Source organism: Cornus florida, unplaced genomic scaffold (genome assembly GCF_030987335.1).
Source record: "Cornus florida cultivar Cherokee Brave unplaced genomic scaffold, ASM3098733v1 CherokeeBrave_3.0.0_Hap2_Chr01, whole genome shotgun sequence".
NCBI lineage: Eukaryota > Viridiplantae > Streptophyta > Magnoliopsida > Cornales > Cornaceae > Cornus > Cornus florida.
The window spans coordinates 78279256-78351344 of NW_026775571.1; the positions used below are offsets into that span (position 1 = coordinate 78279256).

General features: G+C 37.3%; 2 protein-coding genes and 2 pseudogenes across 3 annotated transcripts; all 4 read right to left on the reverse strand.

Moving 5' to 3' along the window:
* Window positions 1-4111: 4111 nt before the first annotated feature.
* Window positions 4112-15897, reverse strand: LOC132302174 (uncharacterized). 2 transcript variants are annotated; one of them, XM_059799059.1, is made up of 10 exons: window positions 15773-15897; window positions 14697-14920; window positions 14422-14530; window positions 9477-9834; window positions 8573-8642; window positions 8347-8414; window positions 7227-7297; window positions 7027-7133; window positions 5582-5721; window positions 4112-4652 (listed from the first exon to the last, which is right to left on the reverse strand). In XM_059799059.1, exons 1-10 carry the CDS (start codon window positions 15851-15853, stop codon window positions 4411-4413), a joined length of 1470 nt encoding a protein of 489 aa, XP_059655042.1. In that variant the 5' UTR covers window positions 15854-15897; the 3' UTR covers window positions 4112-4410. The 2 variants fall into 2 exon arrangements, with proteins under 2 accessions (XP_059655042.1, XP_059655035.1); XM_059799052.1 differs by having other exon boundaries at window positions 7227-7342.
* A 1908-nt stretch (window positions 15898-17805) lies between these two features.
* LOC132302187 (signal recognition particle 14 kDa protein) lies at window positions 17806-22953 on the reverse strand. The gene is made up of 4 exons (XM_059799068.1): window positions 22812-22953; window positions 21332-21425; window positions 21087-21196; window positions 17806-18169 (listed from the first exon to the last, which is right to left on the reverse strand). Exons 1-4 carry the CDS (start codon window positions 22812-22814, stop codon window positions 18020-18022), a joined length of 357 nt encoding a protein of 118 aa, XP_059655051.1. The 5' UTR covers window positions 22815-22953; the 3' UTR covers window positions 17806-18019.
* A 25150-nt stretch (window positions 22954-48103) lies between these two features.
* On the reverse strand, window positions 48104-48202 carry LOC132283612 (small nucleolar RNA R71; annotated as a pseudogene).
* Window positions 48203-58935: 10733 nt separating this feature from the next.
* On the reverse strand, window positions 58936-59034 carry LOC132283965 (small nucleolar RNA R71; annotated as a pseudogene).
* Window positions 59035-72089: the final 13055 nt, after the last annotated feature.

Genomic DNA, 72089 nt, shown 5'->3' on the forward strand with positions numbered 1-72089 from the left:
ATTTCACAATTTTATGAAATCAATTCCATTTTTACTCTTTTCTAATAACCTTTTTTAAAAAAATTGTCAATTAAACAACATTTTAAGCCACTTTTTTAGGAGTGTCAAAATTTGACACCAGTTAAGCGGATTTGAATTTATCTTAAACGGGTTTGGGTCGTAAATGGATCGACACGATTAACTCGTTTAGTTAATCATGTCGTGTTTGGGTTAAGAGATTCAGCCCCCGTAACCTGTTTATACTCGTTTAACTATAAATCTCATAAATAAATTTCTATTTAAGTTTCAAAATTATTATTAAAACTTGTGTCTTATAATTTACAGTTGTGTAAACTAGAGGTTATTTAGTAATTTGATTGAATTGAATTTATATTTTTTAAGTATTTATTGAGTATTATTAATAATTTAAATAATATACTATTTTATTTTTGTAAATAGGTTATTAAACGGGTTACATATGTAGCCCATTTAATAAATAGGTCGAGTTAACGTTAAGAGTTTTTGACATAATTATTAAACGGGTCGTGTTCGAGTTAAGCTGTTTTGTAGAGTATACTTAAATCAATACGACACGATTACGACTTGCGAACACAAATTGATATTCGTACACTCCTTAAGAACAAGCAACTATCTTTAAAAAATAAATAAATAAATCAACCTAATTTTAACGGTTTTGTAGTAAACCCAAATGGCATTCTATTTAATACATTCTTGTCAAAATTGAGAAATTATTAAATGGTGCTAGAACATGATTCAATTTAATTAAAAAAATTAAAACAAAATAAAAAAGCCTCTAATAAAATATTATAAAAATATCTAAACATGGATTTAAGTGCAGATCACGCCGGGTCGTGAGTATGATTCGTAGTATCAGTTACAATCATGATATAATAAATTCAAATAAAATTAATATAAGCTAATAGATAAAAATTGCGTATCAGATGATACGACGTACCAGTCTTGAGAGATGTCGGCTCCTTTCAGATTTCTCAATTTTCATTTGACAAGTGACTGGACCATGTGAGTTGCCGAACATTCCGCAATCCAGAATGTCATTCTTTATGAAAGCTCCATTTTGTTTATCTTTTATAAAAAAAAAGTCACCCGCTCTTCCCGCAATGCCTTGACATGTTTACTCTTGGCTGCTCCTTTTCATTTGACCTTTCCAAGCTTTATACCATTCAACATTGAACATTATATATGCACAAATAGTAATCCACAGACAACAATATTTTTCTTAGGATGTTGTAGCAGTATCATACATGGTCAGATGCATAAATATGATTTGAATGCATGTCGAATACACATAGCATTTTAAAACGACTAAAATACATTTTTAACATTTTTAGAATGCAACATGTGTTTTTGTAATATATATATATATATATATATATATATATATATATAAAATAGGATTCAATTCAATTTAAAACATATTTTGGGCTAATTAAGAATATAAAATTTACGAAAATAAAAATAATAAACATCTAGCTGTAAGTTCCAAATTAATAATTTTACTTATAATTATATTGATAAAATGACAAAAACAAAAAAATATTTATATATATAATAATATATATTAAAGGGTAAATTGCATTGACACCTCCTTAAGGTTTCGGTTAACGTCACTCAGCAACTGGTCAATGACTTTGTTTACATTAACACTCCTTGAAGTTTAAAAGTCATAAATGCCCCTGAATTTTTAATTCAATTTTATTAAAAAAAAATATCAAGCATGTTAAATGATAAAAATAACCCCCTATCTCTTTTTGTTTGGCTTCTTTTGCGGACTTGACCCCAATGTGTCTAAACTTTTTCTAAAACTCATCATAAGCCTTCGCGATTAGTTTGATTAGTTTGATTTTCTGGTCAATGGTAGCAATGGTGGCAATGAATTGCAGTTGGTATTTCAACTTGCTCAAAACAATTTTCATTGAGAAAGGACGGTCACGATTCTTCAAGAGAGTGCTTGGCTAAGTTCTACAATCAAATAAATAAATAAATAAATCTCCCTCCAACACCAGAGAAGATGATGAGGAACAAAGAAAGCCGCCACGAGCCATTATTGTCATCGCCAACCACCATGCCAATACATGTATATATATAGATACACAGCCATGGACCCAACATGGGACCAGTGAGGGCAGGCATTTTTTATATTTTTATTTTAAACCTTAATTTTTAAAAAATTTATGGAGATGTCCCCACTAAAATTACAATTCAGCCCCACTTGATTTTTTTTTTTTTTTTTTTTTTTTTTTTTTTTTTTTTTTTTTGCATTTTATATTTTAAATTTTTAAGAATTTATGAAAGTACCCTCACTAAAATTACAATTTGTCACCACTAAATTTTATTTTTATTTTTTTATTTTTAAAATTTTTAAAAATTTATGAAAAAAACTTTATTTAAATTACAAAAATGGACCCACTATATAAGTTTGTCTCCACAAATTAAAAAGTTGTCATCCCTCACAAAAATTTATGGGTCCATCACTGTAGATACATACGTGTGTGTGTGTGTGTATATATATATATATATATATATATATATATATATAGACATATATAATATATAGTTATATATAGGTACTTAGAAAGTGCATTCAGGTAATTTCATGATTTAATAATAATTGTTGACTAGTCAAAGGGTATTTAGGTCTTTTTCCATGCGAAGAGGGGGTGTGGATATATGATTTTGAAACCTCAAGGTATGTCAATATAAACAAAGTCATTGACCAGCCGCTGAGTGGCGTTGACCAAAACCTCAGTATCAATGCAATTTACCCTATATTATATTATTATCTTTTGATACGAATCATGCCATACCTGTGTTCTAATTTTTTTTTTTTTTTTTTTTTTTTAGAGATTTTTTGTATTGTCCATATCACGTTGTGTTTTGTGAAATAGAAAAATTATTAAATTTTAATAAATAATTAAATGAAAAGAGTTTACGAGAGAGCTCTCTTGATAAAATTGTTCTTATATATATATATATATATATATATCTCACAAAATATTTGTTATCCCTAAAGCCATATCCAATCAACTATTTTATCCAAAATGCATCATAAGTAGAAAGGAAAAAAATAAATAAATAAAAGTGAAACTATTCTTTGTTTCCAAATTTATCCCACAATCATGTATAGGGTGCACACGGTTCGGATTGAACAGATTTGAAAATATTTTTTAACCAAATCATTTTTAACTAGTTAATAAAAAATAGAACCGAATCGAATCGAATCGTGAAATCAACGGAACCAAACCAAATCAAACCGTGAGAAAACAGTTTGATTCTTGTAGAATTTCAAACTGTAACCAAACCATTTATAAACAATTTCATATTTTTGGAACCATAACCAAATTAAATCGTGAAAAAAAAAAAAAAAAAAAAAAACCAAACTTTCCGATCCGATTTGATCCAGTTCGATTTATCAGTCCAATCGATTTTTTTGTGCACCCCTAATATAACAAGTTCTCTATCAATCACCTCCTCTTACATTTCTAAAAAATTAGTAGAATTAAAATAAAATTATATAAAATGTAAATTTAGTAAATTTTCTTATTATGATAATATAATAATAATATTTCAAAATCAAACGATTATTCAGCATAACTATTTTATGTAGTTTGATAAAAACGAAAAATGAGAAGATAGATAATGATGTAGATGCATTGGGCCTTACAATATTAAAACAGTGTAGAAATTATTAGATGGCCTACTCCATTTCATTTCGTAAGTGGTGGCAAAGCTCATCGTGGTCTTGCTGCAATACATTTTTGTGAGATCATTTTTTTTAATTCCAGAGTCTGAATTTAACTGATTCATCAAGTGTCAATAGACCAAAATCATCTAATAATTTATCCGAGTGTAAGGCTGCAACACAGCAGGCAAACCTGAGCCCACTCAGAAAAAAATTGAACTTGGGCAATGTTACTTTTAATCTGATTCAGGATTGGGCTAAAAAAGGAACCCAAATTCCTTTCGGTCCAGGCTCGGGTTTGCAGCCCTACCGAGTGAGATAAGGCACCGATGATGTTAATGATGTCCACCAAATACTATTGACAGAATCTTTCTTTAGAGACACAAACCACAAACAAGAAACACGGCCAAAGAAAAATCAAAAAATTATTTAGAGAAAATGAACTGAATTAATTGTAATTTTATTGAATATTATTACAAGGTTATACATTCCTATATTTCCTATAATTTAGCTCATTCAGGATTCATTTCTGAAAATTGAACAATCACAACATCGAATTGTAATAAATGTCATCAACAGTAACAAATGGGAGATATATTTGGGGGCTCGTGCTTGACTGTTACAAGTAGTAGTACCTTATCTGCTGCTATACTTCTTGAACCCTCCTCTTCTTTACTCTTTTCGATTTGCAAGTTGATCAAAAAACATTCCTACTTACTTTTCTCATCCTCATACCCTGATGCCTTTCCAGTTCTGCCGATAAAAAATGGCTCAGGCGAAGACTTGTTACTGTGAATGTCAAGACCGTGATAAGACCGGCCTGCTAAGAACTCTGCCCCCGACTTGGCGTTTCCTTTGGTTAGCAAATGAGGGTACTTGTCCTGAACCTGCAGAGACTTCTCTGTTGCAGTTGCTAAAGCAAGAGCTCCATCTTTATCTTCCTCAACATTCTCTGGTTGTGCAACACATCCAAATCAAATAAAAACAATTACAATATGTACAATGTTGCCAGCAATGTACTAGAAAACCGACTTGGAAGAAGGGAATTTTTTTTAATAAAATAAAAAATAAAAAAAAAGAAACCTGTCCCTACTATGTTATTTCCATGTAAAACATTGGATGACGTTTTTCACGCACTCTTCTTATATAAACAATACTTTTTCTTCTTTTCATATTCTGGTGTTCAGAAGTTCCAATTTAATTTCTGTGTCCTTAAAGTGCATAATAAACACTGATGTAAACACATATGCAGACATGTTGTTTAGGAGTAGGTGACGCACACATGCACACACGCACACAAAAATATAAGAACTAGGTGCGTGTGTACATATATATTTTTCTTTTTGAGAAATGTTTAATATATGTACACATGACATTGTAAATCTTCAAGATACAACACGGATGCGAACACTAGTGCATGTGTAATATATGCACACATGCGTGTGTACATATATTTTTTCCTTTTTGACTTTAACTGCTTGCTTCCACTTGTTCTCAAAAAGCACCAAGCAACTTATAAAACAGAACGTCCAAAAAAGAAAATCACAAATTTGGAAGTTTCATTTTGTTTTTTTTCCAGTCAATTTCATTTTTTTAAAAAAAATTAACTGATGTATAAATCCATTGCCCATTTAGCTAATAAGCTGTGGTGCATCTACGGGCAGCAAAAACTCTTTTTCACATGAGATCTTTCAATTAGCACAAAGAAAGTAATTTTTTAAAAAAAAATTTCATGCTCTGTGATAATATTGAATAAAGTTTGTTTTAATTAACAAAATAATATAAAACAACTAAAACCTAGGTTCACCAAAGTTGAAGTTTTCACTTCTATTTTATTCCTAAAGAAGTCATAACCACTTTGAAGGGGAAAAAGATAATTACCTTGCGGGTCTGAATCTTCTACATATCCACCTTGAAGGAAGGAAAATCTTGCTTCTTCTGAATGGTCTACTACCTCCACTATAGATGAAGACAGCAGATCACGGAATTCCATCACATATGCTCCTGTCCATTGACTTCCTCTGGGAATAAAAAGCAAATAATTTAAGCAATTAAATTTGATGAAACACAACAATTTTATGGATAAAAAGTTCTGTAAACATGACATGAAACACAATAATTTTATGGGTAATCAACTAGTTCTCTAAATATGACTTTTGGACAACATATCTCTGCACATATAATCTATCTTACATTAGGCTTACATTCTATAGCCTAACAAGCTTTATTGGAAAATATTAATTCTCACTGCACTATCATACTGGGTTGTGTGTTTTAAAATCTAATTTGCACATCTATTAACCAGTGTGACTCTCGTTAGTTGAGGGTGTTGTCAGGGATGGACTATGTACAGATCTACTCTTTACCATTATTTGCACAAATTGGTTTACTTCAGACATGCAGACATGGACCTATGTCTCATGTTTGACAATCCGAACTTCTATCACTGTGCCAAGCAATGGTCACTTGAGTCAAATTTGCAAATGTTACTTTAATTTAAGATCTTCTTTCAAACTATTTCTGCAGCCTGATGTGTGAATTGGAAAATTAGAAGTTTGGCCAATGGAGATCAGTTGAGAATTTCAGATACATAACGCTGAAGGAGGAGCTAAAGTTCAGAAGAAATATGGGAGTAAAATAAAGCCAAAGATAATACACATGCCTTCATCATTAACTATGAGATATCATTAGAGAGAAGAAATATTCAAATAAATAGGTTCAGAAAAGAGAAAAGTAAAGGAACTATGGAACCAAAGACCCTAAGAAGAACCATTCTCCAACAATAAGTCAATACTATAAACCAAACCAAAAAAAGAAAAGAAAAAAAATAGGGCCAATACTATATAAATGTCATTTAATAAACTATCACTAGCTGAGACAACCGCCTTATCCTTTGCTAACATCAGACTAGGTGTGATCCCCATGTGGTCAGATACAGCATACAAAATCCTGGAGCTGCGTTGAAATGTGTGTTGGACTTGTCAATAATATCAGGATTGTCTAATTTCAGACACTTGCCTACTGTTAAGAAGCTAAACTAGGGGAGACACCATAAGATCAAAGCATTTAAGGGTGTTACCTAGTGCATGTTCTGCCTGTGTGGGGTGCTAAGCCAGGAAACCAAAGAATTAGAGAGACTAAGTTTTGGTCATATTTTTGCACAAAGGGACGGCTCTCAGACTCAAACCTTTGTTCTCACGCTTGCGTGAGATAAAAGTGACTATATGAAAATATTGCAAAAGTACAGTTGGTTGAAAAAGAGGAATTATAATGAAGTCTAAACTGGGCGTATGAACCATAAACAGGAAGTGTAATCTAAGTGGTACCTGTTGAAAGCTAACATGGCTTCAAAAGGAGTAATAACAGGAGCCAAAAACTCTTTGCTATCCAGAAGAGCAGTTTGCGGACAAGAGACATATATGAAAATGTCACACTGCCAAAAACATAAAACTTTAATTACAACCTCAATACCTTCATAACCACTAGCAAAAGCAGACACTAATCTGCAGGTACATATGAGGTATACCTCAGGAAAGTTGGCAAGTTTTGCAGGGTTTGGTCTTCCCATAACAAGAGTGTAGGCCTTTTTACCAGCTCCTGTAATCAACTCTTTCATTTGATGAATCATATGAAGGTAACCAGCTGCAATAACAGTTCCGGTATAAAATATAGTCTTCTAGCATAACAAAAGGTGCATAACAAGAGTTAAATAATGGCTGGAAATCCAAATTTATATACCATGACAACATTTTTGGAACAGTATAATTATTAAAAATAATAAGTTGAGAAATCAAATTTTCATTTAAAAAAAAATCAAAATAATAAAATAGTGTGGCACTGTGGGCGCATTAGCTGAACGGATAAAAATAAAATGAATGGATCTTATTACTATGCGCATGGTTCGATTTCCCAAAATTAATCATCGGATCAATATTCAAGAAGTTCGTAACATGATAACAACAAAGGGAAAGATAAATAGATAAATAAATAAATAAATAAGGAACTCTATAGTACCAGTACAATCTAGAATCAAAACCAGGAACCATTGTCCAACATGGTTTTTCCACTAATCAATAGAATAAAAATCTACCAACTTTCTTAGAATAAAAATTTATACATAATGGGCGATAGATGAGAAATTATACACTAATCAATATACCAGCACTACAATCAATATTAGAACACCACCTATCTATCTAATTCAGGTGGTATCTCCTGCTCCTTCGTCAAGGAAAGGTGTATGTATGGTCCAAGTCCCATTAAAGTTTCATGCAGTAAGAATGTAAAGGCAAATTAGAGGGGTAACAGTTGTAGCCTGTGCCACTGGACCAAAGAGAGAAGGAAAATTATATATATATATGGTCCAGTGGCACAGTTAAAATAAAAAGAAGAAGAAAAAGAAAAAAGAGGGAAAAAAAAAAAAAGAAAAAAAAAAAGAAAAAGAAAAAAAAAAGGTCCACTTTAAATTTACAGCAACAACAATAATGCAATCCATTCACACCCACTGACTTAGCCTTAGGCCTGGTGTGAAAGAGGAAGATGAAAAGAAATAGAATCCTTTAACGCACTGAAATTAAACAAAAGATGAAAGAATCATGAGATATAGCACAATAAAGTACAATGAAAATTTTCATTCTGCCACATACCTACACCAAGAGTTCCCACCAAAATTCCAATAATATTTGCATCCTTCGCTTTCTCAACGAGGTAATATCTGCATAAACATTGTTTGTGCAGTAAATCAAACAATAAGCCGACAAACGAATGAGTAAATTGTGTGAGGTGGGGGTTGACAAATATCACGTTGTAAATACATAGCATGTAATTTAGATTCAAGGGAAGAATGGGAAATGAATATGTTGCAAACTATACCTACGCTTAAGAATCCTTCTTTGTTGAGATAAGTCGGTTACCAAACTATTTTCAGCTGCATCATACCTGACTGAGACCAATTCCAACAAAATTGAATCAGTATGGAATAATAAATCCAAAACTGGAACAAGAAATCAAATAAGCATTATGTTCAAGTGCTACAGAAATAAGTTTTACAGAAACAGCAAAATTAAAAAAAGTACCACAAATGTCAAAGGGGTTGATCTAAATAGAGAAGCCTATCTTTTATTTTTCTATATACTATAAGTCTATAACTAGCATCAAGACACCCTTTTTCTAGAGTTTCGCTAGCAGGTTAGAGGTTAATAGATGAAGACACTGTTCAAGCTCTATAAATACTACAACTCAAGAGTGAAGAGCGAATTCCACTGGACTTTACGAATGGAACCAACCACAACTCCTACGCCGTACATGGTTGACATGCGTAGAGCCTAGAAAAAGTAACTGATGACCTAGGATCTATTATACTACATTTTATCAAGCACTTATGCCATACGTGGCCAACATGGTCAGACACTTGCTCTACAGAAATCAAATCAGAAAGATTAGTGTAACTATATGAAATGGACTGGCTGGCCATAAAGATCAAACTAAAGCAATCTTTGGTCACTTGCTAATTATACAATCTAATAGCTTTTATACTGAAGGGACAAATAACTGACAGTGCCAACCATGCTACAGCGTACTATGATGTGGAAAAACAGGAACAAATGCCTTTTTCCTCATGTCTGAAAAAATCAACATCACTATCTCCAAGTGTAAAACTTAAGACATAAAGTCAAATTTTAGAAGAGCAGAAGCTCAAATGATATGCGCAGATGCAAAAGTTTATTTATAAGGAAAATATTTGCAGTAAAATTTCCAGGGAATCAATCACTTCAACCTATTTCACATCCATTGAATGTCAGCACGACATTTGCAAAAGCCAAATTATCATAACCAATCCAATAAAGCAAGCAGTCCTCTATTTTATGTCTCTCAGGTAAATTCCATGTCAAGCCTCCAATACTGTATTTTGCACAAGCTGCCTCCCCACAATCTTCATTAGCAGTAAGGTTACCAACCAATCCATCATGCCCATTGGAAGTCTTAAGGTTTTCTGATGGAGACATTACAGAACAGATAACATCAGCGCAATGTAGTTCGAATCTGGATGCAGACGCATTTGAACTTGATGACTTAGCTATCAATGCTTCTTTGATATCCTTTATCGCATGTGCATATTCCAGTCCAAAAAGAACCTGCATTTAAATAAAATAAAAGTAAGTCAAGACCATTAGCCACCACTCTTAACCAAAAAAGACCATTAACCACAGAAAAAATTTGAAAAGCCGTATTGACAGTAAGCCACACGAGAACGGTATAAAAAAAGTCAACACTGAAAAAACGTGAACAAAGTTCATAAAGTTTATCCGCAATTATATTTAGAATATATCCATAATTAAAAAGGAATCTAAAAGGTGACACGACAAATTGGATCTTGTTTAGATCGTCAAATTTGGGGCAAATGGATGCCCCATTGGAAGTAAAATCTATCCACCACGAATACACAGCTTTTGAATGCACAAGTTAACAGTGCAATCTGAAGTGGTGGGATACCACCATATAAAATACAACTATTTGGAAAACAAGATAAACCATATGCTATTAAAAACACAAATGACTAATTTTTCTCTTAAATCCAATGTCGGCTTGGTGCGCTCATGAAAAACAGGATTGCTGGCAATAAAGATAGCAGTCTGATTGTCACAATGCATCTAAATAGGAGTTGGAAGTTAGGAACATCAATACCCATCCTGAAGAAGAGAGCGAACCCACAACATCTCCGAAGTGGTGTGAGCCATAGAACGATACTCAACCTCAGCACTAAAACGAACAACTATAATTTGCTTTTTACCGCGCCAAGTAACAAGATTACCACCAATGAAGGTGCAATTACAAGATGTAGATCACAGCTGCCAACAAGTCAGCATCACTAAAACCTGTCACGAATAAGGAGGAAGAGAGCTTATACAACAGTCCTTCCCCCGAAGCACCTTTCAGATAACACAAAATATGAAATGAGGTTGACGAGGAGCATTCATATACTAACTAACCAACCCAATAACATATGTAATATTAGGACAAGTAACAGTCAGATAAATCAATTTTCTAACACGGCAACAATATCTGCCGACATCAACAAACAACTCCCCCGTTCACCATCGAGTTTGACTATGACCAATCTTAGAAAGAAGATCAAGCACATATTTTCATTGCGAGAGAGAGAGAGAGAGAGAGAGAGATGTCCTGAAGAGAGACTACAATACTAAGCAAATAGCATACGACACCCACGTCTTTTGTATGGAATTGTTGACCCAAATGTCGTTTTAACTCTGCAATACCAGTGGAATCACTCCCAAAGATGACAATATTGTCAACATAGACAATCCAAACAAGCACGAGGTGATGGCATGTCACAACCAAGATCCAAGATATGAACAAAGGCTACACAACCAAAAACACGAGGAGTGAACTTAAAGGGAGAGCTACCAGGATATAAAAGAGAAAAGGGAGTCTGATTATTTACATCAGCAGAAGGCATACAGCCAATAACAAGCAGTAAGAACTGCATCAGCACAAAAATGTTCTGAATCTCTTATAATGAATAACAAGGTACGAGCAACATCCAACAGATATCGATACTTTCGGTCGGCAACACCATTTTGTTGAGAAGTGTCGGCACCACTAGTCAAATGAATAATACCATGATCAGTGCAAAAGGACTTCATAATAAATTGTATATTTCAAGTCATTATCAGATTTAAAAAATTTAATATGCTTACCAAACTGAGTAAGAATTTCATTATAAAATTTAGCAATAATATGAGGTAACTCAGATCATTATGTCATTTAGGAAGTATCATCAACAAGTATAACAAAATAAAGACATCCATTCAAACTGGCGGTTTAATAAGGATCCTAGATGTCCATATAGACTACATCAAAAAATTTAGTCGACAACTATAACTACAACTTGGAAAGGAACTACGGTGAAGCTTTCCTAACCGACAAACTTCACATTTTAGAACAGATACATGATTCAACCTAGGAATAGCTAATCGCAGTTTTGCCAATGATGGGTGACCCAAACGAAAATGCCACTGAAGAGGAGAGACTGTAGCACTCAAAGCTAATGATATGTCAAAAGGAGGTTCACTAGGATCTAGATAATATAGCTCGTCCTTCTCATGCCCCAAACCAATCATCTTCTTTCTGAGGTTCTGAAAAACACACGAAGTAGGGGGAAAAGGTTAAGGAACAATGTAATGCTTTAGACAACCGACTTACAAAAAGCAAATTAAAAGGAAACTTAGGGGCATTAAGACTGAATGATAAGGACAATGAATTGGATAGGATGAAGAACATCTTTTTCAAGGATAGGCCCAGACTAACTATTAGCTAGAACTTAATAGGTGTTAAAGCAGACCGAAGTCCGTGACCCAAATGTGAGGAGATTAAGCCACACACGAAATATTACATGAATTGACTAAGGTAGCAGTGGATAAGATGGAAAAACAGTTTGCAATGTCTGAATCAACTCGCTAAGTTCAGTAGTGAGTGCATCACGAGAACCAAAACTACAAATTACGTGTCCAGAAGTAGTATGGGGCTGCAATGGTTGTGTAGGACTATCGATAGTTTGATGCAAATAATCTGGCTTCTCATTTTCACCCAACAATAAGGTTCAATATGATTTGTACCACCACAGTGATCGCACTTCCTGTCACCACGTCCACTAGAATGGCTACCACCACGAGAACTACCACGACCTCCACTGCTAGAGATTAAGGCAGAAAACACTGAAGGAGTCGAAGTGGAGTTCTGCCACAGAGAGGACCTCAATAATCGAGAATAAACATTTGCAGAAGGTAACATCTCGCTAGCAAGAATCTGATCTTTAAAGCCACAACGACTAAAGTCCAAACCAGACAACAGTGAAGCAATCATAAAGTCCTCCCAATGACGCTTTTGTTGCTCCAAATCAGCAATAAACGGTATGTTGCAGTAATTGATCCCACAAATTTTTAAGCATGTTGTAATACTCAGACTGTGTTTTTCCGGACTGCTTAGTAGTAAAAATCTTCTCATAAACCCGAAAAACATTACTTTGCTGTGAATATGACTCTCCAAGAAAATTCCAAATCTTCTTAGAGGAATCACAATATTCAACTTTAGAGACAATACTAGGTTCCTTACTACGCGACAGGCCCACAACCATCCCATAACAATAGAATCCTCACAAATCCAATCCTCATGCTTCTTCGTGTCATCAGGAGGATTTTCAATTAAATACTTCAATTTCCTCTGCTCACGTAGGAAAACTTGCACAGCATGGACCCAAGCGAAGTAATTAACGCCATTCAATTTTTTCGAGGTAATCGACTTAGGCATATCATCATCCTTGATAGATTGTGGCTTAGCATCAGCTATGTCTTATATTTTAACAAAATGAAACAGAAGTGGAACAAAATTATAGGTCTAGATGCAACCAAAAGCCAAAAAAAAAAAGCTAATGTAAAGCATAATCTCATAGTCAATAGCAAAAATAACAGCACCAATAAATCTTAGCAGCCCAAGCACCCAATCAAGTTTCAGAAGAAGATTCAATCCCCACACAACAAAACAAAACCAACAGCCTGCCAAATACCTTCAGTCAAACCCCCATTTTTGGGGGGAAAAAAAATCAATCCAAATGCAATGAATCAACAAACAATCACCAAGAAATCTCCTTTAAGGTATATACAACACCCTTTAGGATAGATTGCAGCAGGAAAAACAAAACAAAAAAATTAAAAATTAAAAATTAAAAATTAAAAAGCAAAAACACATCTAGAATGCCGATCAAAAAATCTTAGGCTGAAATTCAAAAATTGTTTTGAAAATTGAAAATGACCCTCAAACAGTTTCAAAATGCACAACAAATACCACCATAATTACCAAAATATTCAAACGAGCCAGTTGGTATGGTCCTCAACCTGTGGCATGACATTAGCGTACATAAACACTGACGTCAAATTCTTCTGGTGCTCCGCAACTGAATGTGAATGAGTTCTAGGCTTTGATTTGGCTATGATACCAAGTTGAAGATGGTGAGATTGTGTTTGTAGGGAGTGAGTGAAGAAGAAAATGTGATCGTGAAAAATAGAAAATTGAATTATCAGCTCATACACTACCACTCCATAAATAGCGAGGTTACAAAAATGCCCTTAACCCCTCAGTACAATATGGCCCAAATTCTCTAACAGTTCCAAATTTCATATTAGAGTCGAATAATATTTAATCATCATTTATAATATTATTTAATCAAAGAAATAAAAATAAAATAAAATAAAAAAAAAGATGTATCCTTGCGCCCTACTTTTCTGTGTTCGGGTCATGTTAGATCCATGCTTCTTAGTTTTTGGTAGCAAAAATTTTACTATCATAGTTTGCCCAATTCCTTAAATGAGGTTATTAGGAAAAGGCCTTGAGAAATTAGATATAATAGATAGAGTTAAAGAAGAGAATTCACGTGTCAGATTCAATTGAACGGGATCAAGAAGGATGATGATGAGTTTGCCCCAGTTCCTCCCACATTATGGCATCGCGATAAGCAATCTGAAGCAATTATATGGTTAACCATTGCACAAAGAATGTGTCTGAATAGAATTAAACATTTATTCATGCTTATTTTAATCATCAACAAGAAGATTTTAATTTTTATCAAACCTCACAGCATTCAACACACTTTACAAAAAAAAGTCAGTCAAGAAACAAGATCAAGTATATAAAGTCATTAGTTATACCACAACAGGCTTGTCACTGGTTGATGCATGATAAAATAGATTCTCGGCGCAGTTGGATATATTAATCGGAGCTTTCCGAAAAACAAATAATGCGGGAAGAGTCGATGTCCTGCAACACCACCCAAAATAAAAGGCATTCAATTAGGAAAAGTAAAAACAAAAAACAAACTAAATCCAATCATCAGACCAACACTCAGAGAACCAAATTACTGAACCATATAATTGCAGAAAAATTAATTGTAAAGAACAATCAAATGCAATAACAATATACTCACGGGCTGAAACACGTGTGCCCATAATGAATGACGCAATCTGCATTAATGTGAGATGCTCCAACCTCATCTACACAACAACTGCCATAGGTGGTATCTGCCATTACATATAACCCTACATCCCTATTATTTTGGATGTCTTCGCCACATGGTTTATTGAGTGATCGAAGCTTATCACGTAGAGCACTTACAACTCTTATTGAATCCTTCAATAACTCATCTGGAAACTAACAATTCAAACGACAAGAACTTGTATTCAGACTATCAAGTAATCACAATAAGCCTGGACCTACTGGTTTTAGGTGCGGAAAATTTGCCGTAAATAAATTGGAAACAAAATTTGAAATCCTGTAGTGCTGCTTGATAAAAACGAAAAATTAAGCATTGGAAGTTTTAAGAATTCGATTTCACTTATTAAACTTCTAACTATTAATTATAAATTGAGAACTTCCTTGATACTTGTTGGAGTTTTTAAGTATTCAATGATAAGTCGAGTCTTCCTCACTAAATTTCACTCCAACTTATTCTTTTATGTGATATCCAAACTGCATTATCAAATGCACTGAATTGAGTACTTACTTAATCTATTCAAAATTAAGTACTAACTTAGATTGTCAATTGTTTGAAACTAAAGAAATTATGGCTGCTAAAACTAATTCAGTTTATCCAAGTTGATCAATACCAAATAATGATATACTCCAAATTCAATTTCTGTTTTGACAGGCTCTGTTTAGCTGTCAAGAAAAGGTAGGAAATCGAATTAAATTTTGAACCTTAATAAAATTCATTCTCTCTACGCAGTGTAATAAATTTTTTTATTTTTTATTTTTGGACTCAACTGAGAACTACCAAACGCATTCAGTTAGTTCAATTGAGCCGAATTTTCCAAAGTTCAGTAACCAAAACAACATCAAATGTAAAAATATTGCGCAATTCATTCCCTTTAATTTTCCTCAGTTTCTTGACAACCAAACGAAGATTTGAAAAGATGAAAGAGGTTTTTCTAGGGTTTAACAATGCGAAAAAAACCATATAAACTGCTTGGATTGGAATAGTAGAGATGAGAAGTTAGAGAGTACTTGCAAAGCGACTCTGGTGAAGTTTCTGCTTCGAATGAAATTGGCCGTGCGAGCAATTTCGTAGTCTGATTCCAACTCCATGATTCGTTCCGTTACTCTCTCTCTCTCCTCTCTCCCTCTCTCTCCCCTTCAAACCACAACATTTGTTGTATAAGCAACGCCATTTGTAGGGTTGGGCTGGGCTGGGCTGGGCTCTGCCTGAGTAAATGCCACTGTGAGCTGGCCTAAATTTATTTTCTGAGGCCCAAAATCTTATTGGAGAACTTTTATGCCATGTTTTGGCTGTTGGAGTTGGAATATTTGAACCAAAATTTTCTTCAATTCCACCAATTCTAATTCAAGACTCCAATTCCATGCACCAAACAGAGCATTAAAGTTTTGCGCAATAGTTAGGTCCTCACTAGTGAATAACTATACCATTCTCAACCAATAATAAATGGACATATCATCTTTAACTATCAAATTTAATATAGTGGGTAGATATCCACTTACCAAATTAAAGATGGTATAGTTCTTCACTAATAAAGACCTAAGTATTGTTCTAAAGTTTTTATACGAATCTCCAATTCAGTTCCAACCTACTCCGAACTCATACAGAGGTGGAAAAAATCATACTGAAAAATTGGGTGTTGGATTGTATTTGAGTTACTTTTGGAAATAAAATAAAATCTCAAAAATGAATATTTATTATATAATAAATAGTTAATAGGATGATTTTGGTAATATCACGTATGCAGGAGTGGAGACAATATTATATCAAATTTTAAAATTTTATTTTTCTAAAAAAAGGCCTAAGATAGAGCCCGTTGACTGAAATTTTGGCAAGGCTTAAGTATATAGATTCATAAACAACATCAACAAAAAAATGTATTTATATATGAAGTGTTGAAAATATGAATAAACGGATAAATATATCATAAATACGGTAAATATCCTTATTCCATGTAATATTTGTTAACCACTGTGACACATATTGCATGGAGGTCTACAATTATGTTGTTCAAAGTTGCTTTGAATGTGGTAAGAAAATTACATTTTAATTTGGAACTACATTTGTTGTATGTAGGTTTTATTAACTGAAAAGGTTAAGAGAGTAAACATCAATTGTCGGTACGATCCATTCTTATCTTTCTGTTTTGGTTGAGCTGTATAACAATTGGTTCAATGGGACCATGGTTGCTTTTCATTTGAGTGAAATGATGTTAAAATTACATTTTAACAATTGGTTCAAGTGGAATGCGGTGGGGTCATGCTTCCTTGCTCGGTTGCCCGTTTAAAAAATAAAAATAAAAAAAACCACCAGTAGGTTATTAAACGGTGCTAATACTCAATTCATATATATCCAAACATTTTTTCATCTAAATTCGATGTGAAAAAACGAGTAAGCTAGTAGGCGGTGCTAACACCCAAGCACTTCCCCATCCAAATCCAACAAAAACTCTCCTCGCACGCATGCCCCAAACAGAACCTACATGTTTCCCACGAAATAGAACCAAACACTTTCATAATAAATTCAAGTTGAACAACCAACGTATGAAAGTCGTCAAATGTTATAGGTTGCACTTCTTTAAATTTTGGAAAAGCATATCAAAATTTGAATCCACGGATTTATGATCAGAAACAACAACTGATCCATTAGAAGGGTTCAAGGAAAGGAACAACTGGAACTCATTTGTCCATGCAATTTCAATATGTAAACATGAACAAGCCAATATTTACGAGTACTCACAACGCATACGGCAAAACACAATTCGTCCAAACAATATTTTAAAAAATATTAATTAATTAATTAATTAAATAAAAAAAGGCATAATACCCCTTGAGTTCCCTGCATAAAGCCTAAATAGCACAGTGGTTATATATAGAGAGATACAAATAGAGAGAGAATGTGTCCTGCAAAAAGGTTATTGCACTAATAACATCCTTGTAAAGGAACGAACTATATTTTTATATACGCCTATGATACGATTTCTAGGTATATGAATTCAATTTACTCTACCATGCCACATACTAGAAAAATAAAAAGACGCACATTTGTAACAATTTTAACTGGAGATTCATGCATTTCATCATCAACTGTGAATCATATTTGTCAAAAGAATAGCAGTTAAACAAACACGCATATCTCTTGGATCACTGTAAGTACTGCACAAAGTTTAGACCAAAAATGTAAGGTTTTGTAAGATCGAAAAATCACAGAATAAAATTTTGGGAGACAGTCATGAAAACTTCAAGAACTACTAAAGTTTAAACAGTGTTCCTTTGAACCTTCCTTTTCTTCTTTGCCCCTGCAGTCTTTTTCTTGTCCTTTCTCTCCCTCTTCTTCAAAGCAGTCATATGGGCCTTGAGAATAGTTGCATAAGAAGCTTGGAAGCGCTGGTGATCCTTTGCCCCCACCTGTTATTTCAAGAAAACCGGGTAGGAGTATTAGCAAAACACAACCACATAGCACTGCTTCTAATAAGTCCGAAGATACAGGCAAAGGCAACATGACAAAAAGGCTAGGGAATGCTATACAAAAGATGATCCGCCATTTGGGTGCACCAAGAAGAAAATAAAAAAATTCAGTTGCTATCCATTCCCAAATTATAATTTCAATATGAGGTTCCTAGTGAACCACCACAACAAAGAAAATAAAAATGAAAATGAAAACATATATAGGTAGATCAACTACATTGTATATGTAAGCAAAAGAGGCATTGATCTACTAAAAAAAACATTTCTCATCAGTGTGAGTGATATTCATGCTTAAACGTATTGGTAACTTTTTTGAATTCAGTATAACTTCATCCATGCCAGTTTGAAGCAAACACAATGGAACATACATGAAGTCACTGAATGACAAGAAGAGAGTCATATACAAGCATGGGCCTGCTTTCATTAGATCTGTTCATATCGAAGGAACCATATTTGAAACCACAAATATGGCCAACTAATACTAACTAAATTATATTACAGAAGTCTGTCCAAATGTGGGACCATCTCAAGATTATTCAGAAAGACTAAATAGCAAAAGCTGGCACTGCAAGAATTTTGGACCCACCCTCCTTTGGAAAGTTCAGTGCTTGTTGGGCAATTTTGGAGGTGGGACGGATGAGGAAGTTGAGAAACTTGGGAGGTTGATAGATGTAATGGTTGTTGTTTCAGATTGTGGATGGTATGCTACATGTAATCAAGTCACCCCAAGATTTCAGGAAGACGGCGTCGAAAGATTGGTTTGGAGGTTTGACATGTGACACAGTGGCAACGGGTATGGTGGCTATGTGGGTGGCGACGAGTATGGTATTTATGGACTTGCAGGTTTCCCCTTTTTCTTTCCTAACCCTAACCCTAGGATTAAAATGTAATTAATACGAAAACTAACAATTAATCCATTTATTCACATTGCTTTTAAGTCGTAAAAAAAATAAATCTTACTGCCCATCAAAGTGAAATAAAAATTTAGAGATGTAAATTTTCTTATTTAATCCACAAACAATTAATAAGAAAATAATCATAAATTAAAAGGCTATATATGTCTGCAAATTTAATCAAATGTAATTGATAGAAAAATTGATGTAGTAAAATTTAAAATAGTTTGTAAATTCAGAAATTGAAAATGTGCAAATGTAATCAAATTATTTGCAAGTCTTAAGGGTATTTTATACTACCCTTGAATACATATAATTCAATGTATGTATGGGTAAACTTGTCTTTCATTCATTAAAATAAGGTTACTTCTCTCAATTCGCTCTTTCTTATGATTTTTGAAAAAATACATTAATGTAGCTAACGATCCAAAGACAGTAGCCCTGTTTGTGAAAGTCACAAAACCTTGAAGGACGGTTAGCCGTACTAAACTCTTTTCAACTGTATAATAGGTGAAACCATAAGGGTGGTTTGTGTAATTTAACCATTTATTTTATTAGATAGAAGATAAAAATGGCTAAAAGAATAACTGAAGTATTCCCACTCAGTGAAGAGGCCTCGGATCTTTCTAACCCTTTCAGTGTTTCCATTTCTTGCTCCTAATTTCAGCTGCAAATATGATTTCTGACTAAATGGGCAATCAATTTTCCTATTGATGTTTGGGCTTTACTTGTAACCCCTTAGACGGGATCTGTTCTTTTTTCTACTATTTATTTATTTACTATTTTTCTAGCTATTTACCTCTTCTTTGGAGACCATCTCCCTAAGGGGAGATAGAGTCCAGCTATGATTAGGCAAGGTCACCAGCAAACAAAACGAATAATGTCACATGAAATCTTCACTAAAATCATATCATTTTTATTCTTTTAAAAGACAAAAGATCCATAAATCAAAAATCTTCACTAATTGTCATAGTTTGCTTCTTTGTGACTATTAATTCTCATCTTTATTTAAGGTTCATCCATGAGTTGAATCATGTAATAGAATTATGTTATAAGTCTATTAAAAAGAAGAATCTAGAAGTTAGTCTATCATGAAATCTAGGACTGTGCATGACATTTTCCAATTGAACACTATGACTGTGCATGGAACTATTTGAAAGTAGTATTCAAAAGAATACAATATTGCAGGTCTTGTCAGTTCCATACTTCCATAAGGCATCATGAGACATTTAAGGCAACCAAATATAGGAAGAAGCAGGAGATCTACATAGCAATGGCTTTCCCTTTCTAGAAATTCAAATAGTCCACACACCCATGATGGACTGAATAATGCTGAGTGTACAAAGGGTGGGACTCAACAAGAGTCGGCAAAAAGATGCTCACAAGAAAAGAGAAAGGCAAAAATATTGAATTCAAGCCCTATGAAATTTTGAGGCTAAAAGTTACAGTAAATCTCTTACTATTAGACCTCCTTTTCCTGCTAGGATTGGAAATCCTGTATTTTACATATCCATACGATTGAGTCCTTGGGTTTCCGAAATAGTGTAAAAAGAAGTGCTTCGAATCATTGCTATTTGACCCGGACCTGTTCTAAAAAAGTCGAAGTATTTCGAATTGTTTGTTGACACGGACAAAGTCAGGGAAAACCTCTTAAATTATTTCAACATTGGACCTTGGACATATAATAGTTCCGAATCGAATCTCTTTAGAAAGAAGAAATCAATCTCCAAAAGCTGCAGTTTACCAAAAAGAATATTTCAAACACATTGAATCCAAGCCCTCTGAAAAATTTTAGACCGAAAATAGCAGTAAATTTATATATTCACAATTAGTTCTGTGAGCACGTAGAAGCTTTTGGTTACATATTAATCACTTATACAACATGTCAGGTTTTATTGTTAAAGTCCATGAGCAGAAATGCAATAAAGTAACAAAAAAGAAAAAAGAATTGTTCGAGTACATACCGAAGTGGAAATTGTCTTTTTGCCATCAGTTGCCCGAATAAGGCATCTGTACTCAATTGTTTCACCATCAGTTTTCAATTTATTCCTCTGGACCTTGGACTTCAAGGATGCTGGTGGGGAAACCATAAAAACAATAATCAATATCATAAGTAGAACAGAAGCGCCTGCAACTCAAGCACTCATATAAAGGAATGAATGTTTTTAAAAAAATTAAAAAATAAAAACAATAATGGAAACAAACTTACAGCGTTTAAGAGTAACCCAAACAGAGCCTTTTTCTGTGCTGCGCTCAAACATGCTAGTAAGCTCATTGAGAAATGGATCTAGCTGTAAAAGTACCTGACAAAACCAATGGGGAAAAAAGAACGAGGTCAGCCTTGGTTTTCAGCATCAAACATGTATATAATCAATCTTGTTTAAAAGAACACACATTGAAGTTGAAGAAATGAAATAGAGAATGAAAAACACAATGATCAAGTCCACAAAGATGACACCCTTTGGCACAAGCACCTCTATAATAGACCTAACACCTTTTAGCTCCCAACTCCACATCATTAGGCCAAAAAATTTTAGAACGACATGGCAAGGACATACTGAATTTATACATGTACAAATATGTAGTTGGAAAAAGTCACAGTGCAGCATACTTCTTCTTTTCTTTAATCAAGTAGTACGCATGTGTAATGAATTCGTGCTCCTGTCACTAATTTATTTCACAAACTCTTGTCACTACCGTACTTAACCATGTGTAATGCATACTTGTTCATGTTGTTCCTGTTTCTCTAAACTGAATTTTTACTGTTTTTAATTGCAAGGGGAAAAAAAATAAACCAAGCCCATATAGCATATAACATATTTTCCACTTCCCAATTCTGCACTTTACTAACTTTTATGAGGGTGGTGAATCAGAGAGAAGATTGCTAACAACAGTCACGTTCCCCATACATTCAAATACATGCATAGGTGCATTAGTATATTCACTAAAATACATAATAGATGTTCAGGTATACAATTAAATAATTGTAGTTCGAAGGTTTTACCCATCTTGCCATCTTTTATGCCAAAGGTTCTCAATAACTCCACATACTTGGAGCATTCTGATTTCTGACCTAAGCAGTTAAGTTTAAGTAGATAATTCTCACTGATTTAGTGAGATAAACTAACTAATAGCAAAAAAATTACATAAATAAATAAATAAATAAAAATTCAGCCAACCCTCCACTCTTAGGCTTCTAGTGAGTACATAAGTATAAACAATGCAATTGCACTGTAACAATGAAATACTGGTGTTGACTAAAAAACACACACATACTCAGCACATTAGCATCAAAAACCATAGAGAACCCAATAAAGCAAATATAATACACATAAATATATATATATATATATATATATATATATATATATATCACCACCAAAATTATGCAAAATCAATATCGTTTCTAACCTATCAAATTACGCATGCAGTTCAGATTTAATTATTTATTTATTTAGTAAAAGCTAAGTAGATTGATTCAACAAAGATCAAGAATCGAGAACTCAGACATCGATTATGAAAAAGGCAAACACTAGCATAATTACTTTTCGGATTTCCAATAGTTATTTAGGGCAATTGCATCAATAACTTCCAACAATCTAATGGATTGGAGCAACATTAAGATTCGACATTTGTATTGTGTATATCTATATGTATATTGTATGTTGTAGAGAGAGAAAGTGATTTACCATGGCGAAACTACTGCTTGAGAGTTGAGATCAATCACGATGGCGAAACACTAATGAATCAAAGTGAATCGTTCGTTCTCACGATCCAGTACACAATACGCATATACAGACGGAGTATTTATAACTAGGGAAAAAGAGAATTTCTAGGGAAATTTGGATTTTGACGACTTTAGGAGCGAAATCTACCAAACTGCCAATTTGACCCAATATTTTACATATTTAACAAAAGACCCAAATTATCAAACAACTTTCACTCCTCTCTTTTCGTAAAAACTCATACAATTACTAAAATACCCACCATGAAGCATGTTTCAATCCAATTTATGCATGGGTGTGTATTTTTTGAAATTACGAACATTACCCAATGATGAGCGCTGAAAAGTGCGTATTTAAACCCCTTAAGCTTAGGCATTCTAGTACCCTTATCTATCTTACTTTACCATTTTAGATTGATTTCGTATTATTTTCATTTTCAGACACTTATCTCAAAAATAAGCTAACTTAGCCAAATAAGAGCAGAAATGAAGCAATTCTGGGATGAATCAAAGAAAGGAGCCAAGTGGAAGCAAAAGGAAGAAAAAGGTGGAATTCAACATCTTCGATCGATCTCAGATCAAGGTTCGATCGATCCAACATGATCAATCGCAGCACTTCAAGATGGATCAAAGCCATGATGACATTTTCAGAGATCTCAAAAGTTCGATCGATCCGACATCATTCTTCGATTGATCGAACTACCTTATCCTTATCTAAATGATTGATCTTATCTAGTTGTACCACCCTACTAACCACTTTTGTCCTTTTCCCAAAAATATCTTCAAAATATCTCAAATTTGTCTTTATCCAAAAAGTGCCGCCATTGAGGATCGCTCCAACTTCAGTTTGATAGATCTCAGCCATGTTCGATCGATCCAAGTCCAAGGTTCGATCGATCGAACTTTTTCCGGTGCGAAAAAGTTAAATTTCCAGCTCACAAAAAGTTGTCGTTTATCCAATCATTGGGGAATATTTGCTACACAACCTCAACTCATTTTGTGTGTCATTTTGACCTACCTATATAAAAATAAGAATTACTTTTTACATCATATCACATCATATCATATCATACCTTGTAGAACTCTTAGAGAGGAAGCTTAGAGGAGGAGGAGGCTAGAGATACCATTGGAGACTTTTCATCAACCAAGGAGAAAATCTCTACTATGGAGTTAGCCCTTGAGGGTTGGAGAAGCACTACCATGAGTGGCTAGACATCCTCTTGGGGCTAGAGTTAGCCCCAAGCATGCTTTCTACATCTTAATTTTGTATATTATTGAGGGATTAGTGTTGTAATACATGTTTTGGCACTTATATATATATATATATATTGTTTATTCAATGATTTATATGGTTTAATGCTTCCAATTGATCATGTCATTCTATCCATATGTCTATGTATGCTAGAATAGATGTTTATATGTTTATCTCTATTTCTTGTGTTATTGATGTATGTCTATGTGTACTGATGCCATAGATCTAGAGATTGTCAAAACATTGTGCTTAATAGAATGCTCTTGTAATTTTCTAGATGGTTCATGCTCATTTCTTGATGGATTGTGCCTCTCCCTTAGCTTAATTAGTTTAATTTCGTGTCATTAGCTTAATTGTAGTGTAGTGGTAGCATAGTTATTAGATGGGAGGACAATCCATGCTTGTTGTTTGATGTTCCATACTTTTGAATGCAAGTAGCATATGTCTTTAACCTTGTGGTGTATTTGGTTTGTGAACTTAATGAAAGGATTAATGACTTGCTAGATATATTGTGCTTTTCACATGCTAGTTAGACAATATATACTTAATTGTTAGATATATTGTGTTTTTCACATGTTGCTTAGACAATATATGCTTAATTGGTCACCATTGCTAATTGAATCAACCAAACACACACACACACACATCAATATTGCAACACACATTTCCCTCATTAGTCACTTGTTACAGGTGTAGAAAAGTATTGTTTGGTGGTGACCTCTAAACCCCAAGAGATCTCTCTCTCTTACTTACTCTTTATTGCATTCAATTATTTAGTTTAACTTGCTTTCTAGTTTAATCAACCAACCAACCATTTGTTTGATCACTCGACCTACTAACCCTAATAGTGATTCCACAACCAAATTCGACTCTAATCCCTTGGGACGATCCCTACTCACCCTAACTATATTTTTAGTGAAGGTAGTAGTGGCTTCTAGAAATGTAAAACTTGGCCCTCGCCTTAATGCACACTCTCTTAAGTTTGTGGTGCGGCGACACACCATAGTTTTTTGCGCCGTTGTCGAGGATTAGGCAAAGTCGTATCTGTGGAATCAATTAGGAATTAATACTCTTTTGATCGTGTCTTTACTTTGTTTTTATTTTTCTTTTGATTACTTATTGTGTTTGTTCATCTTTGACAAGGTGTATTGAGCTAGGAAGCAAGCAAAGGAGTATTCAAGCAAAGGAGCTAAGCAAAAAAGGGGAAATGCTAAAAATTCTACAAAAATTGCTAAGCTAAGCTATAAATTTGGAGTTGAAGTGCTATAGGACCTTTGTGAGACTTTCTTTACTCAATCCTTTAGTTAAATCGTCGGCCTGCCTGGAGGCTTGTTTTTAATTTCCTAGATAAATCGTGAGCCTGCGTGGAGGCATTTTAATTATTCTTTGCATTATTATCAAAGCATGGGAATATGGGATCATTGTATGTGGAAGAAGTTTGTTGATTATTGATTTGTTGCGAAGGAGGAGTGCTTGCTTGTTTTGTTGTGATTTGTGTGTCGCTTGTAGTCCGGAATAGACCTTGTCATATCATACATTCTAGGCATTCACATGGAAAATCTAGAGGGTAATCTTGGCTACTTAGACCCACGTTTCATGCAAAACCTACCTTTTAATCAACATGGCCCCGGAGTTCAAGCTCCAATTCTCCAATGGTCCTTCGTGATCATTATAATCTTCATGCATACCATGCACCTACTTGCATTGTGTTGCCTCATTTTGAGACTAATCAATATGAAATCAAGCCCGAGACCATTCAAATGGAAGCATACCATGCACCTACTGGCTTTCATTATCCTCAAGCTCTTTCTAGTAATTCCACATTTGAAGATAAGGTTTTAATGGCCTTGGGTAGCTTAGAGAAGGATACCAACTTGTTGTATTCCCACTCTCAATCCATATCAAAGCTTGAATCCCAAATTGGGACCATAACTAATGCATTGAATGAAAGAGAAATTGGGAAATTACCTAGTCAACCAGAGAGAAATCCAAAGGCACAATTTTGTGTGGAAGCAAACCCTACATCGGGATGTTCTTCCCAAGCTCAAGCGCAAGCCATCACCAGCTTGAGAAGTGGTAAACAAGTGGACAATAGGATTGAACTACCAAAGGAAGATAGTGAATCGGTGCAACCTAAAGTTGTCACCCATCCAATTCCCAATTCCACTCCTACTTCATTGAATGAAAATGTTCATAACCGGAACTCTCAATCTTCTCCATCATCCTCTCAAATTACAAAGTCTTCTGAGCCAAAAGCTCCATTCCCCTATGCTTTAAAAGAAACTTCGCCTTATGGGAGGCAAGAAGGGAAAATACATGACATGATGGAAGTTTTTAAGTAAGTCAACATCAATCTTCCTCTTTTGGATGCCATTAAGCAAATTCCACCTTATACAAAATTCTTGAAAGATCTTTGCACACAAAAGAGGAAGAGCAAGGGACCAAACCCTAAAAAAGTGTTCCTTACGGAGCAAGTGAGCTCCATTCTTCAACAAAACACTCCACTTAAGTTCAAAGATCCCGGTGTTCCGACTATTTCTTGTGTAATTGGAACCCATGAAATTCGTAGAGCTCTTCTTGACTTAGGTGCAAGTGTTAATTTGATTCCTTACTCCGTATATGTCTAATTAGGGTTGAATGAATTGAAGCCACCTCGGTGGTGCTTCAAATGGCCGATAAATCCGTCAAAACACCTAGAGGCATGGTTGAGGACATCCTTGTCAAAGTGGATAAATTCTACTTTCTGGTTGATTTTGTAGTTCTTGATACCGAACCGGTTGCTAATCCCACCAACCACATCCCAATCATCTTGGGAAGACCATTCCTTGCCACCGCAAATGCAACAATTAATTGTAGATCCGGGATTATGGACCTTTCTTTTGGCAATATGAGATCAAACTTAATGTTTTCCATGTAAGTCGACATCCCATAGATGAAGATGAGTGTTGCCTTGTTGATGTGTTAGATGAGGTTGTTGAGGAATCGATTCCAACAATGGTAATGAAACAACTAATTGAGGATAGTCTTTCATCTCTTTTATCCGATGATCCTCTTGCTTCTTGTCTTCTTGAAATGTATGGAAATTATGGATTTGATGATGAAAAATTAATGAATGAAGTAAGCAATCTCATGGAATCTGTTGCAAGCTTAGATTTTCCATCTTGGAAAACTCCAATAGAACTTCTTCCTCCACTCTCTAGCACTCTACCGATCTCATCTTTAGTCTCTCCACCAATTCTTGAGCTTAAAATTCTACCTTCCAATCTCAAGTATGCATTCTTAGGACCAAAAGAGACTCTTCCAATTATCATTTCTTCAAGTCTTGAAAAAGACCAAGAAGATGCTCTCTTAAGTGTGCTTAAAGAAAATAAGGAAGCCATAGGATGGAGTGTGGCGGATCTTAAGGGAATTGACCCTTCTATTTGTATGCATCGCATACTTATGGAAGATGATGCAAAACCCTTTAGGGATGCTTAAAAGAGACTTAATCCAAACATGAAGGAGATAGTTAAAAAGGAAGTTGTCAAACTCTTAGATGCCGAAATCATTTACCCAATCTCTGATAGCAAATGGGTGAGTCCAACTCAAGTAGTTCCCAAAAAATCAGGGATTACAGTGGTTGAGAATGCAAAAGGTGAGGAAATCTTTAAGCGTACCGCCAATTCATGGCGTGTATGCATTGATTACCGCAAATTGAATGCCCCCACTAGAAAGGATCACTTCCCCTTTCCATTCATTGATCAAATTCTAGAGAGATTGGCCGGGCAATAATATTATTGCTTCCTTGATGGCTATTCGAGGTACAATCAAGTAACCCTCGACCCATTAGACCAAGAGAAAACCACCTTTACATGTCCATTCGGCACATTTGCTTATAGACGGATGCCTTTTGGTTTGTGCAATGCACCCGCCACATTCCAAAGGTGTATGATGTCAATTTTCTCGGATATGATGGAAGAGTATCTAGAGGTTTTCATGGATGATATTTCTGTTTTTGGGTCTTCATTTAATGCATGCCTCAAAAATTTAGATCTAGTGCTTAAGAGATGTCGTGAAACCAACCTTGTACTTAGCTGGGAAAAAAGCCATTTCACGGTTCAAGAGGGTATTGTTTTGGGTCACGTTATCTCAAGGAGAGGAATAGAGGTAGATAAAGCAAAGGTTGAGCTTATTTCTAAATTGCCTCCACCTTCAACGGTGAGAGAAGTTCGCTCCTTTCTAGGTCATGCTGGCTTTTACCGCCGTTTTATCAAAGACTTTAGCAAAATTGCTCGAACCTTGTGCAATCTTCTTGCCAAGGAAACTCCTTTTGTCTTTAACTAAGCATGCTTAGACGCTTTTCATAAATTACGTGAATTATTATCATCTGCTCCTATCATGCAACCTCCCAATTGGTTATTGCCATTTGAAATCATGTGTGATGCTTTTGATTATGCCGTGGGAGCAGTTTTGGGACAAAGAGTGGATAAGCTTCCTTGTGCCATCTACTATGCAAGTAAAACTTTCTCGGGAGCTCAATTGAATTACTTCACTACCGAGAAAGAATTACTTGCCGTAGTGTATGCTCTTGATTAATTTCGTTCCTATCTCTTAGGGTCCAAGGTTGTTGTTTATTCTGATCATGCCACCTTAAGACATCTATTGACAAAAAGGGAAACAAAACCTAGGTTAATTAGATAGATTTTGCTTCTTCAGGAATTCAATTTTGAAATCAAGGATAAGAAAGGCAACGAAAATGTGGTTGCCGATCATCTTTCTAGGTTATCGATAGAGCCTTTCCCTAGCCTACCAATTTGTGACTCTTTTCCGGATGAACAACTCTTTCAAATTTCCAATGGAAAAATGCCTTGGTTTGCCGACATTGTGAATTATTTGGTAATAGGCAAGCTACCAACTTCTTGGTCAAAGAACGAAAAGAATCGTTTCTTTGCCAACATCCGAAATTACTATTGGGAAGACCCTGTCTTGTACCAATATTGTCTAGATCAAATTGTGAGGAGATGCATTTCGGAGAGTGAAATTTCAAGCGTCCTAGTGTTTTGTCACACTCTTGTATGTGGTGGGCATTTTAGTGCAAAGAAAACCGCCTTGAAGGTTCTTCAAAGTGGGCTCTTTTGGCCCACTATTCATAGAGATGCCTACAATTTTTGCAAATCATGTAAGAGATGTCAAAAGATGGGGACAATGTCTAGAAGAGATATGATGCCCTTGAGCAATATCCTTGTTGTTGAGATTTTTAATATATGGGGCATTGATTTTATGGGTCCATTTCCTATGTCCTATGGTTTTCAATACATTCTTCTTGCCGTTGATTATGTTTCCAAGTGGGTGGAAGCATGTGCTACCAAAACAAATGACCACTCCATGGTCATTCAATTCATTAAATCCAATATCTTTGCTCATTTTGGTATGTCAAGGGCTATAATAAGTGATGGAGGAAAACATTTTTGCAATAAATTCCTAAGGCATTTATTTCTTAAATACTCCGTTACTCATAAGGTAGCCACTCCCTACGATCCTCAAACAAGTGGGCAAGTTGAAGTGTCTAACCGGGAAATTAAGCATATTATTGAGAAAACGGTTAACACCACCCAAAAGGATTGGTCAAGGAAGCTAAATGATGCTTTGTGGGCTTATCGGACGGCATATAAGATTCCCATTGGCATGTCTCCTTATAGGCTTGTATATGGAAAGCCTTGCCATCTTCCGGTTGAGTTAGAACATAAAGCCTTGTGGGTAGTTAAAAAGCTCAATTTTGACCTTGATAAAGCCGAAGAGAATAGGCTACTTCAATTGAGTGAGTTAGAAGAATTGAGACACAATGCTTATGATAATGCCAAACTCTATAAAGAAAGAACCAAAGCCTTTTATGATAAACATATGGTGAAAAAGTCTTTGAAACCCGGTCAAAAAGCTTGGCTTTTTAACTCTAGACTGAAACTCTTTCCTGGGAAATTGAGAACCAAATGGGAGGGTCCTTATGAAATCATCTCTGTTGCACCTCATGAGGCGGTTGAAATCAAAAATTTGAAGAAGGAAACATTTTTAAAGTGAATGGACAGAGGTTGAAACCTTACATAAAGGGTTAAGTCTTTCAAAGACACTTGGAAGCTGCACATCTAGTTGACCCGGTGTATGAAAACATAGAAAATTGCATTAACAAGGGACCAAAAGTTTCTCTTGAGCTTAATCCAACAAGTTCTTCAAAGAAGTATTTGTTGGGTGGAGTTCAAAGTATCTATTACCCCAACAAGGAGGGAATGCATTACAAGATCTTTGATTCGGGCTAAAAGAGCCCAATGTATTACTAGAGATATTAAAGACTAGCACGACATTTCGTAGGGTGTCAAAACCCTATTCGTCCCTCATTTCTATCTTAAATTTCATTTCTTGCGAAGTCTAGATACTTCTTTTTGGTTCATATGCATTGCTAGGAACTGTGGTTAGGATTGCATGCACTTTTATGTTGTGATTGAGCATTTTGCATAAGTTCGATCGATCTCAAATGAGAGTTTGATTGATCGAACTTACACCTGCATCCAACACTTAGAAAAATTTTCGACCTGCATCCACCTGCATCCAAATCACCTCTCTGTCCCATCGTTCGAACTTATTCTCAGATCGATCAGAAGACCTTAGATCAATCCAACTTCAAAGTTCGATCGATCTTGAGATCCAACGCTTAGAAAATTTTGAGCCTGTATCAACCTGCATATTTCAGCTCTCTGTCTCATCAATCGAAAACATTTCAAGATCGATCTGAAGTTCTTCGATCGATCCAACTTCAAAGTTCGATCGATCTGCAAGTTCCAACACTTAGCCAAATTTTTGAACCAAAAACCTGCATATTTTTGCTCTCTGTCTGATTGATCGAACATTTTGTTCAGATCGATCTCAGTTCTTTAATTCTCTATTATATATATATATATTTTTTTTAAAAAAAAAAATCCAAAAATATTTTCTATTTTTCAATTTTAATTTTTAATTTTAGTTTTTAATTTTTCAAAAATTTCAAAAATTCCAAAAATGCTTTGAAGAGAGATCATCACAGTTCGATCGATCTGAAATCTCAATTCAATCGATCGAACTGAACGGGAAAAGTCTTTACAAAAATAGAACCTGAGGGTCTCACAATCGATTCATTAGATCGATCCAACCCTTTTCTAATCCTTCATTCCCGTTGTCACTGTGTACCCATCTTCTTCATCATCTCCGGCGAATTTCCGGCGAGATCCAGTGAGCTTCGTCTCTCTTTCTCTTTTCTCTTCTCTCGGATCTAAGTTTCCATCACCCCCTTCGCATCTACACTTCTCTCCTCGATTTTGGGTAAAATCTAAACCCTGTCTTTAAATCTAAGCTTCGAATTGATGCATAAATGTTTTATATTCTAGATCTAGGTTGCTTAAATGTTCAAATCCTCCATTGATGAAGCTTGAAGCATGTTATATATATGTATACATAGATTTGTATATATGTTTTGAGTTTTGATTCGATTTGTGGCAGTATGGGCCATGCTATGTGAGTAGGATTGATGATTTGATGAGTTAATAGGCCTACGACACTGTTCGTGTGGCCCCCGTGCTTCCAAAGTAATAGATCTGTGACCTTTCAATTTTCATCTTGTACAGTTCGATCGATCGAACTTCTATCTCAGATCAATCTTGAGAGATCGATCGAACTCATCTTTTTCAGTTTCTCAGATCGATCAAAGTTTTGAGATTGATCTCACATTTGTTGTGATCGATCGAACTTCACAGATCTCATGCACATATTCCATTCATCATGTATTATGGTCATGCTATCTCATATATGCCCAATGCCTGTGATATTCCACATTGGATGCATTTCATATTTACATTGTTTAGTATGCTTCTATCCTGTCACTTACATAGATTCATGTCATTTATCTGTTTTGTCTGTCTCATTTGACATGCATGTCTCTATTTTGTGCTTTCAATTCGTTATTCTAGCACTAACTCCCATTGCAAGTTTCACTTTCCTTTTTGTAGGACATGACTAAACAAAAGTATGTTCGGACACATGAGCTTGCAGAGTCCTTCCAAACTCAGACTGCCTATTCTTCTGCTCCACCTGCCTCTGAGGCTCTTGATCAAATAGCTAGCCTTGAAGCACAAATGCAGGTTTTGGAAGATACCCTGCTTGCCAATAGAGCTGACATTGCTTCCTTCCATGCAGAGATCATGGCTGCACTTGCTGACTTATCCAGGAAAATTCGCGGAGATCGCCCTACTAGTCCTGCATCCTCTGCCTGAGACTCCCTGTCTCTCTATCTTTTTATGCTCTATATCTATGTTGCTAGTCTACTACATTATTATATTTGCAGCCGGTCTGTCGGCTTTGATCTTTTGATGTATCTAGTACTCTATTTTATTTATATATATGCTTTTGTTATGGATGTCATATGTTATATTCTTATATCTGTATGCTTGACTCCATCAGGTACATCACAGCGACTTCAATGAGAGGTGCTACCCGATTTTCAGGACCACCCTTATACCTCTCTCACTGCTTTATTTCATTTACACTTGCATGTCAACTGTACACTGATTATCCCTTTTGTTATCTAATGAATTTATCCGAGTGCCAAATTTCAGGACCACAGTTAATCCCAAGTTTGGGGGGGCCATGCCACCCACTTTGGATATTTCAGTCCCAGCCATTCTTTGCCTTAATTGCACCGGTATACTCTTTCCTTTTGTTCTATTTGCACATTGAGAACATTGTGCCATTTAAGTTTAGGGGTAATGGTGTACTTTACAGTGTTAGCTTTAAACTTCAAAATTTTGAGCATGACTTGTGTATTTGAGAGATTTTCTATGATTGGTCTATATCTAGCTATGATTTTGATCTTTTGAGGACTACATTGCTTAAAATTTAAAAACTGCTTAACTTGAGAGTTCAATACTCCTTGTATGCCTTATGGATGCCATTTAGGAGTAAATTTTTCGAAAGATTGATATCTTGCTTACACTTGTGGTCCACATCATCTTGATTTTGTGATTATTTTGAGATTCACTTTAGGATTCTACACTAGCACAGGCACACATTAGCATTCATTTGTGGGGTACATGCTTTGTTGATTATTGAATTGATTATATCCCAATTGGGCTAGTAGTGCATTGAAAGCTTTCATTCTTGATAAAGGTGGATAACAACCCCTTTTCACTAAGTAGCCGGGATTCTAACCTCATCAAGCACTGAACTTCTCGCGCCGAAAGGTGGAGGGTCCAAACTCTAGGTTAATAATTGAATACAAAAAAAAAAAAAAAAAAAAAAAAGAAAAGAAGGAAGAAGAAAAAGAAAAAAAAGTTGCAAAAGTAATAAAAAGTGAGGACTTCTCCTAAAAGGTGAGAAGTGGGAAATGATTAGATGGAGGTTGTTTTGATTTGTAACCTAGTTGATTTGAGCTTGTAAGTCCGTAGGAGTGTTTGAACGCCTAATGCCCTAAAGCCGTCTGGTTTGAAAGTTATTGACTTAACGCTCGACCTCATGAATAACTAGAAAGCTTAATAGATCAACACATTGCACCATGCTTCCGTCTTTGATCCTATAAAAAAAAAAAATCGAGTGAAAAGAATAAGCGCATCTAGAACAATAAAGCTTTAATAAATGGTCCACTTTTTGTCTTGATGATCGGTACTAGATTTGTGCGCTAGTTTGAGGGTAAGGATGTGATTAATTCTTTAGTTGGCTTAGATAGCAACATATTTGATGTCGGTCCACTCAAAAAGGATTCTAGAATTGTTTTGATTTGCATGATCATTTTCTTGATGTGTGGAGGACTATACTTGCTTGCTTGATGTTGAGACTTTGGGAGATTGCTTAGAAATGTTTGAAAAATTGCATACTTGAGGTAGTTTTCTCCCAATGCTTGTTTGCAATAGTGGTGCCTCTTTTGAAAGAATGAGCTTAATGTTTGTGGGTATCATTTTTGGAAACCCTCATGAGACTTCACTTGTCCACTAGGGGTAACCTAGGGGTTGAAAAGGCTTGTTGCATATGCTAAGTGCAATCGTGTTCCCTACGAAAGTGGCGTTATCCATTTATTATTTTCTAGTTCATAATTGTTTAGTTATTCATTTCATTCCTTTACTTTCTAGTTCATTGCTAGGGACTAACAATATTTAAGTTTGGGGGTGTGATGAGCGCTAAAAAGTGCGTATTTAAACTCCTTAAGCTTAGACATTCTAGTATCCTTATCTATCTTACTTTACCGTTTTAGATTGATTTCGTATTATTTCAATTTTCAGGCACTTATCCCAAAAATAAGCTAACTCAGACAAATAATAGCAGAAATGAAGCAATTATGAGAAGAATCAAAGAAAGGAGCCAAGTGGAAGCAAAAGGAAGAAAAAAGTGGAATTCAACATCTTCGATCGATCTCAGATCAAGGTTCGATCGATCCAACATGATCGATCTCAGCACTTCAAGATGGATCAGAGCCATGATAACATTTTCAGAGATCTCAAAAGTTCGATCGATCCAACATCATTCTTCGATCGATCGAACTACCTTGTCTTTATCTAAATGATTGATCTTATCTAGTTGTACCACCCTACTAACCACTTTTGTCCTTTTCCCAAAAATATCTTCAAAATATCTCAGATTTGTCTTTATCCAAAAAGCGCCACCATTGAGGATCGATCCAACTTCAGTTCGATAGATCTCAGCCATGTTCGATCGATCCAAGTTCAAGGTTCGATCGATCGAACTTCCTCCAATGCGAAAAAGTTAAATTTCCAGCTCACAAAAAGTTGTCCTTTATCCAATCATTGGGGAATATTTGTTGCACGACCCCAGCTCATTTTGTGTGTCATTTTGACCTACCTATATAAGGATAAGGATTACTTTTTACATCATATCACATCATATCATATTATACCTTGTAGAACCCTTAGAGAGGAAGCTTAGAGGAGGAAAAGGCTAGAGACACCATTGGAGACTCTTCATCAACCAAGGAGCAAATCTCTACCATGGAGTTAGCCCTTGAGGGTTGGAGAAGCACTACCATGAGTGGCTAGACATCCTCTTGGGGTTAGAGTTAGCCCCAAGCATATTTTCTACATCTTGATTTTGTGTATTATTGAGAGATTAGTGTTGTAATACATGTTTTGACACTTTTATATATATAGATCTTGTTTATTTAATGATTTATGTGGTTTAATACTTCTAATTGATCATTTCATTCTATCCATATGTCTATGTATGCTAGAATAGATGTTCATGTGTTTGTCTCTATTTCTTGTGTTATTGATGTATGTCTATGTGTATTAATGCCATAGATCTAGAGATTGTCAAAACATTGTATTTAATGGAATGCTCTTGTAATTTTCTAGATGGTTCATGCTCATTTCTTGATGGATTGTGCCTCTCCCTTAGCTTAATTAGTTTAATTTTATGTCATTAGCTTAATTGTAGTGTAGTGGTAGCATAGTTGTTAGATGGGAGGACAATCCATGCTTGTTGTTTGATGTTCCATACTTTTGAATGCAAGTAGCATATGTCTCTAACCTTGTGGTGTATTTGGTTTGTGAGCTTAATGAAAGGATTAATGACTTGCTAGATATATTGTACTTTTCACATGCTATTTAGACAATATATACTTAATTGTTAGATATATTGTGCTTTTCACATGTTGCTTAGACAATATATGCTTAATTGGTCACCCTTGCTAATTGAATCAACCAAACACACACACACACACATCAATATTGCAACACACATTTCCCTTATTAGTCATTTGTTAAGGGTATAGAATAGTATTGTTTGGTGGTGACCTCTAAACCTTAAGAGAGATCTCTCTCTCTTACTTACTCTTTATTGCGTTCAATTGTTTAGTTTAATTTGCTTTCTAATTTAATCAACCAACCAACCATTTGTTTGATCACTCGACCTATTAACCCTAATAGTGATTCCACAACCAAATTCAACTCTAATCCCTTGGGACGATCCCTACTCACGCTAACTATATTTTTAGTGAAGGTAGTAGTGGTTTCTATAAATGTAAAACTTGGCCCTCGTCTTAATGTACACTCTCTTAAGCTTGTGATGCGGCGACACATCACCCAATGACCTAATTAATAAAAATTTCAGCTCACCCAGCGAGAGTGTGCCCGTGTCTAACCTCAAAAAAAGCAAAAAAAAAAAAAGTAGTTTTAGTAACTAAAATTTTGCACTAAAGGAAGATGTGATCGAATGTTGGCTACCACTACTAAAAATTTGTTCAAATATTCGCATACTATGGGCATTACCCAATAACCTAGTTGATAAAAATTTTAGCTTACCCGGCTAGAGTGTGCCAGTGTCTAACATCAAAAAAAAAAAAAAAATTGTAGCTTTTGTAACTAAAATTTTGCACTAAGGCTATGTTTGGTAGGGTGGGTTTGAAGGGGAAGGGTAACTTTAGTTATGAGGGAAAGGAAAGGAAAAAGAAGGGAAGGATAATTTTAATTTGGTATTATGTTTGGTTGATTAACGAAGGAAAAGAAAAGGAATGACAATAATCAGGTTTGGGAAAAGAAGGGGAAAGAAAAGAAAGGGAATTATTTTAATAAATTGACCATTATACCCTTTAATATTTTAATATATATATATATATATATATATATACTGTCTCTAGGCCCACAAGAAAAGAAAACAAATATTTCAGCCTCTGTCTCTAGGGCAAATCATTTCAGCCTCTATTCCCGTTCTCAACTCCAACTCTCTATTCTCGTTCTCAACGCCGAACTTCTCTCTCTCTCTCTCTCTGCAATTGCAAACTACTACAAGAATCAGAAGTTCAAAACCCATATATTTCAGTTTATATATTTGTCTGCAAGAATCAAAACTTCAAAACCTGTATCGGCATCATTTCAGATTGTTCAAAAAATTAAAACCCAATTTTAGATTGCTCAAAAAATCAAAACCCATATCAGATTGTTCAAAAAATCAAAACCCATATCAGTTTCCATCGCCCGTTGTTCCAATTTGGGTTCGCCGTTCGCAAGCTTCAGCCGCTGGCCCTCTTTCTCTCAACTCTCAAGCTTGCCCCCCCTCTCATTGTAACTGCTAAATCAACTAATCAAGGTCTGTAATTCTTGTTTTGCAAACTTAATTCACATGTAATCAAGGGCAAAATTGGCATCTGAAATCACACACCAAGCCTCTCATTCCTTTTCCCTTCATTTCCTCCCATTTTTGAGATGTTAAGAAATTTACTGTTGAAGGTTTGTGTTAACCCTCCAAACCTTTCCCTTCCCTTTCCTTCCAATAATTTTTGCCAAATACAAATTTTTAATCCCCCTTCATCCCCTTTCTTTCCCTTCCCTACCTTTGCCATTGCACCAAACTGATCCTAACTGAAGATGTAAGCGAATGTTGGCTACCAATACTATAAATTTTGTTCAAATATGGTCTGCGTAGGTTCAAATATTTGTCAATGCGTCAAAGCTGGCATTTTGGTGGAATTGATTTCAATATCCTAATTTCAAATCCATTAATTGGTGGTAGACAAAAACAAATAATGAAAGAACAAATGAATAATAAATATAAATTACATTTATATCCCTAAGATATTTCCCTCTAATTTGAAAAATGGAAATAAAAAAAATGACTGGGTAAAGCCTTGTGTGAGACATTCAACTAGTGGTGTTCTTTGAAATATTATAGTACTTTGTTCCTTCAAATCATTAATTGGATTTTTTTTTTTTGGGATGTAATTTTATCCATGAAGTTTGGATGTAATTCCTAATGACAGAAATATAATAATAATTAAAAAAAGAACTTCTGCAAAGGTTAAAGTTTGGTACATAAAATTTCAGATTTCTAACTTCAATGTAAAATTGCAGAAATGCACGGTGTTTTGTTTAATTCGTTTAGAGTGTAAATTAGAACCAAATTGATAATAACAAGTTCTTTGGCCTTGACCACGAACTAAACAGATCGTTTTATATTATTTCAATTAATTTAGAGAGGATTGACTATTTAAACAGTTCTGTGTGCATTTTTTAAAAAAATTGAAAAAATCACGGTTGATTGTTAATGATAAGTGAAATCTGTATAAAAATATAAAATAAGACTTGACATGTATTGATATTGGTAAATACAGAAACATGACTTAGAGTAATGCAACAATGCTGGATCGATTTTTAATAAAATTCAACAAGGACTCTTTTGCTCTGTTCGATTGTAAGGGAAAAATTTGAATGTAAGGGAGAGAAGAAATGATGACTGAGACATTTCTAAGAAAGAAATTAAGCGTTTCCCTCTTTTTATTCGGTTGGATGAAAGAGAATGGAAAAGACTGATTTGTTTTTACCATCCTCCCTTATTTTATTTATGGGATTTATTAAATATTTATGAAGGGTGACGTAATAATTTAAATTTTTTATAATAGGTTCATTTGCTTTTCTTCTATTTTGGTCTATATTTAAGCAGATAAAAATTTATAAAGAAAAAATAATGAATCTTCCCGTTATCCTTTATTTCCTTATAGTAGGATGAAAGAAATTTATTACTTAATTCCTTCCACCACCCGTCGTTCCTTCCCACCGAAGATAGCAAACTGTCACGCCCCGCCTATGGAGGTTGTGCCACGCAGGCGACACGCAGACGCTAAGGCGGACGCTGCATGGCAACTGCATGGCAAGTGGAGTTTCTAGAGTCTTCCGGAGTAGTCTAGAGTTGTGTGGAAGATTCTAGATATGTGTAGTATATTCTAGAAGTGTGTGGAAGGTTCTAGAATTCTCCAGAATTGTGTGGAGTAGTATGGAGGGTTCTAGAATGTTGTAGATATGTATGGAGATGTGTAGAAGGTGGAAGAAGATTCTAGATAATCAATCTCCACCGTTGGTTAGAATGCATCCTAGCCATCCATTAGGGATGGGGATACCTATAAATAGGAGTAGGACTTCATTTTGCAAACAACAAGTCCTGGAGTGAGTCTTGAGAGCCTTGTAGAGAGCTTGAGTGTTAGCCTTGTACAAAGCATTCTTTGAAGTAATAGAAGTGTTCTTTCCTTGCCAACTTAAGTGCCTTAGTGTGTGTGAGTGTGCAAGCCAAGTGAGGAGAGGGCGAGGGCAACTACAACACTAGTAAGCGCACGAGGGGAGTGTGTTGGCTAAGGTGTGCACGGGAGTTAGGCTGACCAAGTACTTGCGAGAGTGAAAGCAACGTCTTGGTGCCGCACGGGAGCAGCTAGAGTGGTGCTGAAACTCTAAGCCCGTGACAGTTGGTATCAGAGCCAGGTTCGTCAAGGGAGCTTTGTTGGAGTAGACATGGCTAGCAGAGGAGACCACCAAGTCCACATCTTAGAGCAGAGCTTGGAGGAGAAGCTTGCCACACACTTGGTCTACACGGAGACCAAGTTTAACAGGCTCGAGAGAAAGATGGCAGAACTCTACGAGCTGATTGACGGCATTGCCAACAAGGCGCGAGAGAAGGAAAGGGACTTGTATGATCAGGTAGACGACTTGCGCGTGGAGATTGCCAAGTGCAAGAAGGAGTTCTCCCAGGCGCGCGAGGTCGTGGTGAAGCCAAGGAAGAAGAAGGCGCCGGAGCCCAAGGAGTACGATGGGGCAAGGAATGCGCGCCAGATTGACAACTTCTTCTGGCACATGGAGCGGTACTTCGAGTGCATGGAGATCGAGGATGATGAGGAGAAGGTGCAGACAGGCACTATGTACCTCACGGACACTGCCGCTCTATGGTGGAGACAGCGCTTCACCGGTAGGGGCGCAAGAGCAGTTGATACATGGGAGGAGTTCAAGAGGCAGCTCAAGAGGCAGTTCTACCCTGAGTGCGTTGAGGACCTCGCCATGATCAACCTAAGGCGCCTGAAGCAGAAGGGCAGCATAAGGGAGTATGTGAAGGAGTACTCCAACTTGATGCTGGAGATCCCAGAGATGCCGGAGCGGCAACGTGTGTGCTTGTTCATTGATGGGCTGCAGTCTTGGGTGGCCACGGAGCTAAGGAGGAGGGAGCCTAGAGACTTGGCATCCGCAATGGCTATAGCGGAGCGCCTCGAAGACTTTAGGCGCGATGACAAGAGGGCCACGTCTCCCAGGAGGGACCACGGCAAAGGTGGGGGAGACCGGCGCTTCAAGAAACGGGGCTCGCCCAAGTCTAGTGATGATGAGCACAGCAATGAGGAGAGACGCCCACGCCATGATAAGGGCAAGGACCATGGAGAGAGGTCTAAGGCTAGTGGCAAAGGGGAGCGCCGCGATAAGGGCAAGTGGGAGCCGAAGTGCTACTTGTGCGAAGGGCCGCACATATTGCGACACTGCCCCAACAAGAAGACCATGAGCGCCCTTGTGAAGGATAAGGGCAAGGGCAGGGTGGACGATGCGGGCAGCGATGAAGATAGGTGCATGGGGGTTATGCAGATGCTGAGTAGCATGGCGCATGACACCAAGAAAAAGGGTAAGGCGAAGAAAGTAGCTGGGGTGCGCTATGTGGATGCGCAGGTTGGTGGCAAAGCCGTGCAAGCGTTGGTGGACACGGGCGCCACACACAACTTCATTACCCCAGAGGAGGCGCAACGACTTGGCTTGGAGATGCGCAAGACGGAGGGATGGATCAAGGCCGTCAACTCTGAGGAGGCACGCGTGAGTAGAGTATGCAAAGAGGTGGAGCTATGCTTGCAAGGATGGAAGGGCAAGGCCGACTTCCAAGTTGCGGAGATGGACGACCATGACATGGTGCTGGGGCTGGAGTTCATGGACATGAACAATGCCGCGCCACTACCATGCCTTGGTGCGTTGATGATACTTGGAGACGAGGAAGGCAAGGCCGCATGCATGGTGCCGCTCGTGGGCAGGAAGGAGAGTCCAGAGGTGGCAGTCAACACGATGGAGCTCGTGAGGACTTCACATCTCCCGAAGGGTGCTCGTACGTTTGGGCCAAGGACATATGCGCAAGTGCTGATGACCTGCGAGAGGCTGGGTCAGTTGAAGAAACCGTGACGAGGGCGTCACGGAAATGGGTGGGGGAGAATGTCACGCCCCGCCTATGGAGGTTGTGCCACGCAGGCGACACGCAGACGCTAAGGAGGACGCTGCATGGCAACTGCATGGCAAATGGAGTTTCTAGAGTCTTCCGGAGTAGTCTAGAGTTGTGTGGAAGATTCTAGATATGTGTAGTATATTCTAGAAGTGTGTGGAAGGTTCTAGAATTCTCCAGAATTGTGTGGAGTAGTATGGAGGGTTCTAGAATGTTGTAGATATGTATGGAGATGTGTAGAAGGTGGAAGAAGATTCTAGATAATCAATCTCCACCGTTGGTTAGAATGCATCCTAGCCATCCATTAGGGATGGGGATGCCTATAAATAGGAGTAGGACTTCATTTTGCAAACAACAAGTCCTAGAGTGAGTCTTGAGAGCCTTGTAGAGAGCTTGAGTGTTAGCCTTGTACAAAGCATTCTTTGAAGTAATAGAAGTGTTCTTTCCTTGCCAACTTAAGTGCCTTAGTGTGTGTGAGTGTGCAAGCCAAGTGAGGAGAGGGCGAGGGCAACTATAACACTAGTAAGCGCACGAGGGGAGTGTGTTGGCTAAGGTGTGCACGGGAGTTAGGCTGACCAAGTACTTGCGAGAGTGAAAGCAACGTCTTGGTGCCGCACGGGAGCAGCTAGAGTGGTGCTGAAACTCTAAGCCCGTGACAAAACTCTGACTAATAGATAACATATACGGTGGCTCGCTCTTCTTCGTGAGTAATAGATTGTCTCATTAGTAAGAAGTAACAAATATACATTGACAAATTTATCCTTTTCGAATGAATTATGTGCACGTAAGAGACAAAAGCCAATTACATTTCATTCTCTTACAAAAGTAGTCCCTAAAGCACATGTACTAGTCTTGACTAGTACTTCGTTTTCCACAATTTCCATACTAATCCTAGTTACATAAACACTTGCTCATCTTTCCATTGATTTCAACGGCTGAAACCAAACCCAACCCTTGGAGAGAAAAAAAAAAAAGGACCAGACCTTACATACCATTGAAAGATGGACTATAAGATATCATTGAATTAAAAAAAAAGAAAGTTACCAGTCTTACAACTATATTCATTTTCACATCAAAAAATGTTACAAAATGAACTTTTCACAACTGGCATTCTTGATTTTCATCAGACCAAGCAACAAAAATACACCGAAATTATGGCTTCTCAAGCTTCTTCCACAGAGTGAGAGCTCTACTGAAGATCCTTCTGCATAAGCACTCATTGCTGTCAAGAGGCTTGTGAATTTCTCCCCATTGTGTGTGTTTTATGCAAGGGTGGCAAATGGGCGGGTTGGGTCGGGTTTGGACTGAGTTGACAAATATGGGTTAAGACTCATATTCAACCAATTCAGAACGGATTAAAAATGAACGGGTCAAAAATGTATAGGGTCAAACTGGTATGACCCATGGACCTATTAATTATTATTTTTTAACTATTTTTAAAATTTTTAAAATTATTTTAATTATTTTAATTATTTTTATAATTTATAATTTATAATTTTTTAATTATTTTTTATTGATAATTTTTTTAATTATTATTATTTATTTATTTTTCATAAGGTTTTAAAATTTTATTTAATAGTAACAAATAAAAAAAATAATATCAAACTCAGCAATATTTATGGACTCGTTTTAGAGAGAGAAATGAAGGAAAAAGAAGAAATTTCTAGAGCGAGGAAATTGATGAGAGACAAATTTAGAGAGGGAGAGGATCGTGAGTGAGAGAATTTTAGAGAGAGAGAGAAATGAGCTGAGTGTAATATAGAATAGATGTGTGTTGTGTGTCTATTATGTGATGGGTGAAATATGGATATTATACTCATCTTGACCCTCAAATTAAGTGGTTAAAAATTACCCAACCCATTTTTGACCCATTTTAAATATGGTTCACCCAAAACCATTTAAAAATGGACAGGTTGATGGGTTGTGACTCATTTTGCCACCCCTAGGTTTATACAAACAAATTTTAGTATTTTAGCTGTCATCTTGGCAGTAGAAATACGGAAATATGTTGTTTCACCACTGAGCTCAATAACTCTTGTAAAACAAATGTCAACAATAGCATCAATTATGTTTAGTAAGTCAGAAGCAAGACTGAATGAGCACCATGTGAAGAGAAAGACTGAATGAGCACCATGTGAAGAGAAAGCTGCTTGTATAAATGAATGTTGAGTAATGATACAAGATGTGATAGATTGATGTTGAGAATTGTTACAAGATTACAAGCTTATTTATAGGCATGAGAATGAGCAAACTAGTCAACAAAGGTTTGGTATAGTTTGGTAGCCTAACATTCAATGGTGATGTGCTTACAATGTCAAGAATGGTGTGCTACTAGAAGGTATACTATTCTAACAACCCCCCTCAAATTCAAAGAGATTGATATGCAATCAACATGAGTTTAGAGAGGAAAATCTAGAGCGGAAGACTAGAGGTGGATTCATGAGGATCCGATAATGTAAGAGTATCACTGATGGTGCGTGGTAATGCGGTGTCGAAGTTGTAATGATCCGACACGTTGAACGTGAAGTGCAAGATAACGTGCATAAAGCGGATGAAGACCACTGATAGAACGTGTTGATGCAGTATCGAAGTTGTAAAGAATTAAAATGTTGAGGCTCTTGGGAGCACATGATAACCACTAATGGCGCGTGGTGACGCGATGACGGACCTAATCCGACACGTTAAGGTGGGATTACCACTGTTGTGTGTGGAAGCATATAAAAGAGTGCAAATACCACTTGAGATACCTAGAGGCATATGATAGAGTAGGATTACCACTTGAGACAATTCTTGAATGGGCCAAAGACAAACTGGTGAGTCAGGCCAAGGCTGACCAAAGAAAGAACAGAGTCAAAAGTGTGTAGCGTCTGCCCACGTGAGTTGTGAACTTTTTTTTTTAATGAATTATGTCAATGAGCGTGATGAAGATATCCCTTTTATCAGAATAGGCCACTCACTTTTCTCGTACAACCCAAAACAGAGACTGAGCGGAGGACTTTTGGGAGCAAAGGCGCATATTGATGGCGTTTGCAAAGGTGAAACTAGATGGGCTAACAATAGCGTGTCGGCGATGAGTAAGATGGACGTCGTGTTTGCAAGGCAGCAATAGAGAGTTTCACAATGAAGAACCGTGATGAAGCGGCGGTAACGCGCTAAGGCCGATGGCTAAAGATTGCATCAGCGGTGGAGATTTATCCGCGGGGCTAGCCATAATAATTTTGAGGTGGAGGAAGCAAAGGTTGATGTGCCTGAGACCCCGATGGTGGCTTTAGAGATCTACAGCGGATGACAGAGAACAGCGGCAGAGGGTAATGGCGTCTATCGACCTTGGTGGTGTTGATGATATAGAGAAAAAAAATAACATCGGCGCAGTAGATGGGAGTGGCGGCGGTAGATAGTAGCAGTAGAGGGCAGCGTCATATGTGATGCTTAATGGTGTCAGAGAATTGGTGATGATCTGTGAAGGGTTAACAACACCGGAAAAACGTTGCTAAAGAAGGAGTGCGTGGGCGCGTTCGGTACGAGTGAGATCTACTTAAAGGTGCGTGAGGCACGAGTCAGACGACGGCGGTGATGAACTATGAGGATGTCATGGTTCTGGCGGTGATGAGGTCGTTGAGGAACTATGGTGAGCTGAACAGTAGGCAAGGACAGTCCAGTGACAAACGAGGATCGAAACCGTGACTATAGACGATGGCTCGAAGCAATGGTGCAAGGCGTTGAATCTACTGTAATTAACGACGCTGTAACGACCCAAACCAAGGGGTCTGAACCATTATCTGGAACCTTACCAGAACCCGAGGTCACCTATGGGCATTACGATCATTTCTAATATCAAGACACCATTAATACATCATTATAAGGGTTGTAGTACTCAATAACTGATGAACGCTGAAAAGTGCGTATTTAAACCCCTTAAGATTAGGCATTCTAGTATCTTTATCTATCTTACTTTACCGTTTTAGATTGATTTCGTATTATTTCCATTTTCAGGCACTTATCCCGAAAATAAGCTAATTCAGCCAAATAAGAGCTTAATTGAAGCAATTCTGGGATTAAACAAAGAAAGGAGCAAAGTGGAGAAAGAGGGAAGCAAATGAAGCCAAAGGTGACAAGTAGTAAAGTTCGATCGATCCAAGTTTAAGGTTCGATCATGATCGATCTCAACACTTCAAGATAGATCCAAACCTTGACCCAAAAGCATAAAGTTCCAAAAGTTCGATCGATCCAACATCATCCTTCGATCGATCGAACACTTTTGTCCTTATTCAAATGATTGATCCTATCCACAGCTGTACCACCCACTAACCACTTTTGTCCTTTTCCCATAAATATCTCCCAAAAATATCTCGGATTTGTCTTTTTCCAAAAAACTCAGCCAGTTGGATCGATCTAGCCTAAGTTCGATAGATCTTAGCCAGTTCGATCGATCCAAGTCTAAGGTTCGGTCGATCGAACTTCCTCCAGTGCGAAAGAGTTAAAATTTCACCTCATTGAAAGTTGTCCATTATCCAATCATTAGGGAATATTGTGTGCACGACCCCAGCTCATTTTGGGTGTCATTTTGACTTACCCATATAAGGATAATGATTGCTTTTTACAAAGGGAGCCAACATTGTTTTCATATCATCTCTTGGAGAGCAAGCTTAGAGGAAGAGGAGGCTAGAGACACCATTGGAGTTCTTCATCAACAAGGAGCAGATTTCAACTATGGAATTAGCCCTTGAGGGTTAGAGCAACATCACCATGAGTGGCCCCAAACATGTTTTCTATATCTTAATCTTGTGTATTATTGACGGATTAGTGTTGTAATTGATGTTTTGACACTTTGATATATATAGATCTTGTTTATTCAAAGATTTATGTGGTTTAATGCTTCTAATTGATCATTTCATTCTATTCATATGTCTATGTATGCTACAATAGATGTTCATGTGTTTGTCTCTAGATTTTGTGTTATTGACGCATGTCTATGTGTATTGATGCTATAGATTTGGAGATTGTCAAAACATAGTGCTTAAAGGAATGCTTTTGTGATTCTCTTGATAGTTCATACTTATCTCTTGATGGATTGTGCCTCTCCCCTAGTTTATTTCCATGCTAGTAGTGTAGATGTAGTGTAGTTGTAGTGTAGTGTTAAATGGGAGGACAATCTATACTTGTTGTTTGATGATCCAAGCTTTTGAATGCAATTAGCATATGTCTCTATCCTTGTGTTGTATTTGGATTGTGAGCTTAATGAAAGGATTAATGACTTGTTTTGATTTATTGTGCCTTTCACATGTTGTTTAGACAATATATGCTTCATTGCTTAGATATATTGTGCCTTTCACATGATGTTTAGACAATACATGCTTAACTAGTCATCCTTACTTGTTGAATCAACCAAACACACACACACCAATATTGCAATACACCATTTGCCCTCATTAATCACTTGTCAATGATATAGAAATGCATTGCTTGGTGGTGATCTCTAAACCCCAAGATCTATCTCTCTCTTACTTACTCTTAATCGCATTCTTTTGCTATCATTTAGCTTAATGTAGTTGGTCTTTAATCAACCAACCAACTAATTGTTTGATCACTCGACCAACTAGCCCTAATAACAATTCCACGACATTGCTCAATCCTCATAATCCCTTGGGATGATTCCTACTCACTCTTACTACATTAGTAGTAGTGTTGGTAGTGGTTTTTATAAATTTAAACTTGACCCAAAAGGCTTTTCTTGAACCGCACATTCACTACATCAATTTTGGCGTGTAGGAACGGCCATTGCCTCCGTCAAATTTTGGCGTCGTTGCCGGGGATTGATTGATTAGATTTGGCAACGTCGGATTTGTGGAATTGATTAGAATTAGTACTCTTTTAATCATTTCTTTACTTTACTTCTATTTTTCTTTTTTTTTTGGTTACTTATTGTGTTGTTCTTACTTAACTAGGTACATTGTTGGAGAGGAAGCAAGCAAAGGAGCCATCAAGTATCCAAGCAAGCAAAGAAAGCAAAAAGCTAAATATTCTAAAAATTTGCTAAGTTAAGCTTTAAATTTGGAGTTGAAGTGCTAAAGGACCTTTGTGAGACTTTCTTTACTCAATCCCTTAGTTAAATAGTTGGCCCGCGTGGAGGCTTATTTTTAATTGTCTTGCATCATTGTTGTTAAAGTATGGGAGTATGAATTAAGTGTTTGTGCAAAAAGTCTAATTGCATTGTTGTGAAGGCATAGTGTTTATCATTCTTTGTGTTTGTTGTGTTTTGCATTGTGCATGCATGGACGTCGTTCATTGAGACCAATTCTTCTCCCTCTTGATTTGCAGCTTGAATCTATCGTTAGAAATCCTAGGGGAAGAGGAAGTTCAAATAGAAACAATCTTTCAATGGATAACCATAATGATAATCATGTTGAGGACCTTGGTCATATAGACCAACAATGTATCCTTCATCCCAATGTCCACAATGATAACATATAAGTACCATTAGGCATGCCTAGGCCATTCATTCACCAACCACCATAACAACAAGGCCAAGTTCCATATGGAATGCTAAGGCCAATGTATGCTCCACAACCTCCCATCAACAATCAAGGAATTCAAAACCAAGGTATTCATGTTGCACCTCAAGTAGCTAATCCACCTCTTGCTTTAAGAGACCATTATGTGCTTAATGAGTATAATGCACCTACATGCATCCAATTGCCTCCATTTAGAGCACATCATTATGAAATTATGCCACAAACCATTCAAATACTTCCTAACTATCATGGACTTCCAAGTGAAGAACCTTACAAGCATTTGGATGAGTTTCTTGAAGTATGTTCCACCGTAAAATATATGGACATGCCGGAAGAGGTTTTGAGACTCAAACTTTTTTCATTCACCTTAAAAGATAAGGCAAAGTATTGGTTTAACAATCTTAGGCCTTTTTCAATCACTTATTGGGCAGAAATGCAACAAGAGTTCTTTAAGAAGTACTATTCGGTTTTTAAGACCAATGCCATAAGGACCTCAATTCGAGAATTTTCACATGGGGATGGAGAAATGTTTCATGAGGCATGGGAACGCTTCAATGAATTTCTTAGGAAGTGTCCACATCATGACATTCTCGAATGGTAATTAGTTTAATACTTCTTTGAGAGCTTATTGGACAACTATAAGGGTATGGTTGATGCTTCCATGGGTGGCTCATACATTGATAGGCATGAGGATGACGTGTGGCGTCTCTATGAGAGCATGAGTGAAAATTCTTTGCATAGAACACTATCATCCAAGAATGGTAGAAATTCACAAGGTAGGAAGAGGGTTGGCTTACATCAAGTCGACCATTCAAATGAAATAGCCGCCAAAATGAAGTCTTTATCTCAAAGGTTTGATTAATTTTTGATTAACCAAAACTCGGTGAACCAAGTATCTTCTTTCCCTAACCATTCTACTCATGCATCAAATGAAACATCTATGACTTGTTCTAGTGTTCTTCATTCTACTTTTCATTGTCCTCACGGACAAGTGCAAAGTGAACCTAATGAACAAGTCAATGCGGCTTTTGTGAACCAAGGGAACAACCCTTATGGTACTCTTTATAATCCAAGTTGGAGGAATCATCCGAATTTCTCTTGGAAAAACCAAGGAGAGGGCTCAAACCCTTCCCAAGGCGGTTTTCAAGGGAAGTACATTCCACTTCCACTTCAAAACCAAGGATCCCAAGGTTATAGACCCTATCAATCACAAGGGAATCAATTTGCTAATTCTCATTTTCCCAACCAATCTTATTCCCAAGGTAATGCTAGAAGTCCTGCCTTTGAAGAAAAAGTTTTGAATGCTTTGGGAACTTTAGAGGCTAACACTCAATTGCTTCATTCTCACTCTCAATCTATTGCGAAGCTAGATACCTAAGTAGGGCAAATAACAAGCACTCTCAATGCAAGAGAGAAGGGAAAGACGCTTATAAATGCCCCACCTAACCAACAATGTGTTGTGGAAACCTATTCCTCATCCACACCATTGAACATGTTAATGCGGTGACTACCTTGCGGAGTGGTAGGATTGTGGACAATCAAGTTGGAATCTCCAATGAAGAGAGTGAACCGGTGCAACCTCAAGTTGTCACCCGTCCCGTTTCACTTCCCATTCCTCCTTCATTGCATATATATGACCTTGTAAGTGAGAAAGTTTTGAAAGATGTGTTTGAAAAAGAAGTTTTGAAAAATGATGTTGAAAAGGTTTTGTTGAAAAATGATTTGAAAACTTCTTGTGTTGAAGAAAATTTAAAAGAAAATTTTAAAAAATTGTTTGAACAAAGGGTTCCATTTCCGGATGCCTTAGAAGGATCCATTTCAAAAGACAAGCAAAATGCAAAAACTAATGAAATCATGGAAATGTTTAGGCAAGTGAAAGTTAATCTTCCACTATTGGATGCAATCAAGCAAATTCCGGCTTATGCCAAATTCTTGAAAGACTTGTGCACCCAAAAACTGAAGAACAAGAGCCAAGCACCAAGAAAAGTGGTTTTGACCGAGCAAGTAAGCTCAATTTTACAACATAACACTCTTCCAAAGTTTAAGGACCCCGGTTCACCCACTACATCATGCATTATTGGTGATCATATCATTAATCGGGCACTTCTTGACTTAGGAGCAAGTGTTAACCTTCTTCCATACTCGGTTTATATCAAATTGGGCCTAGGTGAATTGAAACCGACGTTGGTAGTTTTGCAACTTGCCGACCGATCCATTAAGAAGCCTAGGGGTATAATTGAGGATGTTTTGATAAAGATTGATAAATTCTTCTTTCCCGTTGATTTCATTATTATAGACACGGAACCGATTCCCAATCCTAAGAGCCAAATTCCCGTTATCCTTGGCCGTCCTTTCTTGGCAACCGCTAATGCCAACATCAATTGTAGGACGGGGATAATGAAGATCTCATTTGGCCACATGAAGGTGAAGTTGAATATCTTTAATCCCACACCCAATTCATTTGACAAATATGAAGGAGAAGTTAATGTTGTAGATGAATGTCATGATCTTCAATGTCAAGGAAATGAGCTTTTGTGTAAAACCAAAACTTCCAAAGGATCATCTTCAACCTTGTATTCTAAAAGTCTTGTTTCAAACTCTTGCTTTGAAAGGGCATGGAAGCTCAAAGGTTATGATTGCATGAATAAAGGACCAAAGATTTCTTTTGAGCTTAATCCAACAAGTTCTTCAAAGAACCATTTGTTGGGAGGAGTTCAAAGCATCTATCACCCCAATAAGGAGGGGATGCATTATAAGATCTTTGATACGGGCTGAAAGAGCCCAATGTCTTGCTAGAGACATTAAAGACTAGCAAAAGCATTCGTAGGGTGTCAAAACCCTATTCCTCCCCCATTTCTATCTTTCATTCCATTTCTTGCGAAGTCTAGATACTTGTTTTCGGTTCATATACACTTCAGGGAACATTGGTGAGGATTGCATAAGCTTTCATGTCATTAATGAGCATTCTGCATACTTCGATCGATCTCAAACTTAAGTTCGATTGATCGAACTCCATTCTGCATCCAACACTTAAAATTTTTTTTGACCTGCAAAAACCTGCATCTGCATCCAAATCACCTTTCTGTCCCATCGTTCGAACTAACTCTTAGATCAATCAAGAGACCTTCGATCGATCCAACTTCCAAGTTCGATCGATCTCAGGATTCAACACTTAGAAAAATTTTGAGCCTACATCAACCTGCATATTTCACCTCTCTGTCCCATCGTTCGAAACATTCCAAGATCGATCAAGAAGTTTTTCGATCGATCCAACTTCCAAGTTTGATCGATCTCATGTTCCAACACTTAGCCAATTTTCTGAGCCAAAAACCTGCATACTTTTGCTCTCTGTTTGATCGATCGAACTCTTGTTTCGATCGATCTCAGTCTTCATTTCATTATTTTGACTTTGTTTTGACTTTTCAAATTTCCAAAAATCCAAAAATATTTTCATTTTTATTTTATTTCATTTTATTTTTCAAAATTTTTTTTCAAAAATTTAAAAATATTCTATTTTAATTAATTTCTAATTATTAGTGTTTATTCAATTAAATCAAATAAAAAAAAAACCAAAAATATTTTATTTTATTTTCCAATTTTTAATTTTAATCCCAATTTTTAATTTTCATTTTGCAATTTTCAAAAAATTTCAAAAAAAAAAAAAATACTTTGAAGAGAGTTCATCAAAATTCGATCGATCATAGTTGAGTTCGATCGATCGAACTTTGTCGGGAATGTTTTTAAAAATAGAACGGAGGGTTTGCAAGATCGATTACAAAGATTGATCTAACTCACCCTCATCCTCAAAACCCTAACCCCTCTTCGTCGCCGTCACTGTCCAATCACTTCACCATCTCCGGTGAAGCTTTCCGGCGAGTTTCCAAGCTTCACATCTCTCTCTCATCTCGGATTCTATCTTTCCCTCTTCGCATCCACTTCTCTCACTCGTTCAAAGTAAGGACCGAGATCCACTTTGTGATTTAATCCTCGATTTGATGATTTAATGATTTACATACTCGATTTAGGTTGTTTAGATGGTTGAATCTCCATTTTTAAAGCTTCGAAGCCCTGAGTTTTTATATGTATATATATGTGTATGCTTCTGTGTATATTTATATGTTTTTGATCTATCTTTGGGAGTATGGGCCTTCTTTGTGATGGATACTTGTTGATTTGATGTGTTGTTGGGCCCACAAACACGTTCGTGTGGGCCTCATGCTTCTAAGGTCACAGATCTGTGACCTTTGAGTTTTTAACGTCGCACAGTTCGATCGATCGGACTAGTATCTCCGATTGATCTTGAGAGATCGATCGAACTCATGTCTTCGCTCGATCGAAGTAGTGAGATCGATCTCACTTACTTTCGATCGATCCAACTTTTGTGATCGATCTCACTTCTTTTTATGATCGATTGAACTTTACAGATCTCACACACATACACACTTCATTCATCATATCTTACGTTCATGCTATCATATCTATACCCAATGCCTGTGATATTCCACATTGAATGCATTTCATACTTACATTGTTTAGCATGTTTAATATTCTACCACTTGCATAGATTCATGTCATATTTGTTTTGTCTATTTTATTTGACATACATGATTCTATTTCGTGCTTTTAAATTTCTTATTCTGGCACTAACTCCCATTGCAAGTTTTTCTTTTTCTTTTTGCAGGCCAGGGTAAAGAGGAAGACCATTGCCAACAGGCAACACGGGCCCACCCAACATACTAGGCCACGGACAGAGGAGCCAGCAGAGCCCTCTTATGCACAGCGGGAGCAAACACAGGCTACCTCACCTCAGTCACCATCTCATGAGCCTGAGGATGACCACATACCATCCACTTCTGTGGCTCATCCTGCTTTCACTCCATCACTATCGCCACCGCAGACTGGAGTTGAGCATTCACATATACTAGCTCAGCCAGCTCATCTAGGGCGTGATAGGCCCACGCCTCGATATGCACACATGACACTCGACTATGAGTCAGAGTTTGACACGACCTTTTTCTCTCGATCGGTGCTGACCCGATCCGCCTACTAAGATATTATTTTGAGGGGCCTAGCCGCTATTCTTGCCCCCGTTATAGAGCCAGTCTACCCACGGCTGGTTCGGTTGTTCTAACAGAACCTCCGACCATCGCCGCGTACCATAGCCGAGATGGTCACTTCTATCGATGGCCATCCGATCACCATTACAGTGGACACTTTAGCCCACTCTTGCCGCTGTCCATACAGATGTCCTTCAGAGCTTCAGGACACATATCCGAGGCTATTCAGGCATTCATATGCCGACATGGTAGTTTTCCTCACAGGTTACCATAGCAGTGGCAAGACCTTCGCCACCCGGACAGTCCTTCTTGATGACCTTTGGTTTACTGATTCCGTTCTCTATTGGAATATCTACATGGCGGGGCACAAGATTCAGAGGAGGGGCGACTATCTGACAGGCCTTTACTCCTTTTACACTGGGCATTGGGTGTCTATTCCTGCGCTCATCTGGAGCGTGATAAGGAAGCTGTATGACGAGTACATCAGCAAGGAGACGCCCGGATGGGCTAAGTCTCTTCCTTTCAGCCACCTCATCACCCAGATCCTTATCGATCAACGCTACCCCATCCATCCTCGGGAGCACCCCGAGAGAAGTTCCTGTCACTTCCTCAGGAAGAACTGGAACAAGACCTACCGCTCTATTATTACCAGGCTGCAGGACCACGCGGTACTGGTTGCAGTGGAGTTGGAGCTAGAGGAGGCCCAGGCCCAGGCCTAGGCAGAGGCAGAGGCAGAGGTAGAGGCAGAGGCACCGGTAGAGGCAGCAACAGCACATCCCGTAGCGGACGACGCATCAGTCGATCGAACTGCCTAGCATTTAGATATAGACTTAGAGCGCCCTGCAGACGACGCAGAGCATGACTCTCTAGCTAGGTTGCTCATTCATGAGCAGGACCAGTCTCAGGAGCTTTTTTCAGATTCACCTATGCCTGAGACTCCAGATATGACTCCTGGCTTTGGAGTACGTCTGCAGATGCCTGAGGATGCTATTGTTGCCATCCGAGCTGACCTCACAGCTTATAGAGTTGATTTTGCTACCTTCCGTACGGATGTTGTGACCATGTTCAGAGATCTATCTAGAGACATCCACGGAGCCAGACCTGCCCGTCCTACCTCATCCTCCTGAGCTCCTAGTATTTTCTATCTTATGATCCCTCTCTCCTTTTGATACTTTACTATTATCACTGTACATTATTGTTTTTACAGCCGGTCTGTCGGCTTTGATATTTTTGTTGTACCTGCACTTTATCCGTTTTATATATATATATCTATTTTTGCTATGGATGTCATATGATTGTATTCTCATATCTATATGTTTGACTCCATCAGGTGCATCACAGTGACTTCAGTGAGAGAGTGCTACCCAATTTCCAAGACCACCCTTATACCTCTCTCATTTTTATTTATATCTATTTATCCCACTTACACTTGCTTATCCCTTGTGCACTGGCTATCCCATTTTGTTATCTGATAAGTTTATCGAAGTGCTAATTTTCAGGACCACAGTTCATCCCAAGTTTGGGGGGGCAATGCCACCCACTTCGGATACTTCATTCCCGATCATTCTTGCTTAGTTGCACTGGTATACTCTTTCCTTTGTTCTCTTTGCACGTTGAGGACATTGTTTCATTTAAGTTTGGGGGGACTGGTGCTTTACAGTGTTAGTTTTAAATTCAAAATTTGAGCATGACTTGTGTATTTGAGGGATATTTCTATGATTAGTCCATATCTAGCTATGATTTTGATCTTTTGATGACTATATTGCTTGACTTAAGAGTCCAATACTCCTTGTATGCCTTATGAATGCCATTTAGGAGTAAATTTTTCAAAAAATTGATATCATGCTTGCACTTGTGGTCCACATCATCTTGATTTTGTGATTGTTTTGAGATTCACTCCAGTCTTCTACACTAGTACAAGCGCACACTAGCATTCAATTTTGGGGTACATGCTTTATTGATTATTGAATTGGTTATATCCCAATTAAACTAGTAGTGCATTGGAAGTTTTCATTTTTGATAAAGGTGGATAACAACCCCTTTTCACTAAATAGCCGGGATTCTAGCCTCATCAAGCATTGAACTTCTCGCGCCGAAAGGTAGAGGGCCAAACTCTAGGTTAACAATTGAATTAAAAAAAATAAAATAAAAATAAAGCAAAAACAATCAAAAAGTGAGGACTTCTCCCAAAAGGTGAAAAGTGGGAAATAATTAGATGGTTATTGTCTTGATTTGTAGCCTAGTTGATTTGAGCTTGTAAGTCCGTAGGAGTATTTAAATGCCTAATGCCCTAAAGCCGTCTGGTTTGGGAGTCGTTGACCTAACGCTCGATCTCATGAATCACTAGAAAGCTTAATAGATCAACACATTGAACTATACTTCCATATTTGATCCTTAATAAAAAAAAAAAAAAAAAAATCGAGTGAAAAGAATAAGCGCACCTAAAACAATAAAGCTTTAATAAAAGGTTTACTTTTTGTTTTGATGATCGATACTACATTTGTGTGCTAGTTTGAGGGTAAGGATGTGATTAATTCTTTAGTTGGCTAAGATAGCAACATATTTGATATCGGTCCACTCAAAAGGATTCTAGAGTTGTTTTGATTTGCATGATCATTTTCTTGATATGTGAAGGACTATATTTGTTTGCTTGATGTTGAGATTTTGGGAGATTACTTTGAAAGGGTTGAAAAATTGTATACTTGAGGTAGTTTTCTCCTAATGCTTGCTTGCAATATTGGTGCCTCTTTTGAAAGAATGAGCTTAATGTTTGTGGGTACCATTTCTGGAAACCCTCACGAGACTTCACTCGTCCACTAGGGGTAACCTAGGGGTTTAAAAGTCTTGTTGCATATGCTAAGTGCAATCATGTTCCTTACGAAAGTAGCGTTATCCATTTATTGTTTTCTAGTTCATAGTTGTATAGTTGTTCATTTCATTCCTTTACTTTCTAGTTCATTGCTAGGGACTAGCAATATTTAAGTTTGGGGGTGCGATGAGCGCTGAAAAATGCGTATTTAAACCCCTTAAGCTTAGGCATTCTAGTACCTTTATCTATCCTACTTTACCGTTTTAGATTGATTTTGTATTATTTCCATTTTCAGGCACTTATCCTGAAAATAAGCTAACTCAGCCAAATAAGAGCTTAATTGAAGCAATTCTGGGATTAAACAAAGAAAGGAGCAAAGTGGAGAAAGAGGGAAGCAAATAAAGCCAAAGGTGACATGCAGTAAAGTTCGATCGACCCAAGTTCAAGGTTCGATCGATCGAACAATGATCGATCTCAACATTTTACGATAGATCCAAGCCTTGACCGAAAAGCATAAAGTTCCAAAAGTTCGATCAATCCAACACCATCCTTCGATCGATCGAACACTTTTGTCCTTATTCAAATGATTGATCCTATCCACAACTGTATCACCCACTAACCACTTTTGTCCTTTTCCCATAAATATCTCCCAAAAATATCTCGGATTTGTCTTTTTCCAAAAAGCTCAGCCAGTTGGATCGATCCAGCCTAAGTTCGATAGATCTCAGCCAGTTCGATCGATCGAAGTCTAAGGTTCGATCGATCGAACTTCCTGTAGTGCGAAAAAGTTAAAATTCCACCTCATTGAAAAGTTGTCCTTTATCCAATCATTAGGGAATATTGTGTGCACGACCCCAGCTCATTTTGGGTGTCATTTTGACCTACCTACATAAGGATAAGGATTGCTTTTTACAAAGGGAGCCAACATTGTTTTCATATCATCTCTTGGAGAGCATGCTTAGAGGAGGAGGAGGCTAGAGACACCATTGGAGTTCTTCATCAACAAAGAGCATTTTCAACCATGGAATTAGCCCTTGAGGGTTGGAGTAACATCACCATGAGTGGTTAGACATCCTCTTGGGGCTAAAATTAGCTCAAACATGCTTTATATATCTTAATCTTGTGTATTATTGAGGGATTAGTGTTGTAATTGATGTTTTGACACTTTGATATATATAGATCTTGTTTATTCAATGATTTATGTGGTTTTGTGCTTCCAATTGATCATTTCATTCTATCCATATGTCTATGTATGCTAAAATAGATGTTCATGTGCTTATCTCTAGATTTTGTGTTATTGATACATGTCTATGTGTATTGATGCTATAGATTTGGAGATTGTCAAAACATAGTGCTTAAAGGAATGCTTTTGTGATTCTCTTGATGGTTCATACTTATCTCTTGATGGATTGTGTCGCTCCCCTAGTTTATTTCCATGCTAGTAGTGTAGATGTAATGTAGTTGTAGTGTAGTGTTAAATGGGAGGACAATCTATGCTTATTGTTTGATGATCCAAGCTTTTGAATGCAATTAGCATATGTCTCTATCCTTGTGTTGTATTGGGATTGTGAGCTTAATGAAATGATTAATGACTTATTTTGATTTATTGTGCCTTTCACGTGTTGTTTAGACAATATATGCTTGATTAATTTGATATATTGTGCCTTTTACATGATGTTTAGACAATACATGCTTAACTAGTCATCCTTACTTGTGGAATCAACCAAACACACACACACACACCAATATTGCAACACACCATTTGCCCTCATTAATCACTTGTCAATGATATAAAAATGGATTGCTTGGTGGTGATCTCTAAACCCCATGATCTGTCTCTCTCTTACTTACTCTTAATCGCATTCTTTTGTTATCATTTAGCTTAATCTAGTTGCTCTTTAATCAACCAACCAACCAATTGTTTGATCACTCGACCTACTAGCCCTAATAACAATTCCACGACATTGCTCGATCCTCATAATCCCTTGGGACGATCCCTACTCATTTTTGCTACGTTAGTAGTAGTGTTGGTAGTGGTTTTTATAAATTTAAACTTGACCCAAAAGGCTTTTCTTGAACCGCACATTCACTACATCAATTTTGGCGTGTAGGAACGGTCATTGCCTCCGTCAATAACATCAACAAATGGGCTGGAAATGGGTAAGGAGAAAAATAAATGCATACTGCACGGCATCAGAAACTGGCCGACTGAAAAGTTATACCGGTCGTCCGAAATGACCATACCGGTCTGTCGAATGTGACTCCCTTGCCTCTGTCAAATTTTGGTGCCGTTGCTGGGGATTGATTGATTAGATTTGGCAATGTCGGATTTGTAGAATTGATTAGAATTAGTACTCTTTTGATCGTGTCTTTACTTTACTTCTATTTTTCTTTTTTTTGATTACTTATTGTGTTGTTCTTACTTAACTAGGTGCATTGTTGGAGAGGAAGCAAGCAAATGAGCCATCAAACATCCAAGCAAGCAAAGAAAGCAAAAAGCTACATATTCTAAAAATTTGCTAAAGGACCTTTGTGAGACTTTCTTTACTCAATCCCTTAGTTAAATCGTTGGACCGCATGGAGGCTTATTTTTAATTGTCTTGCATCATTGTTGTTAAAGCATGGGAGTATGAATTAAGTGTTTGTGGAAGAAGTCGAATTGAATTGTTGTGAAGGCATAATGTTTGTCATTCTTTGTGTTTGTTGTGTTTTGCAATGTGCATGCATGGACGTCGTTCATTGAGACGAACTCTTGTCCCTTTTGATTTGCATCTTGAATCTATCGTTAGAAATCCTAGGGGAAGAGGAAGTTCAAATAGAGCCAATCTTTCAATGGATGACAATAATGATAATCATGTTGAGGACCTTGGTCACATAGACCAACAAGGAATCCTTCATCCTAATGTGCACAATGATAACATACAAGTACCATTAGGCATGCCTAGGCCATTCATTCACCAACCACCATAACAACAAGGCCAAGTTCCATATAGAATGCCGAGGCCAATGTATGCTCCACAACCTCCTATAAACAATCAAGGAATTCAAAACCAAGGTGTTCATGTTGCACCTTAAGTAGCTAATCCACCTCTTGCTTTAAGAGACCATTATGTGCCTAATGAGTATAATGCACCTACATGCATCCAATTGCATCCATTTAGAGCACATCATTATGAAATTAAGCCACAAACCATTCAAATGCTTCCTAACTATCATGGACTTCCAAGTGAAGAACCTTATAAGCATTTGGATGAGTTTGTTGAAGTATGTTCTACCGTAAAATATACGGACATGCCGGAAGAGGTTTTGAGACTCAAACTTTTACCAATTACCTTAAAAGACAAGGCATAGTATTGGTTGAACAATCTTAGGCCTTTTTCAATCACTTATTGGGCAGAAATGCAACAAGAGTTCTTTAAGAAGTACTATTCGGTTTCTAAGACCATTGCCATAAGGACCTCAATTCGAGAATTTTCACATGGGGATGGAGAAACGTTTCATGAGGCATGGGAACGCTTCAATGAATTGCTTAGGAAGTGTCCACATCATGACATTCCCGAATGGTAATTAGTTTAATACTTCTTTGAGAGCTTATTGGACAACTATAAGGGTATGGTTGATGCTTCCATGGGTGGCTCATACATTAATAGGCATGAGGATGACGTGTGGCGTCTCTATGAGAGCATGAGTGAAAATTCTTTGCATAGAACACTATCATCCAAGAATGGTAGAAATTCACAAGGTAGGGAGAGGGTTGGCTTACATCAAGTCGACCATTCAAATGAAATAGCCGCTGAAATGAAGTCTTTATCTCAAAGGTTTGATTAATTTTTGATTAACCAAAACTCGGTGAACCAAGTATCTTCTTTCCCTAACCATTCTAATCGTGCATCAAATGAAACATGTATGACTTGTTCTAGTGTTTTTCATTCTACTTCTCATTGTCCTCACGGACAAGTGCAAAGTGAACCTAATGAATAAGTCAATGCGGCTTTTGTGAACCAAGGGAACAACCCTTATGGTACTATTTATAATCCAAGTTGGAGGAATCATCCGAATTTCTCTTAGAAAAACCAAGGAGAGGGCTCAAACCCTTCCCAAGGCGGTTTTCAAGGGAAGTACATTCCACTTCCACTTCAAAACCAAGGATCCCAAGGTTATAGACCCTATCAATCACAAGGGAATCAATTTACTAATTCTTATTTTCCCAACCAATCTTATTCCCAAGGTAATGCTAGAAGTCCTGCCTTTGAAGAAAAAGTTTTGAATGCTTTGGGCACTTTAGAGGCTAACACTCAATTGATTCATTCTCACTCTCAATCTATTGCGAAGCTAGATACCTAAGTAGGGCAAATAACAAGCACTCTTAATGCAAGAGAGAAGGGAAAGACGCTTATAAATGCCCCACCTAACCAACAATGTGTTGTGGAAACCTATTCCTCATCCACACCATTGAACATGTTAATGCGGTGACTACCTGGCGGAGTGGTAGGATTGTGGACAATCAAGTTGGAATCTCCAATGAAGAGAGTGAACCGGTGCAACCTCAAGTTGTCACCCGTCCCGTTTCACATCACATTCCTCATTCATTGCATATATATGACCTTGTAAATGAGAAAGTTTTGAAAGATGTGTTTGAAAAAGAAGTTTTGAAAAATGATGTTGAAAAGGTTTTGTTGAAAAATGATTTGAAAACTTCTTGTGTTAAAGAAAATTTAAAAGAAAATTTTAAAAAAGTGTTTGAACCAAGGGTTCCATTTCCGGATGCCTTAGAAGGATCCATTTCAAAAGACAAGCAAAATGCAAAAACTAATGAAATCATGGAAATGTTTAGGCAAGTGAAAGTTAATCTTCCACTATTGGATGCAATCAAGCAAATTCCGGCTTATGCCAAATTCTTGAGAGACTTGTGCACCCAAAAACGGAAGAACAAGAGCCAAGCACCAAGAAAAGTGGTTTTGACCGAGCAAGTAAGCTCAATTTTGCAACATAACACTCTTCCAAAGTTTAAGGACCCCGGTTCACCCACTACATCATGCATTATTGGTGATCATATCATTAATCGGGCACTTCTTGACTTAGGAGCAAGTGCTAACCTTCTTCCATACTTGGTTTATATCAAATTGGGCCTAGGTGAATTGAAACCGACGTTGGTAGTTTTGCAACTTGCCGACCGATCCATTAAGAAGCCTAGGGGTATAATTAAGGATGTTTTGATAAAGATTGATAAATTCTTCTTTCCCGTTGATTACATTGTTATAGACACGGAACCGATTCCCAATCCTAAGAGCCAAATTCCCGTTATCCTTGGCCGTCCTTTTTTGGCAACCGCTAATGCCAACATCAATTGTAGGACGGGGATAATGAAGATCTCATTTGGCCACATGAAGGTGAAGTTGAATATCTTTAATCCCACACCCAATTGATTTGACAAATATGAAGGAGAAGTTAATGTTGTAGATGAATGTCATGATCTTCAATGTCAAGCAAATGAGTTTTTGTGTAAAACCAAAATTTTCAAAGGATCATCTTCAACCTTGTATTCTAAAAGTCTTGTTTCAAACTCTTACTTTGAAAGGGTATGGAAGCTCAAAGGTTATGATTGCATAGATAAGGGACCAAAGATTTCTTTTGAGCTTAATCCAACAAGTTCTTTAAAGAACCATTTGTTGGGAGGAGTTCAAAGCATCTATCACCCCAATAAGGAGGGGATGCATTATAAGATCTTTGATCCAGGCTGAAAGAGCCCAATGTCTTGCTAGAGACGTTAAAGACTAGCAAAAGCATTCGTAGGGTGTCAAAACCCTATTCCTCCCCCATTTCTATCTTTCATTTCATTTCTTACGAAGTCTAGATACTTGTTTTCGGTTAATATACACTTCAGGGAACATTGGTGAGGATTGCATAAGCTTTCAGGTCATTAATGAGCATTCTGCATACTTCGATCGATCTCAAACCTAAGTTCGATTGAGCGAACTCCATTCTGCATCCAACACTTAGAAATTTTTTTGACCTGCAGAAACCTGCATCTGCATCCAAATCACCTCTCTGTCCCATCGTTCGAACTAACTCTTAGATCGATCAAGAAACCTTCGATCAATCCAACTTCCAAGTTCGATCGATCTCATGATTCAACACTTAGAAAAATTTTGAGCCTGCATCAATCTGCATATTTCACCTCTCTGTCCCATCGTTCGAAACATTCCAAGATCGATCAAGAAGTTTTTCGATCGATCCAACTTCCAAGTTTGATCGATCTCATGTTCCAACACTTAGCCAATTTTCTGAGCCGAAAACCTGTATACTTTTGCTCTCTGTCTGATCGATCGAACTCTTGTTTTGATCGATCTCAGTCTTCATTTCATTATTTTGACTTTGTTTTGACTTTTCAAATTTCCAAAAATCCAAAAATATTTTCATTTTTATTTTATTTCATTTTATTTTATTTTATTTTTCAAAATTTTTTTTCAAAAATTTAAAAGTATTCTATTTTAATTAATTTCTAATTATTAGTGTTTATTCAATTAAATCAAATAAAAAAAAAACCAAAAATATTTTATTTTATTTTCCAAATTTTAATTTTAATCCCAATTTTTAATTTTCATTTTGCAATTTTCAAAAAATTTCAAAAATAAAAAAAATACTTTGAAGAGAGTTCATCAAAGTTCGATCGATCATAGTTGATTTCGATCGGTCGAACTCTGTCGGGAATGTTTTTAAAAATAGAACGGAGGGTTTGCAAGATCGATTACAAAGATCGATCTAACTCACCCTCATACTCAAAACCCTAACCCCTCTTCGTCGCCGTCACTGTCCAATCACTTCACCATCTCCGGCGAAGCTTTTTGGCGAGTTTCCAAGCTTCACATCTCTCTCTCATCTCGGATTCTATCTTTCTCTCTTCGCATCCACTTCTCTCACCCGCTCAAAGTAAGGACCAAGATCCACTTTGTGATTTGATCCTATATTTGATGATTCAATGATTTACATACTCGATTTAGGTTGCTTAGATGGTTGAATCTCCATTTTTAAGGCTTCGAAGCCCTGAGTTTTTATATGTATAGATATGTGTAAGCTTCTATGTATATATATGTGTTTTTGATCTATCTTTGGGAGTATGGGCCTTCTTTGTGATGGATACTTGTTGATTTGATGTGTTATTGGGCCCACGAACACGTTCGTGTGGGCCCCATGCTTCCAAGGTCACAGATCTGTGACCTTTGAGTTTTAAACGTCGCACAGTTCGATCGATCGAACTAGTGTCTCCGATCGATCTTGAGAGATCAATCGAACTCATGTCTTCGCTTGATCGAAGTAGTGAGATCGATCTCACTTACTTTCGATCGATCCAACTTTTGTGATCGATCTCACTTCTTTTTTTGATCGATCGAACTTCACAGATCTCGCACACACACACACACTTCATTCATCATATCTTACGTTCATGCTATCATATCTATACCCAATGCCTGTGATATTCCACATTGAATGCATTTCATACTTACATTGTTTAGCATGTTTAATATTCTACCACTTGCATAGATTCATGTCATATTTGTTTTGTCTATTTTATTTGACATACATGATTCTATTTCGTGCTTTTAAATTTCTTATTCTGGCACTAACTCCCATTGCAAGTTTTTCTTTTTCTTTTTGCAGGCCAGGGTAAAGAGGAAGACCATTGCCAACAGGCAACACGGGCCCACCCAACATACTAGGCCACGGACAGAGGAGCCAGCAGAGCCCTCTTATGCACAGCGGGAGCAAACACAGGCTACCTCACCTCAGTCACCATCTCATGAGCCTGAGGATGACCACATACCTTCCACTTCTGCGGCTCATCCTGCTTTCTCTCTATCACTATCGCCACTGCAGATTGGAGCTGAGCATTCACATATACTAGCTCAGCCAGCTCATCTGGGGCGTGATAGGCCCACGCCTCGATATGCACACATAACACTCAACTATGAGTCAGAGTTTGACACGGCCTTTTTCTCTTGATTGGTGCTGACCTGATCCGCCTACTAAGATATTATTTAGAGGGGCCTAGCCACTATTTTTGCCCTCGTTATAGAGCCAGTCTACCCACGGCTGGTTCGGTTGTTCTAACAGAACCTCCGACCATCGCCGCGTACCACAGCCGAGATGGTCACTTCTATCGATGGCCATTCGATCACCATTACAGTGGATACCTTAGCCCGCTCTTGCCGCTGTCCATACAGATGTCCTCCAGAGCTTCAGGACACATATCTGAGGCTATTCAGGCCTTCATATGCCGACATGGTAGTTTTCCTCACAGGTTACCATACCAGTGGCAAAACCTTCGCCACCCGGACATTCCTTCTTGACGACCTTTGGTTTACTGATTCCGTTCTCTATTGGAATATCTACATGGCGGGGCACAAGATTCAGAGGAGGGGTGACTACCTGACAGCCCTTTACTCCTTCTACACCGGGCATTGGGTGTCCATTCCTGCGCTCATCTGGAGCGTGATAAGGAAGCTGTATGACGAGTACATCAGCAAAGAGACGCCCGGATGGGCTAAGTCTCTTCCTTTCAGCCACCTCATCACCCAGATCCTCATTGATCAGCGCTACCCCATCCATCCTCGGGAGCACCCCGAGAGAGGTTCCTGTCACTTCCTCAGGAAGAACTGGAACAAGACCTACCGCTTCATTATTACCAGGCTACAGGACCACGCGGTACTGGCTGCAGTGGAGTTGGAGCTAGAGGAGGCCCAGGCCCAGGCAGAGGCAGAGGCAGAGGCAGAGGCAGAGGTAGAGGCGGAGGCACCGGCAGAGGCAGCAACAACACATCCCGCAGCGGACGATGCACCAGTCGATCCAACTGCTGAGCATTTAGATATAGACTTAGAGCGCCCTGTAGACGACGCAGAGCAGGACTCTCTAGCTAGGTCGCCCATTCATGAGCAGGAGCAGACTCAGGAGCTTTCTTCAGATTCATCTATGCCTGAGACTCCAGATATGACTCCTAGCTTTGGAGTACGTCTGCAGATGCTTGAGGATGCTATTGTTGCCATCCGAGCTGACCTCACAGCCTATAGAGTTGATTTTGCTACCTTCCGTACGGATGTTGCGACCATGTTCAGAGATCTATCTAGAGACATCCGCGGAGCCAGACTTGCCCGTCCTACCTCATCCTCCTGAGCTCCTAGTATTTTCTATCTTATGATCCCTCTCTCCTTTTGATACTTTACTATTATCACTGTACATTATTATTTTTACAGCCTGTCTGTCGGCTTTGATATTTTTGTTGTACCTACATTTTATCCATTTTATATATATCTATTTTTGCTATGGATGTCATATGATTATATTCTCATATCTGTATGTTTGACTCCATCAGGTGCATTACAGTGACTTCAGTGAGAGAGTGTTACCCAATTTCCAAGACCACCCTTATACCTCTCTCATTTTTTTTTTTTTTATCTGTTTATCTCACTTACACTTGCTTATCCATTGTGCACTGGCTATCCCATTTTGTTATCTGATAAGTTTATCGAAGTGCTAATTTTCAGGACCACAGTTCATCCCAAGTTTGGGGGGGCAATGCCACCCACTTCGGATACTTCATTCCCGATCATTCTTGCTTAGTTGCACTGGTATAATCTTTCCTTTGTTTTCTTTGCACATTGAGGACATTGTTCCATTTAAGTTTGGGGGGACTGGTGCTTTACAATGTTAGTTTTAAATTCAAAATTTGAGCATGACTTGTGTATTTGAGGGATATTTCTATGATTGGTCCATATCTAGCTATGATTTTGATCTTTTGAGGACTATATTACTTGACTTAAGAGTCCAATACTCCTTGTATGCCTTATGAATGCCATTTAGGAGTAAATTTTTTAAAAAATTGATATCATGCTTGCACTTGTGGTCCACATCATCTTGATTTTGTGATTGTTTTGAGATTCACTCCAGTCTTCTACACTAGTAAAAGCGCACACTAGCATTCAATTTTGGGGTACATGCTTTATTGATGATTGAATTGGTTATATCCCAATTAAGCTAGTAGTGCATTGAAAGTTTTCATTTTTGATAAAGGTGGATAACAACCCCTTTTCACTAAATAGCCGGGATTCTAGCCTCATCAAGCATTGAACTTCTCGCGCTGAAAGGTGGAGGGCCCAAACTCTAGGTTAACAATTGAATTAAAAAAAATAAAATAAAAATAAAGCAAAAGCAATCAAAAAGTGAGGACTTCTCCCAAAAGGTGAAAAGTAGAAAATAATTAGATGGTTGTTGTTTTGATTTGTAGCCTAGTTGATTTGAGCTTGTAAGTCCGTAGGGGTATTTGAATGCCTAATGCCCTAAAGCCGTCTGGTTTGGGAGTCATTGACCTAACGCTCGATCTCATGAATCACTAGAAAGCTTAATAGATCAACACATTGCACTATACTTCCATCTTTGATCCTCAATAAAAAAAAAAAAAAAAAAAAATCGAGTGAAAAGAATAAGCGCACCTAGAACAATAAAGCTTTAATAAAAGGTTTACTTTTTATCTTGATGATCGATACTAGATTTGTGTGCTAGTTTGAGGGTAAGGATGTGATTAATTCTTTAGTTGGCTAAGATAGCAACATATTTGATGTCGGTCCACTCAAAAGGATTCTAGAGTTATTTTGATTTGCATGATCATTTTCTTGATGTGTGGAGGACTATATTTGTTTGCTTGATGTTGAGATTTTGGGAGATTGCTTTGAAAGGGTTGAAAAATTGCATACTTGAGGTAGTTTTCTCCTAATGCTTGCTTGCAATATTGGTGCCTCTTTTGAAAGAATGAGCTTAATGTTTGTGGGTACCATTTCTGGAAACCCTCACGAGACTTCACTCGTCCACTAGGGGTAACCTAGGGGTTTAAAAGGCTTGTTGCATATGCTAAGTGCAATCATGTTCCTTACAAAAGTAGCGTTATCCATTTATTGTTTTCTAGTTCATAGTTGTATAGTTGTTCATTTCATTCCTTTACTTTCTAGTTCATTGCTAGGGACTAGCAATATTTAAGTTTGGGGGTGCGATGAGTGCTGAAAAATGCGTATTTAAACCCCTTAAACTTAGGCATTCTAGTACCTTTATCTATCTTACTTTACCGTTTTAGATTGATTTTGTATTATTTCCATTTTCAGGCACTTATCCTGAAAATAAGCTAACTTAGCCAAATAAGAGCTTAGTTGAAGCAATTCTGGGATTAAACAAAGGAAGGAGCAAAGTGGAGAAAGAGGGAAGCAAATAAAGCCAAATGTGACATGCAGTAAAGTTCGATCGACCTAAGTTCAAGGTTGGATCGATCGAACAATGATTGATCTCAACATTTCAAGATAAATCCAAGCCTTGACCCAAAAGCATAAAGTTCTAAAAGTTCAATCGATCCAACACCATCCTTCGATCGATCGAACACTTTTGTCCTTATTCAAATGATTGATCCTATCCACAGCTGTATCACCCACTAACCACTTTTGTCCTTTTCCCCTAAATATCTCCCAAAAATATCTCGGATTTGTCTTTTTCTAAAAAGCTCAGCCAGTTAGATCGATCCAGCCTAAGTTCGATAGATCTCAGCCAGTTCGATCGATCCAAGTCTAAGGTTCGATCAATCCTACATAAGGATAAGGATTGCTTTTTACAAAGGGAGCCAACATTGTTTTCATATCATCTCTTGGAGAGCATGCTTAGAGGAGGAGGAGGCTAGAGACACCATTGGAGTTCTTCATCAACAAGGAGCAGTTTCAACCCTGGAATTAGCCCTTGAGGGTTGGAGCAACATCACCATGAGTGGCTAGACATCCTCTTGGGGCTAAAATTAGCTCAAACATGCTTTCTATATCTTAATCTCGTGTATTATTGAGGGATTAGTTTTGTAATTGATGTTTTGACACTTTGATATATATAGATTTTGTTTATTCAATGATATATGTGGTTTAATGCTTCCAATTGATCATTTCATTCTATCCATATGTCTATGTATGCTAAAATAGATGTTCATGTGCTTGTCTCTAGATTTTGTGTTATTGATGCATGTCTATGTGTATTGATGCTATAGATTTGAAGATTGTCAAAACATAGTGCTTAAAGGAATGCTTTTGTGATTCTCTTGATGGTTCATACTTATCTCTTAATGGATTGTGTCGCTCCCCTAGTTTATTTCTATGCTAGTAGTGTAGATGTAGTGGAGTTATTGTGTAGTGTTAAATGGGAGGACAATCTATGCTTATTGTTTGATGATCCAAGCTTTTGAATGCAATTAGCATATGTCTCTATCCTTGTGTTGTATTTGGATTGTGAGCTTAATGAAATGATTAATGACTTGTTTTGATTTATTGTGCCTTTCACGTGTTGTTTAGACAATATATGCTTGATTGCTTTGATATATTGTGCCTTTTACATGATGTTTAGACAATACATGCTTAACTAGTCATCCTTACTTGTGGAATCAACCAAACACACACACACATACACCAATATTGCAACACACCATTTGCCCTTATTAATCACTTGTCAATGATATAAAAATGCATTGCTTGGTGGTGATCTCTAAACCTCAAGATCTGTCTCTCTCTTACTTACTCTTAATCGCATTCTTTTGTTATCATTTAGCTTAATCTAGTTGCTCTTTAATCAACCAACCAACCAATTGTTTGATCACTCGACCTACTAGCCCTAATAACAATTCCACGACATTGCTCGATCCTCATAATCCCTTGGGACGATCCCTACTCATTCTTGCTACGTTAGTAGTAGTGTTGGTAGTGGTTTTTATAAATTTAAACTTGACCCAAAAGGCTTTTCTTGAACCGCACATTCACTACATCAATTTTGGCGTGTAGGAACGGTCATTGCCTCCGTCAATAACATCAACAAATGGGCTAGAAATGGGTATGGAGAAAAATAAATGCATACTGCACGGCATCAGAAACTGGCCGACCGAAAAGTTATACCGGTCGTCCGAAATGGCCATACCGGTCTGTCGAATGTGACTCCCTTGCCTTTGTCAAATTTTGGTGCCGTTGCTGGGGATTGATTGATTAGATTTAGCAATGTCGGATTTGTAGAATTGATTAGAATTAGTACTCTTTTGATCGTGTCTTTACTTTACTTCTATTTTTCTTTTTTTTGATTACTTATTGTGTTGTTCTTACTTAACTAGGTGCATTGTTGGAGAGGAAGCAAACAAATGAGCCAACAAGCATCCAAGCAAGCAAAGAAAGCAAAAAGCTATATATTCTAAAAATTTGCTAAGCTAAGCTTTAAATTTGGAGTTGAAGTGCTAAAGGACCTTTGTGAGACTTTCTTTACTCAATCCCTTAGTTAAATCGTTGGCCAGCGTGGAGGCTTATTTTTAATTGTCTTACATCATTATTGTTAAAGCATGGGAGTATGAATTAAGTGTTTGTGGAAGAAGCCTAATTGAATTGTTGTGAAGGCATAGTGTTTGTCATTCTTTGTGTTTGTTGTGTTTTGCATTGTGCATGCATGGACGTCGTTCATTGAGACCAACTCTTATCCCTTTTGATTTGCATCTTGAATCTATCGTTAGAAATCCTAGGGGAAGAGGAAGTTCAAATAGAGCCAATCTTTCAATGGATGACCATAATGATAATCATGTTGTGGACCTTGGTCACATAGACCAACAAGGAATCCTTCATCCCAATGTGCACAATGATAACATACAAGTACCATTAGGCATGCCTAGGCCATTCATTCACCAACCACTATAACAACAAGGCCAAGTTCCATATGGAATGCCAAGGCCAATGTATGCTCCATAACCTTCCATCAACAATCAAGGAATTCAAAACCAAGATGTTCATGTTGCACCTCAAGTAGCTAATCCACTTCTTGCTTTAAGAGACCATTATGTGCCTAATGAGTATAATGCACCTACATGCATCCAATTGCCTCCATTTAGAGCACATCATTATGAAATTAATCCACAAACCATTTAAATGCTTCATAATTATCATGGACTTCTAAGTGAAGAACCTTACAAGCATTTGGATGAGTTTCTTGAAGTATGTTCCACCGTAAAATATACGGACATGCCGGAAGAGGTTTTGAGACTCAAACTTTTTCCATTCACCTTAAAAGACAAGGCAAAGTATTGGTTTAACAATCTTAGGCCTTTTTCAATCATTTATTGGGCAGAAATGCAACAAGAGTTGTTGAAGAAGTACTATCTGGTTTCTAAGACCAATGCCATGAGGACCTCAATTCAAGAATTTTCACATGGGGATGGAGAAACGTTTCATTAGGCATGGGAACGCTTCAATGAATTGCTTAGGAAGTGTCCACATCATGACATGCCCAAATGGCAATTAGTTCAATACTTCTTTGAGAGCTTATTGGACAACTATAAGGGTATGGTTGATGCTTCCATGGGTGGCTCATACATTGATAGGCATGAGGATGATGTGTGGCGTCTCTATGAGAGCATGAGTGAAAATTCTTTGCATAGAACACTATCATCCAAGAATGGTAGAAATTCACAAGGTAGGAAGAGTGTTGGCTTACATCAAGTCGACCATTCAAATAAAATAGCCGCCGAAATGAAGTCTTTATCTCAAAGATTTGATTAATTTTTAATTAACCAAAACTCGGTGAACCAAATATCTTCTTTCCCTAACTATTCTAATCGTGCATCAAATGAAACATGTACGACTTGTTCTAGTGTTCTTCATTCTACTTCTCATTGTCCTCACGGACAAGTGCAAAGTGAACCTAATGAACAAGTCACTGCGGCTTTTGTGAATCAAGGGAACAACCCTTATGGTACTCTTTATAATCCAAGTTGGAGGAATCATCTGAATTTTTCTTGGAAAAACCAAGGAGAGGGCTCAAACCCTTCCCAAGGCGGTTTTCAAGAGAAGTACATTCCACCTCCACTTTAAAACCAAGGATCCCTAGGTTATAGACCCTATCAATCACAAGGGAATCAATTTGCTAATTCTTATTTTCCCAACCAATCTTATTCCCAAGGTAATGCTAGAAGTCCTGCCTTTGAAGAAAAAGTTTTGAATGCTTTGGGCACTTTAAAGGCTAACACTCAATTGATTCATTCTCACTCTCAATCTATTGCGAAGCTAGATACCAAAGTAGGGCAAATAGCAAGCACTCTCAATGCAAGAGAGAAGAGAAAGATGCCTATAAATGCCCCACCTAAGCAACAATGTGTTGTGGAAACCCATTCCTCATCGGAAGGCCACACCATTGAACATGTTAATGCGGTGACTACTTTGCGGAGTGGTAGGATTGTGGACAATCAAGTTGAAATCTCCAATGAAGAGAGTGAACCGGTGCAACCTCAAGTTGTCACCCATCCCGTTTCATATCCCATTCCTCCTTCATTGTATATATATGACCTTGTAAATGAGAAAGTTTTGAAAGATGTGTTTAAAAAAGAAGTTTTGAAAAATGATGTTGAAAAAGTTTTGTTGAAAAATGATTTGAAAACTTCTTGTGCTGAAGAAAGTTGAAAAGACAATTTTGAAAATGTGTTTGAACCAAGGGTTCCATTTCTGGATGCCTTAAAATGATCCATTTCAAAAGACAAGCAAAAGGCAAAAACCAATGAAATCATGGAAATGTTTAGGTAAGTGAAAGTTAATCTTCCACTATTGGATGCAATCAAGCAAATTCTGGCTTATGCCAAATTCTTGAAAGACTTGTGCACCCAAAAGCGGAAGAACAAGAGCCAAGCACCAAAAAAGTGGTTTTGACCAAGCAAGTAAGCTCAATTTTGCAACATACCACTCTTCCAAAGTTTAAGGACCCTGGTTCACCCACTACATCATGCATTATTGGTGATCATATCATTAATCGGGCGCTTCTTGACTTAGTAGCAAGTGTTAACCTCTTTCCATGCTCGGTTTATGTCAAATTGGGCCTAAGTGAATTGAAACCGACGTCGGTAGTTTTGCAATTTGCCGATCGATCCATTAAGAAGCCTAGGGGTATAATTGAGGGTGTTTTGATAAAGATTGATAAATTCTTCTTTCCCATTGATTTCATTGTTGTAGACACGGAACCGGTTCCCAATCCTAAGAGCCAAATTCCCGTTATGCTTGGCCGTTCTTTCTTGGCAACCACTAATGCCAACATCAATTGTAGGACGGGGATAATTAAGATCTCATTTGGCCACATGAAGGTGAAGTTGAATATCTTTAATCCTACACCCAATTCATTTGATAAATATAAAGGAGAAGTTAATGTTGTAGATGAATGTCATGATCTTTAATGTCCAAGAAATGAGTTTTTGTGTAAAACCAAAACTTTCGAAGGATCATTTTCAACCTTGCATTCTAAAAGTCTTGTTTCAAACTCTTGCTTTGAAAGGGCATGGAAGCCCAAAGGTTGTGATTACATAGACAAGGGACCAAAGATTTCTTTTGAATTCAATCCAACAAGTTCTTCAAAGAACCATTTGTTGGGAGGAGTTCAAATTATCTATCACCCCAACAAGGAGGGGATGCATTATAAGATCTTTGATCCGGGCTGAAAGAGTCCAATGTCTTGCTAGAGACGTTAAAGGCTAGCAAGAGCATTCATAGGGTGTGAAAACCCAATTCCTCCCCCATTTCTATCTTTCATTTCA

Excerpts from the sequence above, each read along its gene's own strand:
- LOC132302174 (XM_059799052.1), bottom strand. The coding sequence starts at position 15,853 with ATGGAGTTGGAATCAGACTACGAAATTGCTCGCACGGCCAATTTCATT. Across the intron at positions 7,343-8,346 it reads GGTGGGAACTCTTGGTGTAG|CTGGTTACCTTCATATGATT; the intron begins GTATGTGGCAGA and ends CTGTTATTGCAG. Across the intron at positions 5,722-7,026 it reads GCCATGTTAGCTTTCAACAG|AGGAAGTCAATGGACAGGAG; the intron begins GTACCACTTAGA and ends TTTTATTCCCAG.
- LOC132302187 (XM_059799068.1), bottom strand. Across the intron at positions 21,197-21,331 it reads TTGGGTTACTCTTAAACGCT|CATCCTTGAAGTCCAAGGTC; the intron begins GTAAGTTTGTTT and ends TTTCCCCACCAG. Across the intron at positions 18,170-21,086 it reads AAAAGACAATTTCCACTTCG|GTGGGGGCAAAGGATCACCA; the intron begins GTATGTACTCGA and ends TTGAAATAACAG.